The sequence below is a fragment of the Pistacia vera genome, unplaced genomic scaffold (genome assembly GCF_008641045.1).
Source record: "Pistacia vera cultivar Batoury unplaced genomic scaffold, PisVer_v2 Contig426, whole genome shotgun sequence".
Taxonomy (NCBI): Eukaryota; Viridiplantae; Streptophyta; class Magnoliopsida; order Sapindales; family Anacardiaceae; genus Pistacia; species Pistacia vera.
This window is the reverse complement of record NW_022196253.1, coordinates 264,592-336,219: the sequence shown is the minus strand read 5'-3', so window position 1 is coordinate 336,219 and position 71,628 is coordinate 264,592. Positions and strand designations below refer to the sequence as shown.

The window sequence follows — 71,628 nt, the reverse complement described above, 5'->3', positions numbered from 1 at the left end:
TCTAACGAATGGTGTGCATGTGATCCTTAGACTTGAGATCACCGGAGCGCCTTGTGCATCGATTGGTGTAGTTTGACACTAGCCTGACGCAGTTCTTTTCAGAGCTATCAATACGGTGATGATTGCTGCATCAAGGAGTGTATCAAGACTATGGTGGATTGACAGAGGATTCATCACTCCCGGGTATGGAGAAAGTTATCTCATAGCGCAATTCAGTTTATGGCAATGACACTAAAACTGTGGTCACAGTGGGATTGAGTTGTTGCTCTATCCGTTTATAATACGGGTCATTGGTCCAGAAACTGAATAAATAATATCGACAGTAACCGAAGGTTGACACTATTTCTATGCCTTCGTCTCGTCTCGATAACGTATGAGGAAAGGATCGAATTGCACGGTAACCATATCGTTGACAGGTAGCTACTTTGCTGAATCCGAATCTATCGGGTGGCCATGATGCCTTGCGGGGCCAATCTTGGTCTGTGTATTAGTGAGACGATTAATTGGTGTTAATCGCGATACTATACACTGCAGATATGATGAGGAGCCTATGGGTCACACACATAGAAGACAATTTAAGATCTAAGAAGAAAGAAGCATTTTCGTCTTTTAAGGTGAAAGGGGTATTTTGGTAATTTCACAGTGCAATTAAATTTGCTGAGGTCGTAGCCTTTATTTAATTTGTTAGAAAAATTAAATAAGTGAAATTACGTTTAAATGTGTGTTCGCACATATTTAAATATATTATCATTATTGTTAAATGTTAATATATATATATATATATATTAATTGATTTTAATTGAGATAATGATGGAAAATAAAATAAATCAAGTTGGGAGTGTTTGGCAACATGGGGCGTTTGGGTTGAAGCCCAAGCCTATTCCGTATGGGATTAGGGCAAATTTGTTTTACTATAAAAAGAAAAGTGTGTTAATTAATAAAAACATATTTTTTTCTTGTAAAACAAAAACACACAGCCCCCATTTGACACTCCCACGCCAGAAACCTTTCTTTGGCCTAAATCAATTCGATTTGATTTCTTTTTCTTCTAATCTTAAAGCCAAAAAGGATCTAGCAAATACCTCTTTGGTTCTTTTGAGATTGTCTTCGTGTGACTACTGGGTTCGATCCTACACTTGGATCAGTAGCAAAAACGTTCAAAGACAATCGTGGTGGAGCCTCCAAACGTACGTATGGTTTCTAAACACAGATTATTATTTCTGCAGATTCTTGCTTTAATATGAATTGTAAAATTTACCCTTGATCTTGGCTCATGTAAACGATCCTGTTATGTTAATTTTTTGTTTCCGCTACGTATACGGGATCGTTTACTAACAAGGACAGCCCTCATTTCATCTCTACAACCATAATCATTATCACCTGTGAACTTCTCTACTTCAAACTTAGACATTTCTAGGCTTACAACCCTTACAGTTACTAGGAGATGAAAAACCTAAAAGTTCAAGATCTAGAAAACCCTAAATCAAGACTCCCGTAACTAAACAGTTTGAATCTAACCCTAAACAAACCCAAATTCAAACAATCTATAATTCCCAGACCTATACTAGCTTTGATACCACTTGTTAAGCTTAAAGAGTATTCGAACAAGAAATCCTAAGTTCTCAATCAAGCAATATTCATAGTATTTAGAAGAGAAATAATAAGAGCATAAACAAAAAAAAAGAACACACAACAATTATAGTGGTTTGGTAATCAGTTGATTACCTACATCCACTCTTCAAGGCAGTAGGAATTCATACACTATATGAAAGAAAATCTTACAAAGCTTGCAGATTATATTTACAAGATAGATTCCGAGGAAAACCCTCTGTAATTACACCCGAAACAGACCCAAAAGTGCCTCACCTCTCATGTCAAATACAAAGCATTAATCAGCAATTATACACAAGAAAGGGAATAAAAACAGTTCTACTAGGCTCACCACCATCGTTGATTTTATCCTGCGAACATCAATGCTCCACCTTGACAATTTCTTCAACTAACTTTCTCTCTCTGTAACCAAGAGAGAACAATCGGGAAGAAGAATAGAAGATTTTGGTCTAAACCAATTTAGGTCGCCAAACAAATATCCTAATGGGATATTAAGTTATCCCTTTCTTCCTTCAAATTGCCTCTGACCAAACATATAAAAGTTTGACTCCACATAGGCACAATTCAGGTGCCACATCAGCACAGTTTGGTTTATGATCTGAAAATATTTTTAAAAACTGAAATACAATTATACTTTTGAGTCATATCTTAGTATTTTAAGCCCTCGTACCCATCCTGATGCCAAGGACAAAATTTTCCCCACTTTCAATCCCAATCTTGGAATTTTCCAAATAATCCACATCCAATCTGAGACAAGTTTCTCTGGATACCCAACCTTGCCGGTTTTATTGTCATCTATAGATGAAACAAATGTATAGAGCACAACAAGGTCATGTCAATGCATGATTATAATCTTACAAGCATACGCTGCACCATATTCAACTAAAATTTTCTGATCATTTTTATTTTTTTTAATCTAGCCAACTTTTGCCTTCAAAATTTGGTATGAATCTCTTAACTCGTTTAAATAACACAAAATTAATTGAATATAAACAATGATTCATCACATTTGTAATTATTATTTAATAACCCAAATTAATTGATTTAAAAAAGAATCCATCTTGGCATTATATTCATCAAATTTGTGATCATATTTTGCTTTGGTTTGATCATTTTAAACTTTGTAGATGATATTGTTGGAGATATATTGTATTATATCTCTTTGCTCAAATAACCATTGCGTTTGTATACCATTTTGAATATATGAAACATTTCAAAGCACAACTTTTAGAAGGCCTTTTGGGAAATAAATTATTTTACAAAAATATTTAAATAGAATATATGCATGTAACACTATATATCATGTCAATGTATGTTTTCGTACACTATGACAATTTTCCTTTTCTATGTTACCTTGCCTTGATCTCGTGTACAATTTTTCACTTTCAAGGCGAGATGAATTCCTAATCATCATCTATGTTCTTCCATGGGGATCTCACTCCTCTCCGACTTCATTACGGATGTCTAAATTTAACTTCAAAACCTAAATTTTTAATTCAAAAATAAGAATCTTTGATTGGCAAAAATTTAGCAGGTTAATATGTAATTCGCTAAGGTACTACAAGGGAAAAATATGTAATCAATTATGTTATTTAAATTAATTATTTCTCTGACTTCGTTTAAATAACACAAAATTAATTGAATATAGAAGTTAAATCATTACGATCCATCAATTTTTATTAATTAATTGGATATTAAAAAAAAAAATCCTCTTCCCTTATTATTCAAAAATTTTAATGCTTTTTTAACAACTCTTGATAAATCTTAAAAAATAAATAATGATAAAAAAAAAAAGGGGAAAAGAAAATTATAAAGTTTACATATAAAGCTAAAATTTCATCCTATAAAAACCATTTTTTTGTGCCCCCCTTATTCAGAAATCTTATCCCCTTACTGCAATTTCATACCTACATTTATTTTATTGATCTCCCACAATTATTAAATATAACACTCTGACCCCTTCAAACATAATTTTCTGGTTTCGCTATTCATTAAGCAAATTGATTAGGGTGATTTCCCCTTACCTTGCAGTTGTTTGCAACCAAGAAAACAACCGTTTTGACACATGGGTATTGTTGCACCGCCTACTTTCATGCACATTGGCATGCAATCTGTTATGCAAGCTTCGTCTTCTCCGTCTCCATGACCATGAACCACCTCCATGTATAAGAATTCTCCAAAGATTATCAGTATTATTGCCACTAAAATTTTGAGTTTCATCTTCATGTGATTGCAAGATTAATTCTTTGCATCTACGGATATACGATATATATTTGCATTGTGAAATAGTAAGAGCCTCTCATTTGAAAGAGTCTGCAGTGATTCAAGGTTTACCTTAAGTATTGAAAAATGATAGGATCAAAGTTTATCGTCAGTTTGAGTTTATGATTTAAAAATAATTTTTAAAAACTGAAATATGATTATAATTTGAGTGGTACCTTAATATTTTTTATATTTGATATAATATTCAAGGTCTATTTTTATATGTAAAAGTCTTTTCTTTTTTAACACTAATTTTAGAATTATATCTGAAAACTATAAGAAAGCACTCTTTCATAACATTTTTTTTTTTCTTTATTTATAAAACAAAAAAAAAAAAAAGATACATATTTTTATTAAAGTGGGTATTAATTAATACTTAAACGCAATAATGCACATTGACCTTGTGCAAATACAATTTTAAACTAATTATTTAGTTGATAATTAGAGTCATTAAATTGAGAATATCTCCACATGTTCATTTCAAAATCGCTCAAATACTTTTTTTTTTATTTTCTAAAGTAAATTTCCATTGACTTCTTCTAAGATTTGACTAACATATAGAAGACTCCACTGCTTTTATCGTTATTAAAAAGGGCCTATTATTAAATTAATAGAATCATCAAATTATCTTTTAATACGATCATATGAGATTCATGATCTTTGCATAAAAGTTGATAAAATCTATGATGACACTTTACAAGAAAGGTCTATCTATAACTCAATGAAGTTAAGGAATTTATTTAATTTTTTTTTTTTTAAATCAAAACCACAAAGGGATAATTTAACACATACCCTATAGTTTTACTATAACCTTCTATATAGTTATAGCTAACTTTTAAAGTTTTTTTGATTGTCGTGACCTTCTTTCTTAAGAAAATTTTAAAATAATTGAACAAAAAATACAATATATGACACAAAATGAATGAAACAGTAAATACATGAATTTGCATTACTCTTAATCAAGTTTCATAATAAGTTAGGGATATCAAAGAGCACTCGATAATTTATGATTGTATTAACATGTGCCTTCGGGTCATATATTAAGAACATTAGAAGAACAAAAATCTAGCATATCAATATATCAAAAAATTTATGTGTGTGTGTGTGTTATTTAATAACATTCATCGAAATAAGTAATTTTTTGTGTTCTAATATCCTTAAACATATACCCTTAAAACACACATTAATACAACTCATAATTTGTAGTCTCTTACATTTTAACTTCCTCTGAGATTTTTTTTATTTTACGCTAACCTCTCATTTGTTAAGAGAAATTAACGATAACTAAATTAAATATAATATATGACACAAAATAACCGAAAGAATATATAACTTTATACTCGAGTTTGCATTACTCTTAATCGACTTTCGAGACAGATCAACTATATGTAAAAAAATAACTAATAAATAAATGTAGTTATTCTTAATTTTACAATTATTTGGTTTGTATTTATGATTACTCCAAACTAAGTAGATATGAGCAAATGTTTACTACATTTTCCCCTTCATGTAATATATTTTACACTTATTCTGTTAAATTAAACATTAAATCAACGGTGGTAAACTATTATTTGCCGATAACTAAGTCAAAAAATTGAAATAAATTATATTAACGTATTAAAAAATTAAAAAATTAAAACCTTTAACTTAAAGACAACACAAAGCCACAACCCACAAGAAGACAAAGACACAACAGCAAATTCAAAACTCGAAAACTCAAAGATTTGGACTCTGGAACACCCTCACCACCCCCAACAAAAATGGTGTTCAACAGCCTGGCAGTGTTAACAGTAGCCCACGTTTCAGCCGACGCATGGCAATCAGCTTCATGCATACCAACTCAGGAGCGACTCAGCAGCCAGCAGCTATTAGATCTTGTGTGTTGTTTGCCTTTACAGCAACTGGGTCGTTTTGCCCTTTGTCTTTGGACCTTTCTGTGCCTTCCTCCTCCTGACTCTTTCTACTCTTACTCCACTTACTATGACTCTTCTGACTCTGACTATTATGTTGATGATCATGGTGATGGCGCTTCTTCATCCTCCACCGTTGATCTTGATGACTACTACTATCACCCCCATTCTGATTGATCATGTGAGTTGCCCAAATTTTAAGTCTTTTACAGAAAGATTTTGACTTTATTGAGTGTTGTGTTTTTTTTATTGATGGGTTGTCTCACAATACTTGCATGTAGTTGACTTTAGTCTCTTTTGGTTCTAATTTTTATGCATCAGATAATTTTTGTCAATGAGAATTTCATTTTTTTGTATTTTCTTTTCTTTTGATAAATTTAATGTTGATATGTTGCATGTTGAATATTTTATGTGATTTGATTGCCAATAGTTGCATAAAAGGTTGACTCTAGTATTTGTGTCAATTTGTTCTAATGTTATCATTTTGGGGAAATTTCTTAAATTTTACCGGTGGTCCAGTATCATATGCAGGATATGGTTTTTGTCTAAACTAATCTTGATACATTCTGATTGATCGTGTAAGTTATTGAAATTCAAGTCTTTTTCAGAAATCATTTGACTTTATTGATTGTTGTGTTTTTTTTATTGATGGGTTGTTTACAATACTTGCATGTAGTTGACTTTAGTCTCCATTGCTTCTAATTGTTATCATTTTGGAGAAATTTCTTACAGGTATCATTTGCATCAGATAATTTTTGTTTGTAAGCTTTTCATGTTTTTGTTTTTCCCCTTTTTTTTTTTTTTTTTTTATAAGTGTAATGTTGATATGTTGCATGCTGGGTATTTTATGTAATTTGGCCCAATACTTACATTTAGTTACTCAAATTCATGTCTTTTGCAGAAAGCTTTTCAATTTACTGAGTGTTCTTGTGTGATTTTGATTGATGGATTGTTTCACAATACTTGCGCATGGTGTTTACTTTACTTGTAGTGTGCATTTGTTGTAATTGTATTCATTTTAGGGAGAAACCAGTATTTTTTGCATCAGTTTGGTAACCTTTTAATGTCAATATGTTTCTTATTGATTGTTTTATGTGATTTGATTATGGATTGTTTTCACAATACTTGCATGTAGTTGACTCTAGTGTTTTTGTCTATTTGTTGTAATGTTATCATTTTGGAAATTATTTTCTTACCTGTATCATTTTCATGAGATTTTTTTTGTCTAAATTTAATTTTAACATATTGCTTTTTGAAAGAGTATTGACTCTGATGTGATTGACGGGTTGTTTCACCACATACACTTGCATGTAGAGTAGATTTTAGGCTGTTTCTGTGTTGTGAGTGTTATCATTTTGGAGAAATTTGTGTATGACCGTGTAAGTTAATTCTTGTACAGTAAGTGTTTGTGTTGATTGCATGAGATGAATTTTTGTTTAAATTACATGTTGATTTGTGGTTTATTGAATGTTAAGTTTTATGTGATTGATTGATGTGTTGTTTCACAATATATACTTGCATGTCGTGTTGACTATAGTCTGTTTATGTCATTGTTATCATATCGGGGAAATTGAAAATCTGTAATCATACATTACCAGTATCTTAGAATGACTTCATTGGAGGCTTTAAATGGAGCATGCATGATAAGAATCATTGCTTGGAAGTCCATTGATATACGAAAGTTGATTTGTATTATTAGTATTTAGAGAGTATTAGCGTATTGGAGATAGTTAGTTTAATGATATAGTCTTTGTGAAACTCGTATGTACATAAAGATCAAGTGAAGCAAAACTTTTCTATATGAGGTTTTGATGAGCAACCAAGGGGAATGGTCTACCGTAGGAAGAAGAGTGGTGAGAAGCAGGGGAATATTGGTTAGGCAGGAGGTTAGAGTTTTTTAGGAGGGGACAGGTGGCTTGGTAGGAGTAGGAGAGCAGAGAATTCTGTTAGAAATCAAAAGGTTGTCAGGAGAGAATAAAAAGGGCAGGAATGAAAGAGAGGGTATTGAGAATTATTAAGTCATTTTGGAAGGGAGGCTGCTGACCCTCGAATTCAGTCTTATGTTTACCATTTTCTTAGTATACTTTGTTATTTTCTCTGTGTAATTGCTCTTCGAGTATTGATAGGACATTGCTGCTGTGTGAATCTTTTCTAGATGTAATGTTCTGTGTGATTGGTAATACAACAGAGTATTTTCTCATTTGAGTGTACGTATTAGCTATGTTGTGGATAGATTGTTGGTTTTGTTGTGGATTTGCAGGTTGGGTGTTCATCAGTGGTATCAGAGCATTGCGTTCTGGGTTATGGTATTGACAAGAATGGACTCTAGACTGGATAATGTGGAAAGAGAGGTTACGAAGTTGGGAGTGGAGATGGGTACTATTCGAGAGTGTCTGGTTGAAATACAGTCCTGGGTGCGAAGAAAGGATGAAGAAGAAGCTGGTAGAACCAAGATGCGTTCATCTGAAAATGCCGGATCTCACCAAGAGGAAAATCCAAATGGGGCGCGTAGGTCTGGCACCAGTAACCAAAGTCACAGTGAAATGAGTGGGAGAAAATTGGAGATGCCAATATTTTTCGGCGAAGATCCTTATGGATGGATCTTTAGAGTTGAGCGCTATTTTCAATGGAATAACTGAGGAAGGGAAATTAACGGCTGTAGCTGTCTGTATGAAGGGTGAAGCCATCAACTGGTTCCAATGGACGGAATCCAGAACTCCGGTGACGTCGTGGGCCATGTTTAAGCTAGCACTCCTTCAAAGGTTTAGTGGGTCCTAAGAACTCAATCCCTATGAGTCTTTAATGGCCATGAAGCAGACTGGGTCAGTAATGGAGTTTCGACGTCAGTTTGAAGCTATCGCTGCTCTTCTAGTAGGGGAGAAGGAGGAGATTTTACAAGCAGCCTTTATCAATGGGCTGAAAGTGGAAGTGAGGGTTGAAGTCTGTTTAGCCCAGCCCACATCTTTAACTCAAATTATTGATCTGGCCCAACGCATTGAGGAAAGAAATAACATGATTGAAGAAGCCCAAGTGGGGACAATTAGACATTCACGTGCTAATGGGCCTGGGTCTTCCTATGGATCCAGAAAGTTGACCCGACCCGAAACTTACCCAAACCCAAAATTCCCAAATAACGCAGAATCCCTAAAATCAAATCCTAATTCCTATTTCCTTCGACGATCGCCAGAATCATCAATCCATGGCTCGTCGACCAACTCTTCCAGTCGCGACCAACCACCTTCGTCCTTTCGGCCCTTCGAACGATCAAACTCTCAACGACGCGAGTTCCCATTCCGTCTAATGACAGATGCGGAAATCCAAAAGAAAAAGGAGAGAGGTCTTTGCTTCAGATGTGATGGTAAGTTTTCATTTGGTCACAAATGTGGGGAAAAGTAGTTTTAGATTATCTTAATTGATGAAGAGGAGGATGACCCAGATCCAAGTGGTGGAGGGGAGTCCATCGAATCTGGAATGGAGCCACAGCGGGAACAGGTTGAGCTTTCTCTTAGCTCCGTTGTGGGAATTCACGGTCCAAAGACCATGAAGCGCAAGGGCAGAATCCGTGGTAAGGAGCTGATTGTGTTGATTGATAGTGGGGCTTCCCTCAATTTTATTAGTTCAAAGGTGGTGGAGTGTTTGGGTATTTCTGTGGTGGGAACTCAGTCCTTTGGGGTCCGAGTTGATGATGGGTATAGTGTGAGATGTGAGGGAGAATGTAGAGATGTTTGCCTGGAGCTACAAGGGGTGACGATTATCCAAAATTTCTTTCCATTTGATATGAGCAGTGCTGATGTTGTTTTGGGGATTGCATGGCTGGAAACTTTGGGTGAAACGACCACGGACTAGAGGAAGCAAACTATGAGGTTTAAACTGGGAGACCAGATTGTGTGTTTGCGAGGGGACCCATCTCTCAGGAAAACCGTGATTTCACTCAAGGCTATGATCAAGGCATTGCAGAGTGAGGGATAGAGGTGTTTGATAGAGTTTGAACAGATTCAGAAACAGAGTGATAATAATGGGGATGTGGATGATCAGTTGTTGGAAGTATTACAGAAATTTAGTAGAGTTTTTTATCCACTTCCTGGATTACCACCCGCCAGAACCAGAGACCATGCCATTCAGTTAGTGCCAGGGACCCAACCACCGAATCTCCGACCTTATAGGTACCCTTACTACCAAAAAAACGAAATACAGCACATCGTCGAGGAAATGCTAGCTTCAGGAATAATAAAGCCCAGCATCAGTCCATTCTCAAGTCCAGTTTTGTTGGTGAAGAAAAAAGATGGGGGGTGGAGATTCTGTGTTGATTATAGGGCAGTTAACAAAGTGACGGTTCCGGATAAGTTTCCGATTCCAGCCATCGACGAATTATTTGATGAGTTAGACGGTGCGACGGAATTTTCTAAGCTTGATTTGAAATCGGGCTATCACCAAATCCGAGTTAAACCAGAGGACACCCTTAAAACGGCTTTCCGGACGCACGAAGGGCACTATGAGCTTATGGTAATGTCCTTCGGCCTCACCAATGCACCGGCTACCTTCCAAGCAGTCATGAATGACGTTTTCAAGCCTTATCTCAGGAAATTTTTGTTGGTTTTCTTTGACGATATACTGATATATAGCAAGGAGATGGGCGAGCACGCGAAGCATCTACGCATTACCTTGCAGGTGCTCTTAGACAATCAGTTGGTGGTCAATAAAAAAAAGTGTCACTTTGGGCAGTCACAATTGGAATATTTGGGGCATGTGGTTTCAGCTAAAGGGGTGTCCATTGACCCTTCAAAGATTGAGAGTATTATCAAATGGCCAACACCGAGAGATATCAGGGCACTAAGAGGGTTCCTTGGGCTGACAGGATACTATCGCCGATTTGTTCGCGATTACGGAAAAATCGCCCTTCCACTCACTGCCTTGTTAAAGAATAACTCGTTTGTGTGGAATGCAGCAGCTCAAACGGCTTTTGACGAACTAAAACAGATAATGACTAGTGTTCCAGTTCTCCGGATGCCTAACTTCACTCAAGAGTTTGTCATAGAAACCGATGCTTCCGGAAGTGGGTTGGGTGCGGTGCTAAGGTAAGAAGGACGACCGATTGCTTTTCTCAGCAAAGGTTTGTCCCTAAATTCAAAGCTGAAGTCAGTCTATGAAAGGGAATTAATGGCTGCAGTTCTGGCGGTTCAAAAGTGGCGCCATTATTTGTTGGGTAGACGTTTTGTGATTCGAACGGATCAGCGCAGTCTTCATTTTCTAACTGATCAGAAATTATTGAGTGAGAATCAGCAGAAATGGGTTATCAAGTTGCTGGGTTTGGACTTCATAATTCAGTATAAACCAGGACCACAGAACAAGGCAGCAGATGCTCTTTCTAGGATGCCAGACGTGGTAGACCTTTATGCTATCTCGGTGGGCTGTTTTTCTGGACTGGACAGTTTGGAAGATGCTATTCAGAGTGATGATAGATTACGCGGGATCATGCAACAGCTCCTAATCAACCCCAACAGTCATTATCCCTTCAGATTGGTGGGCCTCCATCTGCTGTACCATAACAGGTTGGTGCTACCTAAATCCGGGCCTCACACCTAGAAAATTTTACAGGAATTTCATGCATCGCCCATTAGGGGCCATTCGGGGTTCTTTTGGACGTATAAGCATCTCACAAATGTGGTATTTTGGGAGGGGATGAAACACGACATCAAAGCATTTGTGGCTGCTTGCCCTGTGTGCCAACAGAATAAATATGACGCCATGAGTCCAGCGGGTTTGCTTTAGCCGTTACCCATCCCTCACCAAGTGTGGGAAGACATTTCTATGAACTTCATCATGGGCCTCCCCAAAGCTAAAGGGGTTGATACAATTTTGGTAGTTGTGGATCGTCTGACTAAATATAGCCATTTTTTACCTCTCAAACATCCGTACACAGCCAAAGTGGTAGCGGATCTGTTTATCAAAGAAGTGGTTCGCTTGCATGGGTTTCCCCGTACCATTGTTTCCGATCGGGATAGGATTTTCATGAGAAACTTTTGGAGCGAATTATTTAAACAATCGGGCACCCACTTACACGAGTTCCGCATACCATCCACAGACAGATGGTCAGACAGAGGTAGTAAACCATTGCCTAGAGACTTATCTCCGATGATTTGTCAGTGGACAACCACAGTTATGGCCTTAATGGATTCCATGGGCGGAATTTTGGTTCAAAACTACTTATAACCGCTCCACAGGAATGTGTCCTTTTAAGGCCCTCTATGGCCGTGATCCACCCACAGTTTTGCATTATTCGGACCACACCTCTTTAGTCGACGAAGTGGACCAGCAACTTCAGCAACGCAACAGTGTTTTAGATGAGTTAAAAGAGCATCTCCTCAAGGCTCAACACCGCATGAAATCTTATGATGATCAACATCGCCGGGACGTTACGTTTGAGGTTGGGGACTCTGTTTATTTAAAGTTGCAGCCATACAGATTGCGATCTCTCGCTCGTCGACTTAATGAGAAACTTAGCCCGCGGTTTTACGGTTCATTTGTCATCACGGACAGAATTGGGGCAGTTGCATACTGGCTGGCACTCCCACCCTCAGCTCGTATTCATGATGTTTTTCATGTTTCACAATTGAAAAAAGCAACCTTTCCAATTCCCAACAGTCAACCCCTACCGACAGATCTCAACGAAGATCTCATATTACAGCTTGAACCGGAAGCAGTACTCAAGAAGAGGAAACTTCTTAATGGATAGTGGGAAGTGCTCATTCAATGGAAAGGCCTTCCCCCATTTGAAAACACTTGGGAAGACTTTGAAACTATCCGTGGTCAGTTTCCTTCTTTCCACCTTGAGGACAAGGTGGTGGTTCTTCTTGGGGAGGGTAATGATGAGCAACCAAGGGGAATGGTCTACCGTACGAAGAAGAGTGGTGAGAAGCAGGGGAATATTGGTTAGGCAAGAGGTTAGAGTTTGTTAGGAGGGGACAGGTGGCTTGGTAGTAGGAGAGAAGAGAATTCTGCTAGAAATCAAAAGGTGTCAGGAGAGAATAAAAAGGGCAGGAACGAAAGAGAGGGTATTGAGAATTATTAAGTCATTTTGGAAGGGAAGCTGCTGACCCTCGAAGTTAGTAAATGTGGAGGTGGTTGACCCTCGAAGTCAGTCTTATGTTTACCATTTTCTTAGTATATTTTGTTATTTTCTCTGTGTAATTGCTCTCTGAGTATTGATAGGACATTGCTGCTGTGTGAATCTTTTCTGGATGTAATGTTCTGTGTGATTGGCAATACAACAGAGTATTTTCTCATTTGAGTGTGCGTATTAGCTATGTTGTGGATAGATTGTTGGTTTTGTTGTGGATTTGCAGGTTGGGTGTTCATCAGGTTTGCATAATTTTTTCTAAGGTTTGTCGGAAAACTTGGTATTTCTTAACAGCTAGTTGTAAATTATTGAGTGAAGATAATCGCCTAATAAAATGTTGCTTTGCTAAGTCATATCCTGTCCATGGACCTCATATTAACAGATCTTTTGTGAGTTCAGTTGAAATTGGAATTAGAGAAGATAATCAATTTAATTGTTTAATGGTACAGAAGAAAGAGAAAGGAAATCTCATCATTTTATGATGGATAAAATAGTCGTAAGGGCTCAATTTGTGCTTTGCATGACATCTTAAAGGAGATTTTTTTCTATTATTTGATGAGACACGCATAAGTTTGTCCTATGTGGTACGTGCACTAGGACCTTTAAGGTTATATGAAAGGGAAGACATTTATGTCTTCAGCATGGTAACATGGAGAATAATTTGGCTAATGTTCTTTGACTGGGCAAACCTAAAGCCTTTTTTATGCTTTTGAACATGAAAACCTTTCTCCTTCCATCTACAGATGCAGCAGTCTAGAATTTGACCTCAGTTTCAGTTTGATATGTACCCGGCAGGAAGTATTTTACATGACCTAAGACTTGAGTCTTTAGTTAAAATACGAATCCTCAGACGTTGCGTGTTTGCATGAACTCAAGAAAATGAGGAGTTGTAAGTTGAGGTACAAACAGAATAGAAGAGCTTCTTTCAAGAAAACTTATCAGTAACCTCAACCCTGTGGAAAAACTAGGATAGTAAATTGTGAATTGTTTACAATGTGCACAATAGAGTCCACTAATAATGGCAATGATAATTAGCTTGACGCAAGTATAACTTTGTTAGTGAAGCTGGGGGAAATGGCGAAAGTGGAGTAGTATTCAGTTTGTTTGTTGGGATATCGGTTCATAAATCCTTTGAAGTGAGTGTGCTCTTAGTGGTTGAGATGTCATATGTCATGGCTTCCAAAAATCAAGCAAAAAGATACAAAGCATCACAATGCTAATACACTCTGCATTAGTGGATTTTGTTCTTTCGTCTTAGAAACTTTTTTCTATGGATTCCTAAATGTGTATAAAGTGAAGAAAAGATTATAATAGAAGTTGCTCATTACCTAATTAATATGCAAATTAACATTCTATGCCACTTTATGGGATGTAGGATTGTAGATTTCTTTTGGGGTAAATCTACATTGTGCGATTTACAGAATTTGTCATTAAAGTAATCCCTTGTATTATATGAAGAAGCTTTTCAAAGTTTCCGTTTTTTTATTACAAAGCATAGTTGAGATTGTTAAAATTTAATAACCTTTTTCCAGTTGCATCTCGAACCGTTAACATTACTGGTTTCTCCTGGATTGTTGCCTCTTTAGAAGAGGCTGGCCTGGGAAGTTGATATATGCTTAGCATTTATAAATCTTCTTAAACTGCTTCAGATATTAGTGCAGTTCTTCTTATTTTACTTATTTAGGCAATTGTTGATGGAGTTCTATATTTCTTTTGTTGGAATTTTCAGGAAGATGGTTTCTTGGATAGCCTTTTGGCTGTGTAACAGTGTTAGAGCTTAATTGGAAGCCTTCAGGAGGAGATGATTGCTCAGCTAGTTTAGGCATCTTGGCTAGTCATTTTAAGGGTCAATTCAATGAGGGGAGGAAAGTTTCTTTGGCAGTAAGATAACTTGGAGAACTCTGTTCTGAGTTAGCTTCCCTTCTATGTTTCACGGTGTGTTTTGGGAGTATTATATCCCTACAGCTGAGCCTCTGATCTCTAGAAATTTGATTCTGGTATGATTATATCTGCAAATCATGACAAATTTGCAATTCATACTAGAAAAAGTATATGTGAATATTACATTTCAGGTTTTTTGCTTGGATTACTTTGTTTGAAGTAGTTACATCTAAAATCATGTAACATTCGCCCCCCTTACACGTGTAAAGTACCTCTTGTCTTTAATGAGAATTATTGTTATCTTTCCTCATATACAATTCTGTACTTGTATAGCCTCCACGCAATACAGCTTGTCAAAAATGCTATTGTTTCATTTTAAGTAATGAAGTGATTTCATCGATGATGCTATCCCCAGTTTCTCATAGTTTCCAGTGCTTTAATTAGCAGCACATTAGGTCCTGGATAATATAAGCCACTGGTAGATAATTGCTCATTCTGTAAATATTGGTGTGTTGTTTTTGTTGCATTAAGAGGCTGTGAATTCCTTGAATTACTAAAAATTAGGAATTCTCCATAAATGTAGAAAGAAAGAAGTTTGGCATGTATCTATGCATGTGTATGTATGATATATGTATGGTATATGTGTATGTATGATATACTAAATCTTTCCTTGATATCATGCACGAATGGCCTATGTATGGTATATTGAATAAACAAGAATATGCCAAATGCATCTTTATATTGCATGATACAGATGATCTAGGATGGCGTTTGAGTAATCAAGTATTAATCTTCATCAGTTTGTGTCTTATTTCTGGCTAAATGGAAAAGGGAAATGCAATAATAAAGAGTTATTACTTTTATTCTTCTTAGTTGTTTTTGCTGATTTCGGGACTCTTTTACAATGTCCTGATTACTATATATTGAGTTTTGAGTTTTTTGTCTATTGAGTTGTCCTAACCCATACATGTGTAAATATATATTGTGGACAGTTAATCCTTCTTCCATCAATATAATCTTTTTAGTTTCGTACCAAGAAAAAAATAATATGGGTTATTACTGTGGTCATCATGCTTCCCCAAATTCCATGGTGTATATGCATGCTTATGCCTAAATAGTTATGTGTAGTTCACATTTCTGTGGAATGTTAATCTTTAAGAACTTTTCATGTGCATTGATATTTGTCAGACTATTCAGCTGTAGCTCCAAGTAACCTGCAAGGATACCTATTTTGTCAGATATTAGATTCTATTATATGATCTTCATTTACCAACTTACCATGTTCAATTTGCTGGTGAAGCTTAGTCACTGTCAACTTCTCAGCTTCTAGTCCTTTTATTTTTACTACTTATGTCATGTTGCATGGTATTCTTCAATAAGAAATTGATGCATGGAGATTTGCTAGTTTGGGATGATTGTCACATTTGGGACCTTTTCCTTTTCCAGTTTTAAGTTGTCCGAAGATTAACCAATATTTTCCATGACCTGCAGACTTGGTTGTTTTCTCTTTTTCAATGAAAATGCCTTACTGTGAGCCTGTGGTTGATGTTTAGGGATGCCAATACCTCGTGGGCATATGCAGATATGCTCATACAGAAATTGTTCTTCAGGTGCTGTTTGTGTGGGCAGCGTCAAAATGCCTACTCTCACTGAAAATTTCCGAAAAGTTTGATAAAAAAGGTTTTGTAGACCACATTAATCAGAAAGAAGGTTTGTATCAGGAATTGGTTTTCGAATTATAAAAACTAGAGGCACAATTTTCGGAAGTTATTGGAGGTAAGATGCTATTTATTAGTTGATTTCTAATTGTTTTTGGTCAATGGTAGGCTGAATTGCATATGAATCTGCCATCCTGCCTAACTCGCATGAACTACAAATCAACGTTGGACTCTAAATTAGGTAATTTGCACGTATAGTTTTCAGTCATTGTGTCAACATATTGCCCTTGATTCAATAGAACATGAAAGGATCACATTTTCTGCAGTCTTTATCCACACTTTTAGCTCCTGGTCCTCGTCACCTCATATCAATCCACAGGATACCTGTGAAGCACTAGCTTTTACTTTTATTGAAAGCTACATTTTATTTTATGCATGATTTGATATTGTGAATTTGATTCTATTTCAGTTTTTATTTTATGCTGATTCTAGATGATAGCTTTTTAATATGCTAAAGACTGTTGATAACATTAGCTTCCTTCTCTGAGAAACCAGTACATGGCTATATTTTACTTTGAACTAATCATCCCACTTTGAGATTTACCGGTAATGTTGTACAGGAACTTCATGAAGTCTCCTGTTGAAAGGGCACCTCATGTACGAGTCCATTGACTGAGATTTTCGTTAAGCAGTAACTTTTTGGCTCATCAAAAACTGGGAATTGGTTTGCTTCTTGTTGTTTTAGAAGTATACTGTTGCAGGATTCTAAATGGAGGTATGATTCTCCCTAAGAAAATCTGCTGAGATGCTTTTGATTATCAAGAGTTATTTTAATTAAACTTTAAAGCCCTTTTGACTCTGACTAAATCTTATGTTTTGGTATATATGCATGTGAACTTTGGTTGTGTTGAAAAAGTGTTTTTGCCATCATATTCCATTTGGTTCTCATGGCTGCTGCTAATTACTATGTCAGCTGATTGCATGAGCAGGTCCTCTTACAGTACTGGGTCAGTAACTTATCACCTATAGGAACCGTTCATCTGACAATTCTCAAGAGTCACTTAGGTACCGAATCGGTAACTTTATTGTCTATTGGAACCATTGGATGAGCACTCACATCGCGTAATATTTATCTTGTGATTTTTAAGATCATGATTATGTTTAACCCAGGAGGGCTTAGTCGGATGGTAAAAGCCTATAGTTGGTTTCCACAAAGTTTGAGATTGGAGCCATTGTTGCTCGTTTCTCAAATATTGTAAGGTTGGACGAGTGCTCCAATTTAGAACCCGGGCAAGATACCCAACGATTATCAAGAGTCAGTTGCAGCACCAGCCCTAACCAGTAAACTCAAGAATAAATGGATGACAACCATATTGGTAGATTTTTTAATCCAATTATCAACAAATGTCAAATCAGTAATTCCATGATTGCTAGCTTGACTACAGGAGCAATTAGTTGAATGTGTTAAAAGAACAAAAATAAGGTCAATTTTGGATGCAAAATGAGGCAATTGCTCTCCAGGTTGTCTTGGTTTTTTAAGTCAACTAATTGCTTGTGATTCAACAGTGGCTGGAAGTTCACATGCTCTCTAGTTTCCCGTGGACTATTTTCATCTTATCTAGTATAATACTTTCTGATGTATCAATGCACGATTTCCGCTTTGGTCTTAACCTCTACAGTTTCTTTTTTGGTTTTATAATTTAGTTTGACACTGAAAATTTTTTTTTTTTCTTTGGTCATGAAGGTGTTTAGGTCAGTTCACACGTAACTTAACTAATCTCTCAAGACCGTGAAGTGAACGATTAGGTAAATCCTCTCAATGACTACTCCTATTAATGCCTGGAGGGACTTAAATTCAAGAACTCGTGTTGAACTCCTTTACTCTTTTACCATCCGATCGTGATTGAAAACTAAATGTTACCATCTCCATACATTGGCAAAAACATTTTAATGACACAAAATTAATTGTGATGATATTAAAAACATTTGTCAAATACAAGTTGTGCATATAAACCATCAACAAGTGCATGACTTTTTGGGTAATAAAATATGTAAAATAGTGAAATTGCAACTTTCCCATAAATATAATTAAAAAAAGATTTATATGATTAATCTTTCATTATGGGAAAATCACTTTTGGAGCCCCAATTTTTAACCCCACTCGCTGCATACACCAATCACGGCACGTGTGTCCACACGTGTGGGGCCTGAAGTCAATTTGTTTGGGGGTCCAATTAAAGGCTAATCTAAGAGTACTAGATAAACACACAATTATGGGTAATGAAAAAGCCAAAAAAAAAAAAAAGAAAGTGCTTAAGAAGGTTAGGCTCCTGGAATCGAATCCCATCTTGTGACAGTATCAAAACTATGCGTGCATAAGGAAAGAAACCTAGTTGGGAAAAAAGCACTTTTGAAACTAACTTTTTTTGTTAGTTGATAGAGATGAGAGCTTCTGCCTTCTGGCTTTTAACTTTTCACTTGGTGGGTGCCTTAGATTGTGCTGACTTGTAGTTGTGGTGCCTTAGTTCCTTAAATTATGATCTTCTTGTCTTCTCCAAAGCCGAAAGCTAATGTTATGTGGTTGATGTCTATGGGAAAATAACCCTTTTTAAGACCCATTACTATCAACTTTAAATGCAATCACTTTTGTATTCATTGTTGATATAACCGTTGTTACGTTATTTCTTCAATATTGGGCATGGTCCTACATATTATGTTATTAGTCTAATAATATTATTTAATGTTATGTTATAGCTATGATAATATTACATTACATGCATACTATTTTACCCATAATATTATCATCACATTCTATATATATTACCAAATTGGTAATAGTATCACATAATATGTTATTAGTTCTATAATATTACCATATGTTACATTATCAGTTTAATAATATTATTACATACTATATAATCAATTTGATATTATCCTATACTGATATTCATCGATATAATTGATATTATGTNCCATCTCCATACATTGGCAAAAACATTTTAATGACACAAAATTAATTGTGATGATATTAAAAACATTTGTCAAATACAAGTTGTGCATATAAACCATCAACAAGTGCATGACTTTTTGGGTAATAAAATATGTAAAATAGTGAAATTGCAACTTTCCCATAAATATAATTAAAAAAAGATTTATATGATTAATCTTTCATTATGGGAAAATCACTTTTGGAGCCCCAATTTTTAACCCCACTCGCTGCATACACCAATCACGGCACGTGTGTCCACACGTGTGGGGCCTGAAGTCAATTTGTTTGGGGGTCCAATTAAAGGCTAATCTAAGAGTACTAGATAAACACACAATTATGGGTAATGAAAAAGCCAAAAAAAAAAAAAAGAAAGTGCTTAAGAAGGTTAGGCTCCTGGAATCGAATCCCATCTTGTGACAGTATCAAAACTATGCGTGCATAAGGAAAGAAACCTAGTTGGGAAAAAAGCACTTTTGAAACTAACTTTTTTTGTTAGTTGATAGAGATGAGAGCTTCTGCCTTCTGGCTGTTAACTTTTCACTTGGTGGGTGCGTTAGATTGTGCTGACTTGTAGTTGTGGTGCCTTAGTTCCTTAAATTATGATCTTCTTGTCTTCTCCAAAGCCGAAAGCTGATGTTATGCGGTTGATGTCTATGGGAAAATAACCCTTTTTAAGACCCATTACTATCAACTTTAAATGCAATCACTTTTGTATTCATTGTTGATATAACCGTTGTTACGTTATTTCTTCAATATTGGGCATGGTCCTACATATTATGTTATTAGTCTAATAATATTATTTAATGTTATGTTATAGCTATGATAATATTACATTACATGCATACTATTTTACCCATAATATTATCATCACATTCTATATATATTACCAAATTGGTAATAGTATCACATAATATGTTATTAGTTCGATAATATTACCATATGTTACATTATCAGTTTAATAATATTATTACATACTATATAATCAATTTGATATTATCCTATACTGATATTCATCGATATAATTGATATTATGTTATCAATCCAATAATATTATTCTATGCTAGTAATTTTTGGTAGATTTGTTTTTGAAATGGATAACCAAGTCAAATCTAACTAGGTTAACAAAAAGTCAACGTTAATTATCAAACGATGTCAATATAAACATTTTTTGATCTATTTTATAATGTATACGTATTGAAATTAATAAAAATACATTTTGATATTAAAAGAAGTTTTAAGCAAAAAACATTAGATGAATGCTAGCATTTCTAGAAATCTTTTTCAAATAATGAAAACACTTTCTTTGTTTCAAAAACAAGTAACGTTTTGCATAAGAAACAAAGAATGGTTGACATAATAGAATGAAATATTTGTTTTTTTGTTTCCTAAATTAATTGACCCAAATAAAAATAAATATAAAATGAAGGGTGACTTCAACATGAATCTTAATTTCAGTACATAAAAAACCCACTTGAGCGGTTCTAAAAACGATTGTTTAACCCATTGTTATTCTTTCTAAAGATTAACGTGAATAATAAGGAATAAATTAGGTGTATAAACAAAGAGAATTCTATTCTCTATTGATTATAGAATAGAACCCTATTCTATTGGATGTGTGTTATTCACCTTCTACATTAAAAATATGAGACATGAGTTTCATTTATTTAAAATTTGTATAGTTGACTGTATCATATATATATATATACAAAACGTGTATATGTATACCTATTTATTATAAAGTCTAACACATATATATATTAGATCAAAAGGTATAACTATACATACTATAAACATGTTTGTAGAGTTTTACAATACACATGTAAACGCCCTAAACTCTTAATGTTGTATGGACGAATCCTTGCATGACGTCCATGTGTAAGTGAAATTATAGAAAAATTGATAGTCTCCCTCTCACGAGACCAACATACGCAAACGTCAAATTAATAACATCGCTAACCCTTGATAATCATTGAATTGACATCTTAAAAACAAATAAGATTAAATTAACTCCCTTAAAAATTTATAAAGGAAAAAAAAAACATAGATGCTTTATAAATAATTAAAAATCTAAAAGATTTTGCTAATTATTTAAAAGAAAAGAAAAGACAAAAAAAAAAAAGGAAACAATATCTTCAACTATACTTTCAAATATATATATATATTCTATTATAATTAGCAATCATACAAAAAAAAATATATATATGAAAAATAATTAAATAATGACCATGTAAAACAAATTACCTCAATTGATTTAAATAGTGACATTGCATTATTAATTCAATCATTGATATAAGAGGCATATACTATAGTTTAAATCATCTTCAATTTTCTATAAATTGATTAAAAAAAAAATATTATCCACATCAAATGTAGATCCCACCACCAAGTAAAGTTTCCAATTAAATTTTATTAGTTGTGTTCCATTTTTTGTGCACAAAACAAATTAAATGTCCCTATACAACCAAATCCATCCCCACATTGTTTGTCCATTTTCAAAAATAAAATAATAAACTTTGCCCCACAATCTTTTTTATTTTTCTTAAAGTTTCCTATTATATAAAACTCATATATATATATTGTCCGTTTGTGTTTGGTGAATCCCATTTTAAATCAACCTACCATGGACCAGAATATATACTAGTGAATTATTTTGTCATATTATTGATTTTGTGTGGACATGATAAGATAAACCCCATAAATATTATTAAAAAAAAAAAAAATCTTTACACTATTCATTGTCATGCCGACAAAATTCATATTATCATTTCGATAACTTTACGTATGATTAAGTAGTTAGATTGATAGTTTATTGTTAGTAAAAGATGAATATTTATGTAGGTATAATTTAGTGATTCTCTTTACTCATAGGATATTATTATACTAAAAAAATTTAAATATTTAGTTTTTATAAATATGATACCGGTAAAATTGGGTAAACGGGGATGGCCCTAATTGTAAAGCTCCTTTTGAGTCATTGATTGATAACTTTAGATGGGTTATGATGAACTTTAATAATGTAGAAATAAAAAAGAAAAGAAAAGAAATATTAATCATCTTTTTAGTGGATGTTTCTTTTCTTCTTCTTTTTTTATTTTTCAAATATTTTATTAATTCTTTTTCGCATTTTATACATATAATAAATAAAGGCTATTTGATTCAAAATACTTTTGTTAAAAAATTTGATAGAAAGTTGACTTTTTTAGTTACAAAGAAGATGAGTAAAAGAACCCAGAGGGCAATGACTAATTGAAAGATTTCAAGAATGTTAACATTATAGTAATGTAAAAAGAGCAATTTGATCTTGTTCGTTACAACTTATAAACAAGTGTACATTCACTTACAAAATATATATATTCGTCTAATCATGATGCATATGCAAATTATACAGTTTAACGCAGATTAAACAAACGCACATACATTTACTTAGATAAACTATGTATATTAGAGTGATCAATTGTGATTATCACAAACGCACATATAGTCGTTGACATAGCAAGTATAACCAACACGATCAATCATGATTCGACAGAAGACACGTACACTTGCCAAAAATACCACACCAAGCCACGGACTCACAAACACGATAAATCATGATTAGACTAATATACATACATTCGCTTAGATAAACTGTGGTCGTGATTGGACAAACTTAGGCTAAAGAGAAATACTGAAAATGTTGGGGACTAACTTGTGACAAGACAAGAAACCCTACCTCTCTCTCAAGTCACACAAACAAGTTACCCCATCTCCACGTGACCAATTCTGAAACCAATACATCAACAAACACTATCTATTCTTCATACAACCCATAAACAAAGAGGGTCCCACTTAATAATTAACTCCTTAATACAAAAACATTGATCTAAAGGAGGGATTGTGACTAAAGATTTTATTATCTTTTTCAAATAAATTAAATCATTAAATATTTGGGTTTTAAATTCAAAGTATTCTTTTCTTTGTTCTTAATAAGACAAAATTCTCTCAATTTGCTCTTGAAAAAATCATAAATAATATATGTCCATTACTGTTTATCGACCCTATAACACATTATAGTAAAAAAAACCGAATCCATATTAAAATGCGTCGACTAATACCTAATTCTAAATCATTTTTTATATTTTTTTATTCATCTTAAAGTATCACACGAACTAAATCACGATGTCAAATTAGTAAATCGATAATATAATTGAATCAAATTATAAATTAAAATAATAATGTGAAATATTCAATAGAGGGATATTGTGATAATGTTACTAAAAGTTCTCACTATCTTATTATTTTTTTCGAATAAACCAAATCGTTAAATATTTGGATTTGAAATTCAAAAATGCTTGATAATTTTTTTTTATTCTTAATAATTTGACAAATTCATAAATAATACCCGTCCATTGACGTTTACCAACACTATAACACAAACAATAGCAAAAATATCAAATCTATGCTAAATGTGTCTTATTAATCGTTTATATTTATCATACAACACATTATTTGCATTTAAGACTTGTATAATAATACAAAAAAAAAAAAAAAAAAAATGAATTCACATTAAGTAAGGTAACGTTACCGAGCTGGTTACCGTAATGTTGTCCGGTATAGAGCAAAAGGGTCCCATTAATATTATGAATGATTCCATTTTTAAAACAATAATTACTTTTTTATTTTTTAACTTTTACCGTTTCACATAGGATTCTCATTTGCTTCTCTTTGTTACCGTTGGTACTTTTCTTTTTCCCTTTTTACCCCTCTTGTGATTTGTGCTATCATCAATCCGTTGACTGTCTGCTTGCTGATTTGATCAGTCACGGGCGTGAATTTTCAGTAACAGTACACGTGTACGGCTGCTGATGCTGTCACACGGGTTGCTGAAAACCAGATTGCGTCAAGCTTTTCTTGTTTGTCTTGGAGGGTAATTTACTGAGTGGTGCGGTTACGGAAGTTAAAGTGACCGACATGTGACGTGATTATTAACGGCGTTAAAAGGATTTGACGGCGACCGGTATTTTCTAATTTCTATTGCATTCATTGGCATTAACGAGGGAACAGAACAGACCAGCGCCTTTCATTGGGAAAAAGAATTTCTGTTTTGTACACTGCGTTCACAATTACTCTTTTGCCCTTCCACCTCTCTTTTGCCATATTTCCATTATTTGTTTTCAACTATTTAAAGGGTATTTTTTTTCTCTCTCTCATTAGAAATAATTTTCTTTTTCCTTTTTTGTGAGGGAAGTTTTGGACATACTTAAAAGGGTCAAATAACATAAGATTTTAACTCGATTTCTTACTCTTTAATTAACTATAATAAGATTGTCGAGAAATTGTGTTAAAAAAATCATGCTTATTAGCAGAATATAACATATAGATCAATAAAAAACAGATTCAACAAATAGACGAAAATTGATTATTTGGGGTTCTTTTTTTTCGAATGGAATAAACTGAAATAAAATCAAACCGATACCCTAAATGTCTTTTTGGATATTTCTCATGGTCTTTGTTATTCACATAACATGAAAGCACTAAACGGCAGATATATAAATATCTACTTCTAAAACAAATGAAAAAATTTATTAGGAATCTTACAAAACTCTTATTTAGATTATAAACTAATAAAATATATAATTAGTAAAAACTTGAATGGAGGAGGTAAGAAATGACCAATGGTTGTGGTGAAGCAATTTTCAATGGAGAAATGAGAAAAATGAAGAGAATGGCTAAAGGGTAGTTGGTAGTGGAGAGTAAGGATGAGATTGAATTTTTACTCAAGTTCCCTCTATAAGCAATTGCAATTATGGGCATTGTTGACAACAGATATGTGTAAGGTGCCACAACCATTTCATATTATAAATGTTGTGGAAAGTTGCGCTCTATCTTACAAAGTTAAACGCATAAAGTTTCTAAAATATAAATTTGACCATTGTTTTGGAGCATCTATTATATGTTTAATGCCAAGATTCTACAATTGTATCCCATTACTCTCTTAAAAAAATACATCATATTATAGTATAATGTATCATCATATAAAAAAAAATTATAGCTGAAGAATCTTTGTCTAGAATAATCTAAAAACATGATCGTGGATGAAAGGTCACGTTGTTAATGATTCGCTAGATAATATGCTTATATATGCAACCCCCTAAGGTTTATGAAATAACAAAAAAAAACTCTTACCATTAAGTTTTCAGTGTCAAAACAAACAACAAAATGGATAATCTGATATATATTCGTCAACACATAATGGTTTAAAACCTAATCGTTCAGTAACGGTTTACTAACGATGAAATATTTATGTTATTTTAGAAACTTCAAGAGGATTTTCGTTATTAAATCAAACCTCAGGGGGGGTCAACTTATACAAAATGATTTTTGTGATAGGATTTTGTTTTACTTTTTTGTTTTCTTTGGATTCCTTTAAATTTTTTTTTTTTTTTTTTTAAATTGCAATTATTTTGGTAATCAAATGACAAAGTCAATGATTAATCACCCTTCAAATTCAAGCATTTCATTCCTAATAATCACGAGGCAAACCTCTTTGGGATAAAATTTAGGAAATGGTAATGCAATGACTAATTAGCAAAACCAAGTAGATTAACAAACAGAGATTATTACTATTTAATGGGGCCATAATTTAAGATAAAAATGTGACTAATTAAGGTTAATAATTAACTAGGGGCAAAATGGTCATGTGAAATGAAATGAATTTTTGAAATAAAAGGAGCAAATACGAGAAACCCAAGAGATGTATGTCATACACGGGGGACCTCCCCAAAAACAGCCTTTACCAAACGACAAACCAAAGCTCATGTGAGCCCTATAATTTTACAAGTATTATAATATTGCCCAATATCATCTTTTTTTTTTTTTTATGGATAAGGTTATTGGAAGACTCGTTATACATTATCGACAGTAACGTTACCTTCGTATCATATCTAACTCTTTTTTGTCAATAATATGAAGTACTAACCTGATAATATTATCAGATCGATTGACATAAAAACATTTTCATTTTAACTCGAAGACATTATGGATTTCAGATTTCGAAAATTACCTCTTAATTAAACATGATGGAGGTAATATCATTAATATTGATTTTAATCATGTATGCGTAAATGAATAATGCTACGGACACCGAAATTTTACACCGAATTTTTGTACCCAAGAACATGACAACCAGTCATACGCGACCACGCTGAAGTTTTTCGTGAATAAACGATCGTCCAACATTTATGGACGCCCGCCCATATTTAATAAACTTCCGTTCATATTATATGGACGGGTGTCTATTTATTATGGACGGACGTCCAAATTTTTTTAAAAAATTTTACATTAAATGGATATGCATCCCTTTTAGATGGACGTTGTCCATTGTTTAATTTAAAAAATTTTACATTCAATTTTGGTCTCAATCCAAAAATAAATGTTGTTATCTTCGTTCAATTTTTGTCAATATTCAAAGTAATTGGACAAGCTTCATTAATTTTTTGTTTATATTCAAAGTAATTGGACAAGTTTCATATTCTTAACTCAACTAGGATTCACAATTAATGCATTAAATAAATTTAAAACTTGTTAATACTAAAAGATGGACGCCCGTCCTCATAAGATGATGAGTGTCCATAAACAATTTAGGCCAATTTTTTTTAGTTTAAACTATGAACGAACGTCCATTTTATGTGGACGGTTGTCTATATAATATGGACGAAAGTCTATTTCAAATGAATGGTCGTCCATATTTAATGGATGACCGTTCATTCGTGGAATATTTGTTAAAGTGATACGTGACTTGTCTGATTCAATGAACACGCCATTCGATGTAAAAATTTGGTGCAAAGCGTTGGTGTCGGTAGTATTTTTCATGTGTAGGTACATTAATTAATAATCTATTTAATGCATGCTTGAAACTACCATTAGCATTGTAAGCACTATTAATTACATGGGGATGGTTAGTAAGAGGGTGGTAATGTTGCCTTTCAAAAATTAAATAATTTTATGGCTTATATGAGGTAACAATACCTACAAAAACTAGCATGGGCTTAATTATACATTTTTGTATTGACCTTTTTTTTTATTCTTTTTTCCCTCTTTTAATTAATTTTTTTCAAACTTTTTGCTTCTCCTTTTTTTACCCTCATGCAAAAATATAAAATATGAAATAAATAAATAATTTTTAAGAGAGAGAGAGAGAGGTGACAGTGGCCAGCGCTCTTAATGAAAGAAAAAGTGGTAAGAAAATGACAAGAAAGAGAGAGAAAAGAGTGATTTTTAGGCAGTTTAATTGGACTTTAGCGAAAACAAAACCAGACCCACTTAGAGGGGAGAAAGTTTATGCCTTTAAGCTCTCTCTCTTGCCCTTCATTGTTTTCTTAATGCTACACACTCTTCTCAAGCTTTAAGCTTTTTTCTTTCTTGTGAGGGCTTTCTGTTTTGTGTAGTGTAGTGTAGTGTAGTGTTTTGTGTATAAGCAGCAGCAAAAATGAGAGGAGAAGCTTTGTTAGTGGTGGTTTTGTTGAGTTTGATCTCTGTGGGTTGTGGTGCTAGGTTGGGTTCTGAAAGGCAGAAACTTGAAGTTGAAAAGCATTTGAATCGCTTGAACAAAAAACCAGTTAAAAGCATTGAGGTTGGTTCCATTTTTAGTCTTTTTAGTGTTTAACTTTACCTTCTCTCTCCTAAAGTTTGCTCTTTTTGGTCACTTGTGTGTGTTTGGCTGGTGGGAAAGTGAGAGAAAGTGCAGGAAAAATGAAGAAAAGCGGGATTTCTTTGGCCTATGTTTTTTCTTGGTTTGGTTTTTTGAAAAATTAGTGGGTTTAGCTGGTTTTGTTTAGTAAAGGTGTTGTTTTTATTTATTTATTATTTTTTCTTTGTGCTGCTGATGAAGTGTTGTACATATTCTGATTTGAACCAAATTTATAGTTTTTGAAGGAACAATGATTTTTCTTTGATGGAGTTGTTAAAGCTATAAGAAGAAAGTGAGGTCATAATGAGAGTTCTATTACTTTTTTTTTTTTTTTTTTTTTTTGTAAATAAGTAATTTTCAAGTCACCAAGTAGAAAATGAATGCAGCTGATTTCTTTAATTTAATCAGTTTTGAAATTTGAATGCAGTTTTTCAAGTCATTTCCAAGATCTATTGTTCTAATCTTGTGATTTTTTGTGGTTGAACAGAGTCCAGATGGGGATATTATAGATTGTGTTCACATGTCGCACCAACCAGCCTTTGATCATCCTTATCTCAAAGACCACAAAATTCAGGTCAGTTTTTCAAATCTTCATTTTCTGTTCTACATTTGTCACTTTTTTTGATGTAAAATATTTTTGTTGGTTGATTTTCTGATGGGGCTTGTGTTTGGTTTCATCAGATGAGGCCTAACTACCACCCAGAAGGGCTTTTTGATGATAACAAAGTGTCTGTGAAACCCAAAGAAAGAACAAACCCCATTAAGCAGTTGTGGCATGTGAATGGTAAATGCCCAGAAGGGACCATCCCCATAAGGAGGACAAAGGAAGATGATGTTTTGAGGGCAAGTTCAGTGAAAAGATATGGCAAGAAGAAGCACAGAAGCATCCCAATCCCTCAGCCAAAGTCAGCTGATCCTGACCTCATCAATGAAAGTGGTCATCAGGTATAAATGCCTTCTTTATTACTTTTTTTTGTGTGACTAAAGTAGGTTCCTTTAGTAAATTTCTTGATGCTTTCATCATTTAAATTTTCTTGATCCTTTGTTCTCTTTTGTTTTGGATGATTAGCATGCCATTGCTTATGTTGAAGGAGATAAATACTATGGAGCAAAAGCCACCATTAATGTATGGGAACCAAAAATACAACAACCTAATGAGTTCAGCTTGTCTCAGCTTTGGATTTTGGGAGGTTCTTTTGGTCAAGATCTTAACAGCATTGAAGCTGGATGGCAGGTATTTATTATATTTACTTTCACACAATATTTTTCAATAATTGAACTGAGAATGGAACCTGATAACAATGACTCAATTTTTAATGCACAAAAGTCTTAATTTAATACTTGAATGTTCATATAACCAGGTCAGCCCAGATCTATATGGTGATAACAACACAAGACTTTTCACCTACTGGACTGTAAGCTTCCATAATTTTGCCATTTTTTTTTCTGGCTTTCACATTTAAATAATACTAATTGGTTTCTTTAATGTTTATTCTTATATTATTGCTTTCTTGTGAATATATTCCAGAGTGATGCATATCAAGCTACAGGCTGCTACAATCTTCTTTGCTCAGGCTTTATTCAAATCAACAGTGAAATAGCAATGGGAGCAAGCATAACTCCTGTTTCTGGCTACAGAAATTCCCAATATGATATCAGTATACTTATCTGGAAGGTAAAAACATAAAAAATAAAAATCCAGGAGGCATATTCATGCATAGCCACACATATTTATATACTTTTAGATAATAACATTATTAACCTTTTATTTGGAGCCTAACACTATATAATAAAGCTGATACTGCCAAGGAGGCTGCATGTGAGCATCAGTGAAAATTGTCCTTTTCCCACTGCATATTCAAATGCACACTCTTGGCTGTATCATCATCATATAATGGTACAGACATAGAAAATTGAGGGGCTAAGGGGTGTATCAGAAACATCATTGTGGTGCAGATGCTGAGAATCTTTGGCTTCTTTTGCTCAGTGGTTTGGCCTGTCAGGGCCACCAGGCTCCTCCTCACCCACACTGTTTAAAAAATCTAACTTTTCGCTGCCTCAATTAATTAACTATGAATCCTAAAGCTTATGCTTTTCAGTTTGATTCCTCTATGCCACAACTTCCCAAAGTTTATTTATTTATTTTTTAAGATTGTCTAAGCGAACTTGTTTGTGTGCAGGATCCAACTGAGGGGCATTGGTGGATGCAATTTGGCAATGACTATGTACTGGGGTACTGGCCATCTTTCCTGTTTTCATACTTGGCAGACAGTGCATCCATGATTGAATGGGGAGGTGAAGTTGTGAACTCAGAGCCAGATGGGCAGCACACTGGAACTCAAATGGGCAGTGGCCATTTTCCTGAAGAAGGTTTTGGAAAATCAAGTTATTTCAGGAACATACAAGTAGTGGATGGGTCAAATAATCTCAAGGCGCCAAAAGGCATTGGCACTTTTACTGAGCAATCCAACTGCTATGATGTCCAAACAGGCAGCAATGGGGATTGGGGCCATTACTTTTATTATGGGGGCCCTGGTAAAAACCCCAATTGCCAGTAAGGGAGAAATTCCCATTTTACCCCTCACTCACTTTCTCCCCCTTCTATGTATCATTCAACCTAGTGTAATGTCCATCTTGCCCTCTTCTGTATACCTTTTTTACTGTTTTACCACTTTTTACTATTAGGTTGGGTTAGTAACATGTGACCTCTCTAGTGAGAAGTTTTGACTCTTTTTTTTTTTTTTCTCTTTTTTTACTCGAAAAGATTCTCCATGTAAGTGGTAAGTGGTTAAGGATGTGGCCAAGTTTCTCCTAAGCTAAAAGAAACAGGCCTTTGTCACTCTCTCTCTTTCTCTTTCTCTCTCTCTCTTTGTATTCTATTTGTTTGTTTTGCTCCTTTCTTGGAGTGGTCTGTTAATGAATGAATGAATGAATCTACTACTTCTGATCTTAAACTTTGGCTTTGGTTTTAACACAAGGGAAAAGTGCATATTACAAGTTTTACATCTTTAATTTACAAGTTTCGCTCTATGCTTTTATAAGTTTAACGTTGATGTATTGATATGAAGAAGGATATAGCGAAACCCCTAAACTTTTAGATCTTGCAAATTGCAATAGCCATTGCTGAACAGTAAAGATTGGCCTAATTTTACAAAAATTTTCTCAGTTGGCAATTTGGGTAGGTGAGACTTATTATGAATTGATTAATTTTCGAGAAAATTTATAATACCAATCGCAGAAATGGCCTTTAATGAAGGGTGGTGTTGGAGGAAGATAAGGAAAGAATATGATATGCATGTGAGTGGATGACAACTTTTTATCTCCTTTTCTAAAGCTTCCCCACTGTCACACTCACTGCCTGCCTCTTCATGTCACCAAAAAAGTATTAAATCAACCAATTGTCCAATCTTAGGTTCCTGTTCCTTCACAAGTTCCTCCATTTTTCACTATATATTTCCACCTTAAGATTCCTCCCCCAAAAAGGGCCTTTCAATTGTATATATTTATTGCCATTTTGGATGTTTCTAGTCACTTTCATTCACACACCAACTAGAATGTGTTGATAGCATCATCACCGTGGCTAGATTTTGATGTCCAGCTGTGATCCACCACTCTCTGTGCCAGTTGGTATGAAATTTGGATGGATTTGTAAATTTCAAGACCTTTTAAAAATAATCCATATTGTGAATTTTGGAGTTTTAGTTGAAATTTGAGTTCTAAAAGCCCATACACTTGTCTTATTGGGCCAGTTAATTGCGCCTTTTGGATCCAAAAAGCCCTCTTCAATTGTCCTCTCTCATTTGTGCTTACTTTGGATTAGAAGTTCATTTACTTCTTATATCTACTTACACCACCATCCTCATTATGTTGCATATCTAACTTTTAAATGTTGTGTATTTGTTACCAAGTTTGGTTAAATCCATTTATGATCATAAATATGAGACTTATATGGTTCAAAGATACCCATATTACCATTAGAATAGTGTTATTTCCTTTTCAAAACAACCTTTCATATATCGTAAAATCTTACTGCGACAATCGACTAATAATCAGGTTAAAAAAAGAATTAACGATTAAATTCTAACTAGTTTTTAAAGATTCTTGACCTAAATCAAACCATTTTATTAATATCTCATCCAAATTGATTTTTCAAATAAATGTAGGACACTGTGTACCTTACATCTTCTCAAAATCACAAAGGCAACAAGAAAAGTACAATCCCTATTGTACAAAATTTCAATGAAGTATTAAAAGATGTCATGTTCATTAATCAGAAAAACTTAAATTGTTGACAAGTATTAGTCATATGAGATGAAAATGAACCTTAACTTTACCCTATAAAGGTTCTCTTCTCTTAATAACCAAAAGCATATTTGTTTTGATCAGCCAATAAATAACACAAAGAGTAGCATTAATGAATGAGAAAGAAGAAGAAGTAGAACATTATGAATTGGGAATTTAGTGGTCTAGCTGGATTCAATTTAAATGCTATTTATTGTGTGAATGAGTGCAAATCATTATGGAGTTAATGTTACTGATTTTTAGTGTATTATTATTGTTGTTGAAAGACCACACCCATCTTCTGATTATGCAACTACATCCCCCCATGTCTTTCTTTGACTTTTTTACCAATAAATTCTCATAAACCCTATTTCATGAATTATATTTTTCAAAACAATTACATGATGTTATAAATGTTTGTACAATAAACTTCCAAAAACTAGTTAAGTGAAGAGAGAGGTTTTTGTTCAAATGCTATTGGTTACGCCAAATACATCCAAAAGTGAATTTGTTGACCTAAAGACTTATCAATCTGCATCTTACGAGGATTTGGTACTAGAAAGAGAATTTAATTGTCATTGTTATTTTCTCACCCAACACAACAACTATTTAGAGTCCATTGGTACTTGAGCTCATCTAGAAAAACAAAATAAAACATAAAAACACAACCATGGTTTGGTTGCTTACTTGCTTCTACTAAAGCCTTTTTGATTTTGGTCACAAGTCAATTTTGTGACTTGAATTTTTTTTTTAAAAAAGCCCAAAACACAATAAACCCTAATCCCTCTACAATTCTTTACCTAATTAAATAAAATATAAACTGATGTTTGAAGACACAAATTCTTCACCTACTAAATCAACAAAATTACTTCCATGTCAACATAATTGACCCCTTTAATATATTAAACAATTCCATCATCATTCAAAATTAAGCTAATCTCACACATAATATCAACACTCACTCTTTGCATACCAAGTATTTCACCTTCCATTTCTCTACAATATCATTAGTGCGTGTAATACACGCTCCTCAACTGAGATTGGGTTAGGTTTCCATTGAGACAAAGATATAACTTTTTTATTAATTATTTTATATCCACTGTTCCTATCTTTACACATTTTTTTAAGTCTTTCTTTACTTTCTCTCTCTAAAAGACTGTAACTCTCTCTCTAAACCCAAAAAAAAATTAAAAAAAAAAAAATTTACTTGAGTCTTCACACATACCAGTAGTAGGGTTTTAATCTTTACTCTCTCTTTTCTCTCAGAAATTATCAAAGAAGATAAATCCAAACCCTAAAAATCAGAACTTGGAAACAAACCCAAAAAAAGTTCACTCCTTTTTCACCATCTTCTTCTTCAGCAAACCCTAGCTAGTGGTTTTTCTGAGCTGAATTTTCTGCTGCAAACCCTAAAACCCATGAACGGAATTACCCATTTTTACCTGGCTTGAGCACTCAATTTGCATTCAGAAAATGACTCATTTCTGCTGAATTCAACATAATGTTGTTGCCCATCAAGCCCACTTCAATCAAGTAGGTAAAAACCCTCTTGTTATTATTGATTTACATTACGTTTCTCTTACTGGGTTTCAGCTGTTAGTTCAATTGAGCTTGCTTTTTTGGAAAATTTTGATGCCTTCTGTTTTGGGATGTCATATATTAGGGTTTTGATTGTGTTCCGTTTCACTGCCTTCACATTACTGTTCTTTCTATTTGGGTTTGAGTTGATAGGAGATACGACCAATTTAGTAGATTCTTATGCTATGTCTCTTGGGATGTCATGTATTGTGGTTTTGGTCCTGTTTCATTTCATTGCCTTCACATTACTGTCTTAATCTGGGTTTCAATTCTGTTGTTAAAGTTCGAAGCTTTGTGTTTGGTTGTGGTAGATTGTGGGTTTAAATTATGTGTTTACTGTAAGCTTATGTTTTTGTTTATCTGTTGGTGTGCCTAGGTGAGAGAGGGAGGCCATGGAAGGGGATGAACGAGGGATAGTGTTGGCTTGTGCAATTTCGGGAAGCCTTTTTGCAGTTTTGGGTTCGGCTTCGTTTTCGATTCTCTGGGCTGTGAATTGGCGGCCTTGGCGACTTTATAGGTACTCCTTTCTCAATCTTGTTAAGCTTTTAATATTCGCTACCATATTTGTTTAATTTGTTTAATGTGATCAGATTATAATTAGCATTTAATTTCCTTGTATGGAGGCATCATAATGCTGATTCACTGGGTTGTTTCTTGGCTTTAACTTTATAATAAGTTTAATTGTGCAATTAATGGAACATTAAAGAGATGAATCTGGAACCTTTGTCTTCTGGAATTTTAGTTGTCTTTCCAAAAATGTTTGTAAAACAATAGTATTGCAATAGGAACAGATTTTATGATTGTTTTAGATATAAGGTTGGACCTTTATGACTCGAACAAATGTGAAAATTGTGATTTTCGTTCTGTGAGTGGGACGGCTTTCATGAACTGGTATTTGGGTCGTAATTCTGCCAACCTTAAAATTGAGGTCATTAATTGTTCAGATTCAGCTCTCTCTCTCTCTCTCTCTCTCTCTCTCTCTCTCTCTCTCTCTCTCTCTCTTTCTCTCTCTCTCTCTCTTTCTCTCTCTCTCTCTCTTTGTTTCTTAGGATGAACGATTTGCAGTAGCCATGTTCTAAAGACCTATTGGTTGAAAAATCATTTGTTTTTGCGCTAACTGGACCTTTTCCCATCCATTCCGACGACATGAGATAGCTTGGAGTACAATCGTTTTCCTAGTTATTGTTTGTTTTGGTATTTTATTTCCATTGTGAAATAGATATTTCTGTTATGTGACTGCATTTGTGCCCTGATTTTTGTTATAGTGAATTGTAGGTTTCTTGTTTTCATTTGGTTGTTTCATATTTCTCTTTTTCAGTTGGATATTTGCGAGAAAATGGCCAAATATATTACAAGGACCTCAGCTGGGTATAGTATGTCGAGTTCTGTCTCTACTGGCATGGATAGTTGTTATATCTCCAGTTGCTGTGCTTATCATGTGGGGATGCTGGTTGATTGTAATACTTGGTCGGGATATAGTTGGTCTGGCTATAATAATGGCTGGCACTGCTCTTTTATTGGCCTTCTATTCAATCATGCTTTGGTGGAGAACACAATGGCAAAGCTCAAGTATGTATTGTTTTGACCTTTATGTTGTGAACAATTGAAACTCTTATTCTTTGTCTGGAAAACTGGCACTCTTTTTTGGAAATCTATTTAATTGCTTTATGTCTTTTACATGTGGGGTTGCTCTGAGCATATACAAGTAACTTGATGAAAGTGCTCTTTTTGACAAAAATAAAAAACTTATTTGGATTAGAGACCATAGTACTTTTCAATGTTTATACGATGATGATTATTGTTAGGTAGAGTCCATTATGAAATTTGACAAACACTTAGCTAGACTTAGGCATGCATAAGAGCTCGGATTATGGATGAGGACAAGTTTAGTTACTTAGTTTGAATTTGGAGGCCTGGGTTATAGTGTTACACAGTTTACTATTAATAAGATATGGAGGGACATGTGCATATTGGTATCCATTTAGGTTTTGAGATGGCAAAATTGTAACGGGCTTTTATACTTTATGGCAATCTTTTTCTTCCTCACGCCAGGGTTTTCTAGAGAAAAAAGAAATTATCAACTTTATATTGCTGAGTACAATATGGATGTTAAGGAGCATGATTACTTTGCAATCAAGAACCTCTTGAGCTTGTCAACAAATTTACATCTCAAACTTTTTAACTTGCGGGGGGTTGCTTTTTTTATTCTTCTAGATTTTAACAATAATTTTAGTATGAAACCTTCATTTGTTGAATCTGTTTTGTTATGTCTTGTTCATCTGTTACTGAATGCATTTATGAAGAAGTTAAAATATAGGGGATATAGGGGGGGGTTAGGGTTGAATTTTTCAGACTGTATCTTTATCATGTTTTTCTATTATTCTTATATCAATTCTTTCATTTTCTGCTCAGGGGCTGTCGCTTTGCTTCTTCTTCTTGCTGTTGCCCTACTCTGTGCATATGAGCTTTGTGCTGTGTATGTTACAGCTGGTTTAAATGCATCTGAACGATATTCGCCTTCTGGTTTCTTTTTTGGTGTATCTGCAATTGCATTAGCAATCAACATGCTCTTTATTTGTCGAATGGTCTTTAATGGTAAGTATCTTGATGGTCTTATTTTATTTCTATCAAGATAGAGATGTAATTTCACTTTAATTATATTTGACAAATCAAGAGGCATTACTCTTTAGGATGCTATTGATTCCAAGTACTGCCATCCTGATCTAATTTTTCTATTTATTTACTTTAAATCATTAATTGTTGCAGGGAATGGCTTAGATGTAGATGAGTATGTGCGGAGGGCTTATAAATTTGCTTATCCTGATGGTATAGAGATGGGTCCTTTGGCTTGTTTACCAGAACCACCTGATCCCAATGAGTTGTATCCTCGACAATCGAGTAGGTAAGCAATTTCTTGTTTTAGCTTCAGACATTCAGGTTTCATGTTTTGCTAGATATTGCTGGATCTCTATATTGTCTTGAAGTGCTGGTAATCTCCAAGTTTGGCGTAGTGCTTTTGCTTTTGTAGTGTAGTTTGTTGCATATCTTGCTGTTTGGCATGCTTTATAACAAATCATGTTTAATAATTAATAATCTGAATTCTACATAAATTAAGTCCTTAATTGGTCAATAGGATGCTTTTTGTTTCATGCCCTCTTTGGAAATATCCTTTGCTAATATATAGTTTCTGTATTTTTTTTTTTTAAAATGTTTAAACTGGACATGTGCATCAAATGTCAAGTGTTCAGGAATCCTAAACTTTAAGTTGTTAAATTTGTAAATCTCTTTCTTGAACATTAATTGTTAATCCTTTCTTGTCTCCTCTAGGAAATGAGAGTTTAGAAAATCTCAAATTTTTGTTGTAGTTTGAAATGTATTTACACCCAGTCGACAATTATGCCATACATTTAAATGTGCTTGGTTATTATGCTTCTCAAGAACCTTTTTCTGTTGTCATTGTGGTTTTCTGATTTTGCTTTCATATTCTAGGGCTTCGCATCTTGGACTTCTCTACTTTGGCTCGCTTGTAGTTCTTTTTGTCTATTCCATCTTATATGGTCTGACAGCAAAGGACTCCTGCTGGCTTGGAGCAATTACATCAGCTGCTGTCATCATTCTTGGTATGCTATTGATTCCCCTGTTTATTACATTTGGTTTTTTACATTGTTGTCAACATATACATATTCCTTTGGTGCTAATGTATTTTGAATGGATTTATTGTGTTGTAGATTGGAACATGGGGGCATGCTTGTATGGATTTCAGCTTCTGCAAAATCGTGTTGCAGCTCTTTTTGTCGCTGGAACATCTCGGGTTTTCCTCATTTGCTTTGGGGTGCATTATTGGTTTGTTCTCGACTTTTGAAGTCTCAAATATTGATTTCTGTACTAATTTTTTTTTTTTTTTTTGTCATCATTTTGTCGTTAAATTTGTTCCTGTATGTTCTTTCCTTTAGGTACTTGGGGCACTGTATCAGTTACGCAGTTGTAGCCTCATTCCTATTAGGTGCTGCAGTTTCTCGTCATTTGTCAGTTACAAACCCGTTAGCTGCTAGGAGAGATGCCTTAAAGAGTACAGTGATTCGCCTAAGGGAGGGATTTCGCAGAAAAGAACAAAACAGTTCATCCAGCTCTTCTGAAGGTTGTGGTTCAAGTATGAAGCGTAGTAGTAGTGCTGAAGCAGGTCACCTTGGTAATATTATTGAAGCTAGTGGCCAGAGTACAGCACAATGTATAGTTGATGCTAGTAATTGGAATAATGGTCTTTTTTGTCGAAATGCCAGTTCTCATGAGGGTATCCATAGTGATAAGAGCATGGATAGTGGACGGCCAAGTATAGCATTACGTAGCAGTTCTTGTCGTTCAGTTGTCCAAGAGCCAGAAGCTGGGACTTCCTTTGCAGATAAAAATTATGATCAAAATAACTCCCTGGTTGTTTGCTCTAGTAGTGGTCTTGATAGCCAGGGCTGTGAGTCTAGCACTTCAGCAAATCAACAAATGTTAGATTTAAATTTAGCCCTTGCCTTCCAGGAAAGGTTGAATGACCCTAGGATTACGTCCCTGTTGAAGAGGAAGGCAAGACAAGGGGATCGAGAATTGACTAGTTTATTGCAGGATAAGGGATTGGATCCAAATTTTGCCATGATGTTGAAGGAGAAGAGCTTGGATCCTACTATATTGGCATTACTGCAGAGAAGTAGTTTGGATGCGGACAGAGATCATTGTGACAATACCAATGTGACAATCATCGACTCAAACAGTGTTGATAATGTTATGCCTAATCAAATTTCTCTTTCAGAAGAGCTAAGGCTTCATGGGCTTGAAAAGTGGCTTCAAATGTCTAGATTTTTTTTGCATCATGTAGCAGGAACTCCAGAGCGAGCGTGGGTTCTCTTTAGTTTTGTTTTCATTCTTGAAACAATCAGTGTAGCGATTGTTCGTCCAAGGACTATTAGAATTATAAATGCTACACACCAACAAGTGAGTGGGGGTCCTTTCTTAGGAATTATGTTCAGTTTATCTTCTCCTGTCCTTAATAGATTTTGTAAAATTATCAGTTAAGCTATGTTATAAAAGGCTTCAGGTTAGTTTAATTCAAGGTTGTTTAGTAATTTTTTTTGTGTGCTAATACAGAAGTTTGGTTTTGTTATTTTTGTAGTTCGAATTCGGCTTTGCAGTTCTGCTTTTATCTCCTGTTGTCTGTTCAATCATGGCTTTTCTCCGCTCCCTTCAAGCTGAAGATATGGCCATGACGTCAAAACCTCGCAAGGTATACATTCTTTCAGCTAGTAAGCTGTAATAAATATTTTTGAATTTTTCACTAAAAGTATCTTTTTTTTGGTGAAATGATCTTTTGGAATATTTTTGACTGAATGAATTCTTGATAGCACTTTTACTTTGCATTTTCTTTGTTTTGATTTTTTTTAAAGCAAAATTCATTTGAGAAAGCTGTGGTCATATTAGTAGTTTCAGTTTGATTGTCTGCAATATTGTGGTCCTCTAGGTGGGTTGAAGTTGTATTTAGTTTCTACATTAACTGGTGCATAATTATAGTTTGCACATTCTATCTTGGACGGCATGACTATCTGAAATGGTTGATTGACCTTAGAAAGATTGGTATCTGAGTGTTACTGCATTAGTAAAAGCTGGTCAGTCTATGGCACATTGCAATTCTCTATCTTTGGATCAGTGTTTTGTGTTTACATATGTCTATTTTTCATGCTTATATCTTGTTAGTTTTTATTCTAATGGAAAAAAGAAAAATAAAATGTCAAGTAGTGTATATTATTGGATTTCTAACGGTATTGTTTGTTGCCTTGCCTCTGTATAATTTGTCTATGTTCTTCAGTATGGATTTATCGCCTGGCTGCTAAGTACTAGTGTTGGATTGCTGCTTTCCTTCTTGAGGTATGCTTCAATTTGTTTTTTTATGTTTTATTTTCACGAAAGCTCTCTGTGGAGGAACTATTTTTTAATGCCTTGCAGCTGTTTTGGTTCATTAAAAATTGACATTGCTTCAGATTTTGGCTTGTATGAGACTTGTCTATTTATATACAATCATTTTAAATTTCTATAAGATAATTCTTTCTTACTTGATTATTTTTTGTAAGGGAATAAAATAATTTGCCATTTGAGGCTTTTTGTTAGTCACACTTAAAAAGGAATAATAATTCTAGTTTTAAATGCAAATTTTATTTGCACAGATTACTTTAATGAAGAATTATAAGACATTTATTCATCCTAATGGTTCAAGGACTTGGTTCTCTGAAATAATGTATTTGCATGTTACCGACATTGTGTTTCTGGTATCCCATGCTCATATCGTTGGCTGTGGCTGTCATGAAGTCTAAAGTAAATTCTAGTCAGTTTCAGTATGGTGATTGTAGTGCTGCCTTAATGAAGCTCTTTTTCTATGCTGGATATGATAATTGAACAACTTATCACCGCATCCTAGTAGCCTGATGCTCTGGTTTAGTTTTTTTAAAACTTCTATGTTTAGAGATTAAAATAGTGATTAATCTTCCTCTTGATATATATATTATATTAGGAATTCTACAGCCATAGTTTTATCTATATGTTCATCAATAGCTTCTTAAATCTTTCTTTGTTCACATTGTATTATATTTGTGAATCATATTTGTTTAGTCGTTTGCTATTTAAGGTTTGAGTATGATATGGAAGTACCATAAACTCATTTACCTTGTATGCATTAATATTCTTCTTGTTTTTTTGCTGCAGTAAATCATCAGTACTTCTAGGCCTTTCCTTGACTGTCCCACTCATGGTGGCTTGCCTTTCTGTTGCAATTCCAATATGGATACGTAATGGTTATCAGTTTTGGGTTTCACAAGTAGAATCTACAACGACTCCTGCAGGAAATGATCGACCTCCTGGGAGAAAGGAGGTTTGTTTTTCATCACCTCCCACCTTTCTTCCAGATATGTAATATATTGGATATGAGCATGATTATTACTTCATTTTGGACTGTTATCCTTTGATGAGTGGATTTTGGTCACAATCCGGTAATTTTGTGGCTTTAACCACTGTTTGGAAACTATGTTCTGGACTNAGGAATTCTACAGCCATAGTTTTATCTATATGTTCATCAATAGCTTCTTAAATCTTTCTTTGTTCACATTGTATTATATTTGTGAATCATATTTGTTTAGTCGTTTGCTATTTAAGGTTTGAGTATGATATGGAAGTACCATAAACTCATTTACCTTGTATGCATTAATATTCTTCTTGTTTTTTTGCTGCAGTAAATCATCAGTACTTCTAGGTCTTTCCTTGACTGTCCCACTCATGGTGGCTTGCCTTTCTGTTGCAATTCCAATATGGATACGTAATGGTTATCAGTTTTGGGTTTCACAAGTAGAATCTACAACGACTCCTGCAGGAAATGATCGACCTCCTGGGAGAAAGGAGGTTTGTTTTTTATCACCTCCCACCTTTCTTCCAGATAAGTAATATATGGGATATGAGCATGATTATTACTTCATTTTGGACTGTTATCCTTTGATGAGTGGATTTTGGTCACAATCCGGTAATTTTGTGGCTTTAACCACTGTTTGGAAACTATGTTCTGGACTGTTTGTGCTTAGGTTTATATTTTTCCATGTAAGGGATTTAGGAATTTGATACAATGCGATATTGGAGATGCTCCTGATTTTTTCAGTTACTTTATAGCCCTAGAAAAGGCGGGATATAGAAAGTTAGAAATGATTCAGGTAGCCACCTGAACTAGGTGTAGCTGAAAGAGTTGTCTGTCAATTAATGAAAAGCATGTAACACCTTAACATGTTTATGTCTAATTTATAACTAGTTTCATCCTTGTCACCGTATGCTTGTAGTTGATCTTTAGATGAGCTTATGAAGTATAGATACAGACCATAAATAAAATCTTCTATTTAGATGGGCCTATGAATTTCTGATACAAACCATAAATAAAATCTTCTATTTGCTCATTTTGGAAAGAACAAAAAGGAAAACCATTTCTGAACATTAGATATGTTCATGGTCTTTATTAGGACCCTTAACCTGAGAGTACCAATGTTGGGTGTCATGACAATGGTAATTAGTCTGGCTGGAAAACACTCACCCAAGCCTGGTTGGGTAAACTATCGTACTTGACAATGGAACAAAGTCCATGAATTATGCTGTAGCTCCAACCCCCCTACCACAAAAAGAGACTGATCGTCTATGGTGGTTGTTAATCTAGGTTTTTCATTATCTAACTGTTGCAGCTTAAATCTCATTGCTTTACATTTCTTAACTTTGTTAAAAAATTTCTTGACTATTGATGATATTAAAATCTTAATGTGCTATTTATTTAAAATGTGGCATGAAATGTGAATGGTTTAGAAGTTTAGAGTCCAACAATATGTTATCTTGTAAACTTAATTTTTTTTAAGATTTTTTTTCCTCTTATTAATGAAACTATATGTGCAATATGAAGTTTTTGATTATAATTACATCTTGTTGTCTCTGACAGGGTGTGGTTCTTGTTGTTTGTATAACTGTATTTGCTGGATCTGTATTAGCTCTGGGTGCAATAGTATCTTCAAAGCCATTGGATGATTTGAACTACAAGGGATGGACTGGTGACTCTCATAGTTTTACTTCTCCTTATGCTTCATCTGTGTACCTTGGTTGGGTTATGGCATCAGTGATTGCTTTATTAGTCACTGGTGTACTGCCAATTGTTTCATGGTTTGCCACATATCGGTTTTCCCTATCTTCTGCTATATGTGTTGGGATATTTGCAGGTAACTTTTCTTTATTTGTTCTTGTATCGTTTTGTGCCTCATAAATTAGCACTTCTTTCCATTTGAGGCATCCCTTGATCTGGCAATGTAAGTATGATAATTTGATCATATTCTTGCTGTTGCTGTTTTGGTAGCTGTCCTTGTGGCATTTTGTGGTGCATCCTACTTGGAAGTTGTCAAATCTAGGGATGACCAGGTCCCAACAAAGGGTGATTTTCTTGCTTCTTTAATTCCTCTGGTGTGCATTCCAGCGTTGCTATCACTTTGCTCTGGATTGCTCAAATGGTGTGTACATTTCTTTTGATTTTAAGTTAGAAACTTAAAACTATTCTTTTATTCAAGACTAGCAATTTCTTAGATTTTAGCGCTTCACAATGTAGAATGCCTTTTCACCTCTTTTAATTTGCTGTTGATATCATTTACAGGAAAGATGATGGTTGGAGGCTTTCCCGAGGTGTATATGTATTTGTTACTATTGGTCTTCTTCTTCTGCTTGGTGCAATATCAGCTGTTATTGTTGTAATAAAGCCTTGGACGGTAAGAGATGCAGATTTTTGACTCCTTCATCTTTCTTACCCTTTAGCTGTAGTAAACCTATATAACTTGGTTTCTTTTTCTTGACAATCGTGACAGGTAGGGGTAGCATTTCTCTTACTTCTGCTCTTGATCGTGCTAGCCATTGGTGTCATCCATCATTGGGCTTCAAACAATTTTTATTTGACCCGGACCCAAATGTTCTTTGTTTGTTTCGTTGCCTTTCTTTTGGGTTTGGCTGCATTTCTTGTTGGATGGTTTGATGGTAATAAAAAAAAATCTAGTTAAAACCTGTATTGCTTGCTTTGTTTCCTTTTGTTGATCGTACCTTCATAGTTACCTTTGTTTTTCAGATAAGCCTTTTGTTGGAGCATCTGTTGGTTATTTTTCGTTTCTGTTTCTTCTTGCTGGAAGAGCATTGACTGTGAGTGTAACCTTTCTATTTGTAACCGTGTTTTGAGTATGATTACTTGTATCTAATTTTTCTTTTCTCTGTCCTGCTTCATTTTATCTTACAAATATGCAATTTCTTTTAGGTTCTTCTTTCGCCTCCAATTGTAGTTTATTCTCCACGGGTACTGCCTGTATATGTTTATGATGCTCATGCTGATAGTGGAAAGAATGTCAGGTTTGTTCTACTCTGGTGTCCTAAGCCATTGGTCACTGGTTACTCTTCTACTTCTGCTATCAATGTAATTCATACAATTACTTTATTTGTTCATATGTAATGTATGTGACAACAATTCTTCGACAGTGTTGCATTTCTTGTGCTTTACGGGGTTGCACTGGCAATTGAGGGCTGGGGTGTTGTTGCTAGTTTAAAAATTTACCCACCATTTGCTGGAGCTGCTGTATCTGCAATTGCTCTTGTTGTAGCTTTTGGATTTGCTGTCTCTCGTCCATGTCTAACTCTTAAGGTTTGTGTGCTGACCGTATCTGATTTGTCTATGTTCAAATTGCTTCCACTTCGTTTTTTTTTTTTTTTTTTCCCTGTCAATGTACATCTATATAAGTTGCTTCTGTTTATGTGTATTGTTATCTTCAGATGATGGAAGATGCTGTTAATTTTCTCAGCAAGGATACTGTTGTTCAAGCAATTTCTCGATCTGCAACTAAGGTGTGTTTTATTATATACTATTCTTAAACTCAAAAAAGCTTTTTATCAGTATAATGTGAATTTTCCATTGTCGTAAATCAGTCAACCACAATGTTTCCACAGAAAATTTGTTGTAAGACAAATTGAGTTAGCTGAAATTTGTTTCCAGGCAAATGTTAGATCAGGTGGTTGTATATAATCTTAAGTTATTTTGTTGTAATGCAGACAAGAAATGCTTTGTCTGGAACTTATTCAGCTCCCCAGAGATCTGCTAGTTCAACAGCTCTGTTGGTTGGAGACCCTAGTGCTACACGTGATAAGCAAGGAAACTTAATGCTTCCTAGAGATGATGTCATGAAATTGAGGGATCGTCTGAGAAATGAGGAATTAGTTGCTGGCTCATTCTTTTGCAGAATGAGATATGGGCGTTTTCGCCGTGAATTGGCCAGTGATTATGATCACAGAAGAGAAATGTGTACTCATGCAAGAATTCTGGCTTTGGAAGAGGCAATTGATACTGAATGGGTATACATGTGGGATAAATTTGGGGGTTATTTACTTCTGTTGCTCGGTTTGACTGCTAAGGCTGAACAAGTACAGGTTAGTGAGATTCTTGATGCTTTGCCTGCATCAAGTTTTATGTTTTTTCTTGTGAGTAATATAGGTATCCTTGTGTGGTAGGATGAGGTACGGTTGAGACTCTTTCTTGATAGCATAGGGTTTTCAGACCTAAGTGCTAAGAAAATTAAGAAGTGGATGCCAGAGGATCGTAGGCAGTTTGAAATTATCCAGGAGAGGTAATGGCTTTCATATTGGTTTTCATTTTAGCACTGCATGTAAGTTAACCTTGTCTTTGTGTTTCTAATTCTTTTGTTAAATTTTGTAGTTATATAAGAGAAAAGGAGATGGAAGAGGAAATCTTAATGCAAAGACGTGAAGAGGAGGGGAGAGGTAAAGAAAGAAGGAAAGCTCTCCTTGAGAGGGAAGAACGCAAGTGGAAGGAGATTGAAGCTTCTCTCATTTCCTCTATTCCTAATGCTGGAAGTAGGGAGGCAGCAGCCATGGCAGCTGCTGTGCGGGCAGTAGGTTGTGATTCTGTTCTTGAGGATTCGTTTGCACGAGAGAGGGTTTCAAACATTGCACATAGGATACGCACTGCTCAGCTAGCTCGGCGAGCACTGCAGGTATTTTTTTTCTTAAAACTGTTGTGTCAAATATGTTAAGACTTTTTTTGATTAAAAAAAATAGAAAAGAGAGAAAAGTTTGTGAAAGCATTGTTGCAATAGCAGCAACAAAATAATTGTAGTTTTAAAAGTGATAATTACAGTAAGGTTAATATATTTTCTTATCTCCATGCGCTGGGAATTCACATTTTCAGGAGCAAGAAATTGTATGAGAAACCCCTTTATTTTTTTATAGTTGCATTTTCCAGGTTTATCTTTTTCTTGTTAGCTTTATATGAAAATAGCCTCCATATTTCTTGCTACACAGATAATTTATCATCCCATCTTGTCCTGATATAAATGTACTGCATTTTCTGCACTCATGTTTATCTTGTCAACATTTATTTTTCTGCTTCTATTCTGGTATCTTCTGGATGGGATTAAATGTATTAGAAGCAAAATGTCATGTGAGATTAGTGCTTTTAAGTATAAGTTACTAACTTTTGGATTGTTGGCAGACTGGAATTACTGGTGCTATTTGTGTTCTTGATGATGAACCAACTACAAGTGGCAGACACTGTGGACAGATTGACCAAAGCATATGCCAAAGTAAAAGGGTTAGCTTTTCCATTGCAGTGATGATCCAACCTGAGTCTGGTCCAGTTTGTCTTCTAGGCACCGAGTCTCAGAAGAAATTCTGCTGGGAAATTCTGGTGGCTGGTTCTGAGCAAGGTATTGAGGCTGGACAAGTTGGGCTTAGATTGATTACAAAAGGTGATAGGCAGACTATTGCAAAGGATTGGAGTATTAGTGCGACAAGTATTGCAGATGGCAGGTCAGGCCATTTTCTTTATGTAGCAATCTTAATCGGCAGTTCTCAGATTTTTAGTGCATTTGTTTATGCCTTTATAATGCTCTTTGTGTTGGTGCATTCCTTCTTGTTGCTCATTTAAATCAAAAAATGGTGTATTGATGGGAGAGAGTTTATAGCTCCCTGTGGCTTTTAATTAAAATTCTTAAAATTCTTTATTTATCTGTCCAGCCTTTCTTTCTCATTGTGGTTTAACAATTATTTTTCAGGTGGCATATTGTGACAATGACCATTGATGCTGATTTAGGTGAGGCAACTTGCTATTTGGATGGTGTTTATGATGGCTACCAAACTGGGTTGGCGTTGTCTGTGGGCAATAGCATTTGGGATTTAGGGACTGAGGTGTATGTTGGTGTTAGACCACCTACCGAAATGGATCTATTTGGGAGGTCGGATAGTGAAGGAGCTGAGTCTAAGATGCATATAATGGATGTTTTCCTATGGGGAAGGTGCTTAACCGAAGATGAGGTGGCTACTCTTTATACTGCTATATGTTCAGCAGAGTTCAGCATGGATGAATATCCTGAAGATAATTGGCAATGGGCAGATTCACCTCCAAGAGTATGTTCCCAGAACTTGAATTCCCTTCTTTGTTTTCAGTAATTTATAGAGGAACATAATTTGTAACTTAGTTTTAACCTGTTCACTGATCGTTGCTTATTTTTTCATCTAGGTTGATGAGTGGGATAGTGATCCTGCAGATGTAGACCTTTATGATAGGGATGACATAGATTGGGATGGGCAATATTCAAGTGGGAGGAAAAGAAGGGCAGATCGTGATGGCATGGTAATCCATGTTGATTCCTTTGCTAGGAAATTCAGGAAGCCTCGGATGGAAACACAAGAAGAAATTTATCAACGGATGCTTTCAGTTGAATTGGCTGTCAAAGAAGCCCTCGTTGCCAGAGGTGAAAGACAATTTACTGATCAGGAGTTCCCTCCAAATGAACTGTCATTATTTGTGGATCCAGAAAATCCTGCCCCTAAGTTACAGGTGGGCTTTCCCGACTTATAAATAGCTGTTAGTGTTACTTTTTGGGTTGAGCTAACCTAATATTGGCTTTGAAACCTAGGTTGTTGCTGAGTGGATGAGGCCTTCTGAAATTGTGAAAGAGAGCCGTTTAGATTGTCTTCCGTGCTTGTTTTCCGGAGCTGTAAACCCCTCTGATGTTTGTCAGGTTGAATCTTGTTAGCAGAATGATTTGTAATATTCAGTTTTGTGCATGGTTTTATTTAATATTTTTCTTAACGTTAACTTCTCAATCAATAGGGTCGATTGGGGGATTGTTGGTTTCTGAGTGCTGTTGCTGTTCTAACGGAGGTCTCACGAATATCAGAAGTGATTATTACTCCTGAGTACAACGAGGAAGGAATCTACACTGTTCGCTTCTGTATTCAGGTAATGAGCTCATAATATCTTTGATCAATCTTGTCAACACCTAACACTCCTCAATACATCTCGATAATTCTTTTCTTACATATCCATAAATTAAAAAGAAATGCTTATTTTTTATGTTATATTAGATAACTTGTTTTGGTTTGTATTCTGGAAGCCTGGAACTGTGGTTTTCCTCTTAATATTGGTTTTATAGATAATGTATTATTTAGCCTGTCAATAATTGCTTGCTTTTATTTCTAATTCTAATATCTCTATAGGGTGAGTGGGTCCCTGTTGTTGTTGACGATTGGATTCCTTGTGAATCACTGGGTAAACCAGCATTTGCCACCAGCAAGAAGGGTAATGAACTTTGGGTCTCTATATTGGAGAAGGCATATGCCAAATTGCACGGTTCTTATGAGGCACTGGAAGGAGGGCTTGTTCAGGATGCCCTTGTGGACCTTACTGGGGGTGCTGGTGAGGAGATTGACATGAGGAGTGCCCAGGCCCAGATTGATCTTGCAAGTGGTAGATTATGGTCTCAATTGTTGCGCTTTAAACAAGAAGGATTCCTACTTGGTGCTGGGAGTCCATCAGGTTCTGATGTGCACATTTCTTCCAGCGGCATTGTGCAAGGGCATGCTTACTCAATATTGCAGGTATGTCGAAATTCTATTCAGTCCAACTTTATATATAATATACCAGTTCAAGAAATTTGGCTGACTCTAATAATTTCTCTTATCATTCAGGTGAGAGAGGTTGACGGCCACAAGCTTGTTCAAATCCGAAACCCATGGGCTAATGAAGTTGAGTGGAATGGTCCTTGGTCTGACTCATCTCCTGAGTGGACTGATAGGATGAAGCACAAGCTGAAGCATGTTCCACAGGTACTTAGCTTAGCTTTTGTAGCAATTTGTTCCTTTGATCCCCACTTTCTCTTTGGGCATATCTAGTTGAGTTGATTTCTGTTAATAAATCTTTAATTAGACATGAAAAGTTGTATCTTAGACAGTATTATCCTCTTTTTTTTTTCTTTTAAGTAAGATCTCATTTGCATGTGGCTGATCTTTTTATTTTTGAACAGTCTAAAGATGGTATATTCTGGATGTCGTGGCAAGACTTTCAGATTCACTTTAGATCGATATATGTTTGTCGTGTCTACCCCCCCGAGATGCGCTATTCTGTGCATGGCCAGTGGCGAGGTTACAGTGCTGGTGGCTGTCAAGATTATGCTTCATGGAATCAAAATCCACAGTTCCGACTCAGGGCCACTGGTTCAGATGCATCATATCCAATCCATGTGTTCATTACGTTAACTCAGGTATACTGTGGACCTTCAGGCAGAACTATGGCACTATAGCTTTCCTTTTTTCTGTATTTTATGAACTGATTTGAAGTATTTGTTTAGGGTGTGAGTTTTTCGAGAACTGCTGCTGGTTTTAGAAATTATCAATCTAGTCATGATTCAATGATGTTCTATATTGGGATGAGGATACTCAAAACCCGTGGTCGTCGCGCTGCTCACAACATTTACCTACATGAATCAGTCGGAGGGACAGATTATGTAAACTCTCGAGAAATATCTTGTGAGATGGTTCTGGACCCTGATCCAAAGGGTTACACAATAGTGCCTACAACTATACATCCTGGGGAGGAAGCACCGTTTGTTCTTTCTGTTTTCACCAAAGCATCAATAATCCTGGAAGCTTTATAGTACAGTGGTGGTGCTTCAGTTGATTTTTGATCCTAGAGGCTTGGAGCAAACCTGTAAAATTGAGGTGCTTGGGTTCTCCATGGATATGTGCAACACGAGCAGGTCTAGTTGAACCACAAACCAATGCACATAATCACTAGGTAAGGTTTTTATTTAATCTTCTTAACAATGTTCATGTAGCTTCTATCTCTTGCTATTTCAAAAATTTGACTTCCTGTTGACTGTTAAGTACGTGGATTTCTTAATGTTTTGAAATATGAGATACCCAAGTGATTGATCTGAAGTCTTCGTGTGGCAGGGCTGTGCATGATGTGGTTCTTAGCTCTGCAAGGATGGCCTGCGAGTAGTTAGCAATTCATTAGACTGATGCAACTGTCAGTGTTGATTGATTCTGCAAAGTTCATTGTGTGGAATATATCATACCTGCATCAGCTGGAAAGGTTTTTTGTTGACATGGGGGATGATCACGAAAATTCGGATGGGTAGCTCCCTCAGCGTGATTAGTAGGACAGGCATCTGACACGATTCTTGGGTGGTGAACTGTACATTTTGTAGGTATTGTAAGGAATATAGTTCTCTGATCATGTAAATTTCAGTTAAAAAGTAAAGCTGGCAATCAATAGGAAAATAATTTACTAATGTCTAATTCATAGGGAATGCAGAAAAGCATTGTAGCTGGGAAACCAAAAGGACAATTTTTTCAGCTGCAGTTTTGAAATGCTTTATAAGCTGAACCATTAGTCATTTGTACAAATGTTCTTTCTTGCAATATAATCCCCATTTGATGTTTCTTTCATTGTACATCGTGGTCTTCTCTTCTTTGCCTAAAAACTTGCTTTTAATCTGAACAAAAAGCAATCCACCAGACCTGCACAAATGCATACAGTAGCCTGTTAATTAAGGCTTGGAAGGAGTACTAAATTACATTGCCACCCCTAAGATTTGGTGCAAAATTAGTTGGAGGTTTTAATTAAACAGCTAATCCATTTTACACTCAAAAGAATTGTAACAATGTCAAAATGGTCAATTATTTGGAAAACTTTTACCCCTTTTTACATTCAAGAATTATAACAATGTCTAAACAATCGATTGATTATTCAAATTATATTTTTTACCCATTGACCTATTATTTTTAGTTGACACACGCTATTTGGAGGTGGCAGCATTCCCATAAGAAGGGGGAGAAAAGTTTTTGTGTCAAATATCAGGGGGTGAGACTACGATAAACCCTTTTGTAAAGAATGAAAACAATTTATAAATGAACGGAAGCTTCTACTTGCATTTGATTAATTTGTTATTGACAAGAAAACCAATCTGTGTTCACATGTCCAAGAGTCCAAGAGTCCAACATCAATATATTTAGATGAACTGAACTTAAGCTGACCTTTGTGCTGATATTTTTATCAAAAACTTACCATTGTCATCAATGGCAGTGAACAAATTCTCTCTTATCAATTCAATCCTTTGATTTCCATTCATTCATGTTTAAGAGTCAATGGTTAGGTATATCTAAAATTCTAAAGCAAGTAAATATGAATATGATCATGGAAAAGGTACTTAAAGCTGCACAGGACCCCTGAAATGAAATAAAAGCACAAGTCGACAACCAAAAGTAGACAAAAGCAAGGCATTCAAGAGGAAAGACAAAGAAGCCTATTTCGAAATGAGTTAAAAAAAAAAAAAAAAAAAAAGGTATACCACATTGACATGTGGTAAAGTAATTTCTACATAAACAAACATGAGGGGAGCCTCCATTTTTCCCATGAAAATTGCCTTTCCCACCTACAAAAATAAAGTCAAGATTTACTTCCTCTACATCAATCTCTTTTCTTTCCTTTCTTTCATTCTGATTCACTTTCCACACTTCCCATCGCCTTCAATCCTCTGGGCCTCTGCATCACATACAAATGTTCATAAAGATGCTGATGGAGAAAACACAAATTTTAATTCACAGAAAACATAAAAGATTCGATTTTTCTTGCATTTCCTCAGCAACATCATAAGCGATATAAATTTGAAGTTTTTTTAAAAAAAAAAAAAAAAATAGAGTAATGTACTACCTTCTTTGAAGTTTTCTTCTCCCTTACTTCATACCTTTCTTGACATAGGTCTGATAACCATACACCTGGACTCACCAACTACAAACACGACGACAACCGAACATGGTAAACCAATCAACAGGTATCAAGATCAAAAAGATAATACTCTATTTTAATTTTCAATTTATTCGATTCTATTTACTTGTGGTTATGAATATTTGATAAGAAGACTTACGAGTATGCTTCTTTGGATCAACTTGGCTCTCTTCTTAGGCCTTTGAGAAGGCTTACAACCTTTCATTGCCATGAAATCCTCTTCCTTTTCTTTGCTAGACAATGTGATAAAAAGCTTTGGCCAAACAAAAGTTTTCTTATCTTCCTTTAGATGATCCATCAACGCTTTTCCACTATCATCCAATCCTAATGAACCCCTTGTTGTGTAGTACCTATCTTCCTTCTCTGGTGAAGCCACACATGGTTTCCGGTTATTATTAATAGGCAAATCAGAATTCCTGCAGCCAAACAAAAAACGATAAACTATCAGCAAAACTAATTAATAAAATCTTCTATTGGTTTATGAGGAAACATAGAATAATGGAAGTAAATAAAGCCTGGTTAGAATTATTAAAGCCAATCCAATCCTTCTACCCCTAACAGGCTACTGCATCAAAATTTCCCTTCTCATTCCTACATTTTCTCACCATCCAAACAGGCAAAATTCAGGGCAAAGAATTGACATTTTTTTTTTTTATAATAGCTGCTAGCTCAAGTATGCAAACCCAAAGTGTTACAAGGTTCAAAGTTTTCTATTTCCTACATTTCCTTGGTAACAAAACACACTATAAATCAGAGATAAATTATTTTCTATTGTCTAAAATCTCTCTAAACTCTGATGAAACAATTTCTTTTGCATGTCAAATAATGAAATTTTATCCACATTGTGATGTTATTCCAAATTTTTACGTTCTAAGTTCCCACATTTCCCAGAATTAACACTAAAGCATCACAGATATACATCAATCCATAGAAATTGAAACTTGATTTAAAACCTTTAGCAGCAAATAAAACCCAACGAAACTCACAGAAAAGACACTTTGTCCATGCTCCCATAATTTTCAACTATTTGATCACAACTAGGATTTGAGAAGCAGGAAAATCGTGGCATTTCACGAGAAATCTAATGACATGCCTAACCACTCAATACACAACTAGCCATCAGGGTTAACTGATTCTCAAACTTTCACAACAATTTAAAGCCATTCACATACATTTTATCAACAAGATAAAACTCTTACATTTCCAAGTACTTCATTAACTTACTTGTTGAGGCGATTGGGAGATCCTTTCTCCAGCGAAACAAGGCGAGAGGAGGAAAATTTCTTCTTGGACAAACAGTCAGGACCTGATTTGTTCTTATTATTGTTATTGTTGTTGCAGCTGTTGTCAATGTTTTCTAAGTTTTTGGATTCTTTTTTCACTTTACAACATCTAAGTCTTTTTCTATTTCCCCATTTTAACACAAAATCTGTTGTTGTCTCTTTTTCTCTTTGGCTTTGGTTCTTCTCTTCTTTTTCCATTCTACTCTTATTTCTTTCACTTTTATCTGCAACAAAAACACAAGATTTAATCCAAACACTATGTTTCATAACACAATTTACCCATTTGAATTTTGAATTTTTTCTTGACAAACAAGAGAGTGAGAGAAAATGCAAGAAACTGAGAGACAATTTTCCAGAACTAAAGAGAATATACCAAGAAAAAAGAAATCCATTAAACAAAATACCCATTTGACTTTTTAATAGTTACAATGAAACAACATGAAACTTCTTAAGAGAATACACAAAAGAAAAAAAATAAAACTGCAAGAGAATTGATCAGATATAGATATTAAAGTGTTTAGAGAATCAAGCAAAACTAATTAAGAGAGCAAAATCCAGCAATACTGACCTCAAGATCCAGGGAGAATACAATGAAAACTACACAAAGATTCTCAAATTAGCCTGCATTTGAAAAAAAAAATACATCTTTAATTAATTAATAAACAGAAATTTACAGTGAAAAAACAGGGGAATGCCCTGTTTGGCTGCAGAGAAAATTTCCACCCAGTGAGAAAAAAAAAGAAGAAAAAACCTTATTTCAAACTTCCATTCTCATTTCCCTTCCTTTCTCAGCAACCAAACAACACAAACATCTAAAATGTACACTAAGAGAAAGTGTAGGTAAATTACAAAGTAAACAACTTGGTCATTAAAAAACTAAAAAGTCAAGAGTTTTACCATCTTTCTCTCAGCAGAGTAAACAAAACATTTCTCGCAGCAGAAATAAAGATCACTAGGTTTAAAATTGTGGGTAGGTCTTAGTTTTCTGAATGGAAGCTAAAGGATGAAAAAGTCAGCAGCTTTGTGTGTTATCTTCACCAAAATTCTTTCTATGTTTTCTCTCCATATTCTCTGTTTCTTTTGTTGTTTTTTATTTATTTTTGATTTAGTAATAAGTTTAAAAAATTTGGTTAAAAAAATTTAAATTTATGGGAGTGGTTTGATTTGATGTGATTTTGACCGTTTGATGATGAATGGAGGGTGAGATGAGTTTCCCTCCAATTGAAAGTACTTTTGTTGGTTCAAGATTTGGAGACTAATTTGAGTTGAGTTTTAGGTCTTTTTCGGTAAGAGTGGAAGGGTGTTTTATGGCACGTGACAATGGCTTTCTATTTAGAGTAATACTACATTTACAAAGTCCCCATACAAAGATATATGTACAAAGTGATGTGTCATACCATGATTGGACAATGAATTTGACTTTAGTTAAAAAGTTGACTTTACAAATTCACTCTCCCAATCACAGTATGACACCTCACTTTGTACACACATCTTTGTATGAGGACTTTGTAAGTGTAGTATTATTCTTCTATTTATTCATCAATCAAAATAAAATCCAACAAGGATTGTGTTGTTTTTCTACTTTTAATTCTTAAAGAATTTAATTTAAAATTAATGATCATATTATTTGTTAAAATAGATCAGATTAGATAAGATTAGGTCAAAATAAAATCCAACAAGGATTGTGTTGTTTTTCTACTTTTAATTCTTAAAGAATTTAATTTAAAATTAATGATCATATTATTTGTTAAAATAGATAAGATTAGATAAGATTAGGTTCCAAAATAAGGAAGTAATTAATAATTAAATTAATTAAAAGAGAAAGTTAAAGAATTTCTATTCAAGTTGATTTACAAATCTCATTTGGTGATTCCTTGAATTCCTCAACCACTAATGGTGGTATTAATTAGAATTAACAATAGGATTTAAGTAAAGACAATTAAATAAGAAATATAACAAATGGTTTTGTTATGATGCTTTATGTTGTTGCGAAAATCCGCAATAACCAGAGATACCTAGTTGACTAAGATGGGACTAAGTAGGATGTGCACGCGATTATAAATAATAAGCTTGGAATGGAATAGAAAATCTACAACGAATTAGGACAAACCTACGTCCATTGTTATCTTATTATTAATGCCTAGATTACATACAAATTGATTATAAGAGGAGAACCGTAATAGTAAGCTCACAGAGCTTCACTAAGTAGGTTCTTAAGTGTGCTTTTCCAAGGTTCTTACAGGGTTGTGTCTCGTTCTTAAGAATGGGGGTGATGCCTCCCTTTTAGACATGTCGTATGGTATTAGTTGAGAGTTGGTAGATTATAGGGGAAATTACACGCATAATCATCGTAATCCGGATCTGAGTCAGTCTTTTTCTATGGTTAAGTCGGAGTAATCATGCTTAGGGATTGATGAACTTATTAGTTAAGTCATCTATTGTGGGAGTGACATGTGGACGATCATGGTTGCTTGATCTTAGAGTAATCTATGGACAGGTGGCGTAAATCTAACTGTAGGAAAATCATGTACAACACTCTAAAATAAGATATAACAATAATTTATAACATACCTTCATAACATATAACCATAATTATATTTCTAATAACATTTTAATACATACAAACTTTACACAATATGAGATCAGGGTCTTAAAAACTCTCTACATAAGTAAAACTCTATCTCGAATATTATGTTACACATTCATATTTTACTAAAGTAGGATATCGCTTCAATGTGTGTGCATGCACATACACCCTGGATTGATCAGATGCACATGTATCTATTATGCAAAAGATATTTACGAAGATTTTCATAACAATGTGTTTATGATTCCAAATTTGCCTAGAGAATTTATCAGTTTTTTATGAGAAAAACTTGTTGTACAATGCTAAATTTACACAGTTTAGAAGCAACACTTGCATAATATTACATAGCTTACATGAATATGTGATGGACCTAAAATCACCAAGTGGTACAAACACAAGTCAAAAGGGGGTAAAATTTGGAATCAATCTGCGGGACAGGTGGCCAAGAATCAACATGGAGGACAGGTGGCTTGGGTAGTTTGTTAGGATTTGAGTGTCAGGAATTGTTAGGAATAAAAGACCAAGGTGTGTGTGTTTGAGGGCATTCTGAATATTTTGGGTAAAAAGGGGTTTGGGAGGTATTGGCCATCGAAATCAAGTATGCTCTTTCTTGTTTATGTATTTTTCTTTTATTTTGGATATCCTTACTGATTCTGAATATAAATGCATATTGTCTTTTCCTTCAGTGATTTGATTGATTGGCTTATTATTTGTTATCATTTGTGGTTGGAATTATCGTGTATTTCTGGATTTGCAGTTGTTTTGATTGTTGTGTTATTTGTTGAGAGCGAAAAAGGGAGTTGAAGTCAAAGGTACTCATCAATTGGTATCAGAGCTGAAGCTCACTAGGGCATGGTTAACACTTGGATGGAGGGTAGCGTTGACAATGTAGAGAGAGACATAACCAGGCTTATTGAAAGTGTTAACTCCAAGATAGAAATCCTAGTTGAAATGCAGAATTGGATGAGACGAAGGGATGAAGAAGAAGAAGTGTGACACAGACAAGTAGTGTTGGAAGAAGAAGAACACTCGGGGACAAAGAACCAACATGACGGAGGAAACCAATTAGGAAATGAACCAACACCAACACCAACACCACCCTCACTATACGAGAATGGAGGTACCACCAGGGTGAAGGAGGGAATAGGAGAGAATGGGGAGGTTGAAGGTTGGAGTTTCTGCTTTTTTCGGGCGAAAATCCCTATGGGTGGATATTTCGGGTTGAGAGATACTTTTCCATCAATCAGATAACCGAGGAAAACAAGGTCCAAGCCATGACACTATGTATGGAGGGTGAAGCTTTGCATTGGTTCTAGTGGATAGAATCCAAGACGCCAATGGTGAGATGGTCGACGTTTAAGGTGGCGCTCCTACAGAGGTTTAGTGGTGCCCAAAAAGTCAACCTTTTGAAGTTGATTATGTCCACGAAGCAAGTGGGCTCTATGCTGGAGTATTGCCGACGTTTTGAAGGGGTGGCGACATTGATGGTGGGTAAGAGGGATGAAGTTCTCACAGTGACGTTTCTCAATAGGTTAAAGCCTGAAATCAAGGCTAAGATTAAACTTCAACAGCCTAATATTTTGGGCCAACCCGATTCACTGACCCAAGTTACTCTTTTGAAAGGAACCAAGTGTTGGATAAGGGTAGGGCTAGTTTGGGCTGAATGGGAAAAGTGGGGGGAAACTTTAGTGGGTTGCGCCATTATACAACTTCTTATAGGCCTGAAGACTTTAATAAAGCCCAAAACCATACTAACTAAACCCAAACCCATACACATGTGACCCAACCCACCACCATGCTTAGTCAAAGAAACCTAACAACCTAACCTCCATTTAGAGAAATTTCACCAAGAGTATTTCAAACTCAGGGTCAATGTCGATAGATAGCTCCCAATTGACCCTATTCTAGTGGGATTTTCTCTTTAAGAAGCTGCCTGAAGGTGAGATTCAGAGGAATGGAGAAGGGGGACTTTGTTATCAGTGTGATGCCAAGTTTACACCATGCCATATGTGTGGGGAGAGGCAATTCCAAGTTTTGTTAGTGGAAGAACCAGAAGAGTGGGGCGGTAAGGAAGAAGATGAGGAGGGAGTAGGGAATGAAGAAAATCCAACACCTCATGAAGCTAAGCTCTCGATCAGTTCAGTTGTGAGACTTAACGAGCCAAAAACGCTAAAGTTAAAGGAAAATATTGGAGGGAAGGAGGTGATTGTTCTTGTTGACAGTGGAGCCTCTCATAATTTCATCCACTGACAAGTGATAAAGGAGTTGAAAATTCTTGTAATTCGTATGAAGGCTTTTGGGGTTAGAGTAGGCAATGGATACCATGTCAGGTGCAATAGGGAATGTAAGGGGGTTAAGGTAAATTTGCAAAGCATCACTTTTGTCCAAAATTTCTTTCCATTCGAGATGAGTAGAGCTGACATCATCTTGGGAGTGGCTTGGTTGGAAACTTTGGGTGAGACTATGATTAATTGGAAAACATTGGTTATGAAATTCAACTTGGTAGAGGGAGTGCCCACTTTTAAGGGAGATCCATCCTTAAGCAAGACCATGGTGTCACTTAAGGGGCTACTCAAAACACTGCTATTGGAAGGCCCATGGTATTAAATTGAGTTCAACAACCTATAATCACAGTCAGAAGATGAGGAAGTGGGGGATTTAAGGGTCCTAGAACTGTTACAACGTCATGAGTCTTTGTTTGAAGCTACACTTGGACTTCCATCGAAGAGAATCCATGACCATGCCATCAGATTGGAACCTGGTAGTAGAACACCCAACATTCGGCTGTATCGATATCCCTATTATCAAAAAAATGAGATTGAATGCATATTCAAGGAAATGTTGTTAACAAGCATCATCAAACCAAGTAAAAGCCTTTTCTCAAGCCTGATGCTATTGGTATGAAAAAAAGATAGGGGATGACGATTCTGCGTCAACTATAGAACCATGAATAGATAACTACTCCCGACAAGTTTCCAATTCCAACTGTCGACGAACTGTTTGATGAATTAAGGGGAGCCACGGTCTTCTCCAAACTTGATCTTAAATCTGACTACCACCAAATTATACTAAGGGAAAGTGACACTCATAAGACGGCCTTTAGGACCCTCAAAGGGCACTACGACCCTCATGAACGACATTTTAAAACCTCACTTATGGTAGTTCATTTTAGTCTTCTTCGACAATATCCTAATTTACAACACAAGCTTCGAAGCTCATTTAGATCATTTGGAGACTACCTTTCAAATTTTAGAACAACATCGAGTTGTTAATAAGAAGAAATGCAAGTTTTTTCAGTCACAACTTGAGTACCTTGGACATTTGATCTCGGCTTAGGGGGTTGCTGTTGATCTTGCCAAAATAGAGTGCATCCAAGCATGGCCAGTTCCAAGGGATATCAAGGAATTATAGGGATTTTTTGGGTTGACAGGTTATTATCGAAAATTTGTGAAGAGTTACGGGGGCAAAAGAACTGATCTCCTCTGCAAAAACGCATTCCACTGGACTGAATCAGCATAGTCAGCTTTTGATCAACTCAAACAACTCATGACTTCCCTTCCATCCTCGCAATGCCAGACTTTTCAAAGACTTTTATCATTAAGATTGATGCTTTAGACTAAGGTTTGGGGGTTGTTTTAATGCAGGAGGGCCGACCTTTGGCATTCATTAGTCAAGGATTATCTTACAAGTCCAGATTGAATCCAGTTTATGAAAGAGAGCTTATAACAATAGTGTTGGCAGTCCATAAATGGAAACATTACCTATTGGGATGACATTTCATGTTTTGGATTGATCAGAAGAGCCTTCATTATCTCAATGAGCAGAGGTTGAAGGGGAATAAAAAAAAAAGTGGATTATCAAGCTCCTAAGGTTGGATTTTGAGTTTCATTACAAGTCGAGCCTTGAAAATAAGGCTATTGATGCTCTATCCAGACGAGAAGACCCTATTGAGTGTAATGCAATCTCCACATGTTACTTTGGAAGTCACCGGGAGTGAGAAGAAGCTATTTAGGAAGATGTAAAACTTTGGAAGAATTGATAATGACCCTATGAGTCACCCACACTTTCGATTGGTGGGAAACCAATTGTTCTATGATGATAGAATAGTCCTTCCGTGATCTTGGTAAAGCTTATTCTTTAAAAATTTTATTTTTCACCGATAGAAGGACACTCCTGGTTTTATCGCACTTATAAAAGGTTGTCTCAAGTAGTTTACTGGGAGGGAATGAAGAAGGATATACAACTATTTGTCCGAGATTGTCCTACCTGCCAACAAAACAAGAATAATTGTCTCAAGTCGGTTGGATTGCTACAACCGTTGCCTATCGTCTCTCAAGCATGAGAGGATGTTTCCATGGACTTCATAGTGGGTCTCCCAAGGGCCCAACAAGTTGACACTATCTTGGTGGTGATAGATCTTCTTACCAAGTATAGTTACTTCATTGCTCTATGCCATCCTTTTTCAGCCAAGGAGGTAGCAGCCCTTTTCCTTACTGATGTAGTTAAACTACATGGATTTCCTTGGACCTTTAAAATCTGATCGGGATAGTCTATTTATGAGCGGGTTTTGGGGAGAATTATTCAAGTTGTCGGGTGCCAAGCTCCACATGAGTATCACTTACCATCTCTAATATGACGATGGTTGCCAATCGATGTCTCGAGACCTACTTAAGGTGCTTCGTGAGTGACCAACCCAAACTATGGCCTCGGTGGCTTGCCTAGGTCGCGTATGGTTCAACATTACCTACAACAAATCTGGAATGACTCCATTTAAGGCACTATATGGAAAGGATCCCTTTACCCTACTTAAGTATTTTGAATACAGTTTAGTAGTGGACATCGTGGATGAACTCCTAACTAAGTTAAACTTGATATTGGAAGAGTTAAAGGGTAATCTAGAAAGGGCTCAAAACTCAATGAAAATGTATGCAGATGGTAAGCAACAAGAACTTCTATTGGAGATCAGGGATTCGATCTATTTGAGGTTGCGACTAGATAGGCTAAAGTCCTTAGCACGGAGGCTTAATGAGAATCTTAGCCCTTGATTTTGTCCCTATTAAGTCATCAAAAGATTGGGCAAGTAGCGTATAGATTGAAGCTTCCACCTACAGCTAGAATTCATGATGTTTTTCACGTGTCACAGCTAAAAAAAGTCTCTTCCCACTCCATCTCTGCACTGCGTCTTTCGGGGTTTCTTGATGGTGATATGGTACTTAACATGAAACTCGAACAAGCCTTACTGAAACATCGATTACTAAATGGGCACTATGAGGTGCTAATCAGATGGAAGAATCTCTTAGCTTGCGATAACACATGGGAGGACTATAAGTCTATATGCTTCCAGTTCCCTTCCTTCCACCTTGAGGCCAAGGTGGCACTCCTTGGGAAAGGTATTGATGGACCTAAAATCACCAAGTAGTACAAACGCAAGGCAAAAGGGGGCAAAATGGGGAATCAATTTGTGGGACAAGTGGCTAGGAATCAACATGAAGGATAGCTGGTATGACAGGTGGCCTAGGTAGTTTGTTAGGATTTGAGTGTCAAGAATAAAAGACTAGGGCGACATTCTGAATGTTTTGGGTAAATAGGTACTGGCCCTTGAAGTCCAGTATGCTCTTTCTTGTTTCTGTATTTTTCTTTTGTTTTGAATATACTTATTGATTATGAATATAATGCATATTGTCTTTTCCTTCAATGATTTAATTGATTGGCTTATTATTTGTTATCATTTGTGGTTGGAAATTTCTAGATTTGCGGCTGTTCTATTTGTTGTGTTCTGTGTTAAGAGTGAAAAAGGGAGTTGAATTCAGAGGTACTCATCAATATGGAATAATGCGCAATATTGTTACGCCTGGGAAATCAAGGGTTGACGTAGGAAATCACGTGGTGGGGGGGGTGACCTACTCCCGTCAGAACGGCAAGCACACGTCAGGCCTGCCAAAAGCTATGGAGCTCACACATGTCCATCTCCCTGCTCCAAATCGTGTGAAATCAGTTTGGAAGGTGGGAAACGTGACATAAAGCCAGATTTAATCCTGACATTCACACCAACCCATGAATTTAATGATGATTACTTGCACTCACCTCACTATAAAAAGAGGAAGACCCCTTCATTAAGGGGATTCGGTTATTTTACACTCAGAATTAGCTCTCTCTCTCTCTCTGATAACTTTGTATTTACTTTCTACCAATCATTTGTAAGTCAGTCCGCTGTTGCGACCTAACCCATTATATTAATACAAATCAGTGGACGTAGGACTTGCTACCTTAGCATCCGAACCACTTTAAAAGGCTCTCATTGCATTTACTCTACATTCTACCCATAATCACGTGTGTCTCTTAACCAACCAACGTTACGCACGTGTCGGTTAGTTGGTGTCTAAAATCACGCATCAACAGTTTGGCGCTAGAAGGAGGGCCTAGATTTAGTGTTCATCCTTCATCAGGAGAATCTCTAACCTACTGGTCCTACAGCAACAGATGGCCCGCCAATCTGAACCTGAACAAGCCAACTAGTGCGCTGAGGGAGTTCCCCAGACCCAAGGGGATACCTCCTCCAGAATACTTCCAGCCCCACAAATTGCTGCGGTGGATATCCAAGCAACTTCACAACTTGACCCCACCATCAGAGGCTACTTGGAAAGGTTCGACAATACTCTTCAGACGGTCAACCAAAGGTTGGACCGTCTGGACCAAGGCGTGCCATCTAGAATAGTTAGGGCGGTGCAACCGCCAAAAACGCCTGCAGGTCGGGCGAAAGTGCGGCAAAGGGAAATAGCCCGTGCCGCGAGCACTGCAGCGCGCATACGTAAGGGTAAGCAAGTGGCAAAAAGCAAGCCTACGGGCTCCAAAGGGCCAGCGAACACAAACCGTGCCCTGAGTAGGGTGCCGGTAAAACTGAGACTCGATGAAAAAATAAATCCCGAGCTGTCCCATGCCACGTCGCAGGTGAACCCAAACAAAAGTGTTGGGCGGGGTGATTCTTATCACCGCCAGTAGAACGTTCCTGATCGCTATCATGAGGATGATCCTTACACCTCGCGGGGCGGTTCGTACCACCGCGAGGGTCGTGAAAATACCCCACACCATCCATCGCCTTCACACACCTCTAGCCAGCGTGTGTCGAGAGCGGCCGAAAATGCCGACCAAGGCGAAGAGGAGTCCGACCTCCGGACACTCTTGAATCGTAATCGCGAGGGCCAGACTCGCATGGGTGAAAGCAATCCCCAATTGGCTCCGTTACCGCAAATTGAGGAGTTGCAGCGAGCTCTGGACAGGCTGAGAGAGCAGCAGAACGAGCAGGCCCAGGTCGCCTCTGCATCCCCCTTCTCTCCCGAAGTGTTAGCTGCTCCACTCCCACTAGGTTTCAGAATGCCCAACATGTGGCTGTTCGATGGGAACCATGACCCGTAGGATCATTTGTATGAGTTCAATGACCTGATGAAGCTCCACCAGGTTTCGGATCTTGCAAAATGTCGTTGCCTGGCTATGACTCTAACCTCTCATGCCAAGCGGTGGTTAAGGTCGCTCCCAGCGGGAACGATCAGTTCGTGGCCTTAGATGAGCACGATGTTCCAACGGCATTTCCAAGCAAATCGGAAGTTCTCGATGCCTTTGAGCTATCTCAGCAATATAAGGCAAGAAAGGGACGAGACCCTACAATCTTATATCGATCGTTTGCACAGGGAACTCAACAAGGTGGCTCACGCCCCCGAAGAGTCAATCCGAACACTCATAATAGCCAGAGTTTGCCCGCAAACCGACCTGTGGAAAAAATTACAGGCTGAGGATGATGTTTCCCTCACCAGATTCTATAACCTCGCAGAAAAGTACCTCCGCATAGAAAATTCATTGGCAGTACTACGACGTCGCGATCACGGATCTTCGGGCAGTATGTCTGGTCAGGGAGAAAGTAGAAGAGCTGATCGTAAAGGAGACATTGACGATCAGTGAAAAGGAAAGAAACACCGCTACGAGCACAAAAAATCCTATGCCACGGTTCCTCATCGTGACCTCGACAGGCCCTAATATACTCCACTGAACGCCTCTGTATCTGCCTTTCTTGATAAATCCGAAGAAACCAGTATGCTTGGAGAACCCGAATGCATGAAAACCCCTACGACAGCCAGAAACAATAAAAAGTACTATCGCTATCATCAGGACAATGGGCACCATACTGACGAGTGCCAAGCCCTGAAACAAGCAATCGAAGAACTTATCAAGAAAGGGCACTTCAAGGAATACATCGATGACTCTGCTCCCTCGAAAGAAAAAGATCGGGGGGAGCCAAGTAAGAAGCATCGCGATCAAAAAGGGGTGCTCGGTCTCAACTTGATTTTCGGGGGACCGCACTTCGCTGGAAATTCACGAGGTGCCCAAGAAAGGTATGCTCGTGAAGCTCATCACGACCCCATTAGAGTGATGAGTGCGGATCGACGACCACAAAAGGTTCGCCGGGAGGAAGAGATTTCCTTCTCTGAGCAGGATGCGGCCAGGTTACACCATCCCCACGACGACGCCCTTGTAATCACTCCCTTGATAGGGCGCTATAACACCAAGAGAATGCTGGTGGATAACGGGAGTGCTATGAACATCCTGTTCGCATCCACCTTCGAAAGGATGAATCTGGACGAGGCCGACCTGAAGCCTGCCTCGTTCCCGCTATACGGATTCACAGGAGACCATTTACTCCCCAAAGGAACAATCTCACTCCTCGTCACGCTGGGCGATTATGATGAAGTGACCAGAATGATTGAATTCTTAGTGGTGGACTGCCCGTCAGCCTTTAATGGGATCCTTTAGCGACCTCTACTAAGATAGTTCAAGGCGGTCACTTCAATTTACCATCTGAAAATGAAGTTCCCCACCCCGACAGGGATTGGGGAAGTCAGCGGCTCTCAGCGTGTATCGCATGATTGCTATGTAAAAGCAGTCCAGATGGCTCACAAAGGAAAGGGCATTCCACGAAATGCACCTCGTCAGGCCATGGCGATCGACAGGGTCGATCCACGACCTGGCTCGGTTGAGGACAACCTAGACCCTCGCATTCAAGACTGCCCCTCCAATGGGCCAGTTGAGGACTTGACTGAAGTGCAGGTCGACCAGAAAGAGCAGAGTAGGGTGTTAAGAGTCGGTAAAAATCTCAACCCCCAGCTCGCTAACGAACTGACAGGTTTCCTCAGGGAAAACGTCGATGTGTTTGCCTGGTCGCATGTAGATATGGTCGGGATCAGCCCGGACGTTATTTGCCATGCGTTAAATGTCGACAGCGAGGCCAAGCCAATTCGCCAAAAAAGAAGAGCAATGGATCCGGAGCGGTATACTGCATTAAAATCAGAAGTGGAAAACCTCCTCCAAAACGGATCCATCCGAGAGGCACTCTACCCAACGTGGGTTGCCAACCCAATCCTGGTAAAGAAGCCAAACGAAAAGTGGCGGACCTGCGTTGATTTTAGCGACCTCAACAAGGCCTGCCCGAAAGACAGCTTCTCTCTTCCGAGAATCGACCAGCTCGTGGATGCCACCTCGGGGCACGAGCTACTAAGTTTCATGGATGCATACTGGGGATACAATCAGATCCCTATGTATGGCCCAGACGAGGAACACACGTCCTTCATTACAGACCGGGGGCTGTACTATTACAAAGTCATGCCTTTCGGCCTCAAGAATGCTGGCGCAACCTACCAGCGGTTGGTTAACCGAATGTTCTCCGACCAGATCGGAAGAACAATGGAGGTCTATGTGGACGACATGCTGGTCAAATCCCAGGTCGCCTCAGAACACATTGAACATCTCGCTGAGATGTTTGACATCCTCCGACTGTACAGAATGAAACTGAATCCTCTCAAGTGTTCATTCGGGGTATCATCAGGAAAGTTCCTAGGATACATGGTTAATCAGCGAGGGATAGAAATAAACCCCGAGAAGATTTAAGCTCTGCTCGATATGGAGAGCCCGACTAGCAAAAAGCAGGTCATAAGCCTAAATGGGCGAATAGCAACACTAAGCCGCTTCATATCGAGGCTAACAGATCGCTGTTTGCCGTTTTTCAATGTTCTGAAGGCCAATAAGAAGTTCGAATGGACTCCCGAATGTGAACAGGCGTTCCAAAGTATAAAAGAACACCTCGGGAAGCCACCTCTCCTTTCTAAGCCTCTCCCACAAGAGATTTTGCCCTTGTACCTGTCCGTCTCGCAGTCCGCGGTCAGTGCAGCCCTAGTTCAAGAAGAGGAAAAAGTTTAATGGCCTGTCTACTACGCGAGCAAGCGTCTGTCAGATGCCGAGATGCGGTATCTTGAGATGGAACGATTAGCTTATGCTCTGCTGATCGCTTCCAGAAAGCTACGACCTTACTTCCATGCCCATACAATCTATGTAATGACTAATTACCCCCTCAGACAGGTCCTCCAGAAGTCGGAAGCCTCGGGTAAACTGCTCAAATGGGCAATGGAATTAAGCCAGTTCGACCTGAAGTACAAGCCTAGGTCGACCATCAAAGGGCAAGCTGTCGCTGACTTCATTTCAGAAGTCTCCTATCTCTCGAATAAGTCAGACCAACAGCCCAGTGAAGTCATCCAAGAGAGCATCCAGAACCTATCGACCTGGAACCTCTATGTCAACGGATCATCGACCCGAAAAAGGGCAGGAGCAGGCCTCCTCCAGTTGAGTCCCGAAGGGGCTCGCATTCATGGCATCTTGCGGTTCGGATTCAAGGCGACCAACAACGAAGCTGAGTACGAAGCTCTGCTCGCCGGATTACGGTTGGCCAGAGAAATAGGCGCAACCACAATCAGCGTTCACAGCGACTCTATGCTGGTCGTCAACCAAATCCTAGGAGAATACCAAGCCAAGGAAGAGAACATGATCCGTTACCTAAAAGAAGCCAAGGCCACGCTCGAGCAGTTCAAGCATTTCACGATCACCCAGATCCCTAGAGATAGCAACTATGTGGCTGACGCCTTGGCAAAAATAGCCTCGTCGTTGGACTTTGAGGCACCTAATAGCATTCATGTTCGGTTCATCGAGACCCCGAGCATCAGTTCAACCGAACAGGTCGTGAATGTAACACAATCAAACTCCTGGATGACGCCCATTTACAGGTATCTCAAGGATGGGATCTTGCCCGACGACAAGATTGAGGCACGGGTCCTGCGAACAAGATTTGCTCGCTACACGCTCATCGGGGATCAACTGTACATGAGAGGATTCAGTGCCCCTCTCCTCCGATGTGTAACCAGCGAAGAGGTAGATTATATCATGAGAGAAATCCATGACGGGATATGCGGTAATCACATCGTTGCACGATCTCTCGCGAACAAGGTTGTTCGCCAAGGATATTATTAGCCCCGGATCCAAGAAGATACCCACAATTTTGTCAAGAGGTGTGATAAGTGTCAGAGGTTCGCTAACATCCCGCAAGCCCCCTCTCAGGAACTGGTAACGATGTCTAGCCCCTGGCCATTTTCTATATGGGGGATCGACCTTATCGGTCCCATGCCGGTCGGAAAAGGAGGAGTTAAATATGCCGTGGTCGCGGTAGATTATTTCACAAAATGGGTGGAAGCTGAACCACTGGCCACGATCACGACTAGAAAGTTGAAAGACTTCATTTTCAAGAACATAGTGTGCCGCTACGGAATTCCTCACACCCTCATTTCGGATAATGGGAAGCAATTCGACAACGAGGAGTTCAAGTCCTTCTGCAACGAGCTGGGCATTCATAAAAAATTTGCCTTAGTCGCCAGACCGCAAGCAAATGGCCAAGTTGAACCTGTCAACAAGACCATCAAGCACACTCTAAAGGCCAAACTTGGGGCAACCAAGGGAAATTGGGCCAACGATCTCCCCGAAGTCTTATGGGCATACAGGACAACTCCAAGAACCTCCACCTCAGAGACACCCTTTTCACTAGCCTATGGCTGCGAAGCAATGATTCTCGTGGAGGTGGGAACTGGTTCTCTTCGGAGAGACCTGTACAATGAGGTTGAAAACGAAGCACTTATGAGGGCGAGTCTGGATCTTGTTGAAGAGCACCGCATCAAGGCTTCGCTAAGGATAGCAGTCTACCAGCAACGTGCGAAGAGGTTCTTCGATTCAAAGGTCAAGCGAAGAGACTTCCAGGTCGGAGACCTTGTGCTAAAAGAAGTTCTCCTTGGAACCAGGGAACCAAGTGCGGGGGTACTAGGACCTAACGGGGAAGGTCTATACCGGGTCGACAAGGTGATCAGACCGGGGACTTACCATCTCAAAAGGTTGAACGATTCCAAAGTATCCTGAGCTTGGAATGCCGAGCACCTTCGACCATACTATCAGTAATCCCAAACTCAACCCTCGTTATAAATTAGTTTGATTTTGTTAGTTCCCTTTTATTGTAAAGTATTATTGTGTTCGCTTGCAACAGTTCGCATTTATTCTGCTCGCTTGTAACAATTCGCGTGTAATATTGTCTATGTAAACAAACTGAATTGTAAATTGCACTCATGTATGATAAAGCGAACAACAATTGAAAGCCAAATGTATTCTCATTTATTTACAACAAAAATTGTTAAGACCCTATTAATTCCAAAGGGCGTTGGTCTCATTGCACTATGCTTGGTCGGTGGGGGGATCATTCGAAGCAAGACCCGAACCTTCTGCTTGGTCGGATCCCCGGGCGGCGGCTGCTGCTGTTTCACCATCTTCCCTCGCCAAGATCTGCAAGGTCTCTTGTCACCCCGGTGGGAGGTCGGACATATCCAGATCTGGGTTCTTTGGTCGCAGCATATAAATGGACCCGATCGCCCAGTCGACGGCCTTATCCTCGATCTCCTCAGACTGGATCTGCATTTCTTCGGTCAGGGAAGCAATTTTTCTGCGACTCTCCTGGAGTTCAGCCTCGAGAGCTAGCTTTTCGTTTTCAGAGGCCTCCCTCTCTTGCTTTGCTCGCCGAGCTCGTGTGAAGGTCGTTTGAAGCTCTTGGTCTTTCTCTCTGACCTCCTTGGAGAGCTTAGCTGTTATCCTCTGGAGCTCTTTTATTTCCTCCGCACGTCGCTCAAGCTCCGTTTTTTGGAAGTCAACTGTCCGCATAGCGGCCAGCTTCTGGTTCAGATATCTGTTCGCTGCCTCAGTGGACAGTGCTCTTTCCGACTCAACGTCATTCAGGCTCTGTTTGAGCTTCGCGATCTCATCTTTCAGATCGTTTTCCCCCTTCGTGGCCCCCAGTCGAGCTTTTTCTAGGGACATTCTCATGGCGAGCAGAGCCTGCGAGCAAAAAAGAGTTAGAACGTAGAAGGCGGACATTCTTACAAGAACAATTCGTTTACCTTGCTTAAGTGTTGAAACGACGTGGTCATCAGGTCGACGTCGCCCGAATCGGCAAACTAATCATATGACTCTGATAGCCTACACTCAAGTAGAGAGTAGACTATCGGCTGCAGGTATTCAGGCAGGTTCCCAAGTGCGTCCAGCACTGGTGTGTCCTTCGCCTTATCGGCGACCACCGTCTCTTCCTCGGGTTCCTTGCCTGACCTTCTTCTGACGTCGCACCTCGACCTCAGTGGTTCTTCCTCAAACTTGGTCTCTGACTCGTCGGCCTGAATCTGTTTTTTCTTCTTCGACCGTTGGGCCGGAGCCTTTCGCTTTGGGCGAGCAGGTGGTGGCTGTGCGACTTGTTCTGTTCTGGTCGCTTCTTGCTCAGGACGAGTCTGGGAAGGTACAGTAGTTCGCGTCGGTTGTACCGCCATGGGGCGAGCAGCTTCGGCCTCCCTTTCTCTCCTCGATCGAGGGAAATTGAATGGCGCTCGTCGGGGCTGTTCGGACTCTTTCGGAGGCATGGTCGCTGCATGCAAGTACGTTAGTAATTAAACAAAAACTATTCTATGACCAGAAGGGGATCAGTGTAACTTACATTCTGGGGACTCTAAAGACACGTTCTCACTAAGAAAACCGTACTTCCGCAAGTTCGCGGTCGTCACGAGCTTCCTCGCGTCCCGGCTTTCTTCGGGGAGGACTCTAAAAGACACGAGCCTGTTCGGGTCGGTGAGCAGGTCTTGGCTGGTCATCTTGTTAACTGAAAAAGAATGTAGGTCGTTAGAATAAAGGAGACCTATAGCCAATGAACCTAGCGAAGAAGAACCTACTTGGTTTTTGAAAGCAGTAGTGGCCGTCGTAGCAGAAAAAGAAGAACTTTGTCTCATAGGTCCCCGCGTTGCTGGGATAGCTATGTATCCCTTCGGCGATGGTAGGTCGCCGGGACAAGTAATAGGAGTCCTTGTCCTTACTTTTCTTAAGAAAGTATGCGACGTCGAGCTCCACTGCCGTTAGCTCGCCCAAGCCACTCTCGCGGCACGCGATGTACATCGCGACTGCGATGACATACGCGTTTGGCGTCAACTGCATTGGTGCGATCCCGAAGTGATCCAGGACCAACCTAATAAAAGGGTGGAAAGGAATCGTCCCTCCACCCTTGAAGATCTCTTCGGAGATCGCGGCTAGGCCATCGGTAGGATGCCGCGACGATCGGGTGGCGTCGAGGAACACCTCTGCTCGGACGTCGAACTGTCTTTTTATCCTCTCGAACTCTTCTCGAGTGAGAACCGAGAAGACATCGAGGGACGCGTTCGCGGGAACATCCCACGAAGATGAACCGGCTCCTTCCTCGGGTCTGGACGTTGAAGGTTCCATTCCACAGTTTGCAACACCGACAGACAAAAGGTCATTTTAGCCATTGCACGTTGCCCAGCACGGCGGCGTGGAACAAAGTTCCTAAAACCCTAACAGTAGCTCGAGCCGCCATTCACGACTTGAACCTGATTCCGGCGTCGCGTCTCTGATGAAACACCAGGAGACCCAACACTGTTGCACCCCCCAAATAAAAAAAAAAGGGAAGAAAAAAGAAGAGACCTTACCTTCTGGGGCGCGTGACCGAGGATAGTTCTTGTTTCGGATATCGGAGAGATGCTAATCGGAAAAGAAGAACTTCCGGTTTGCAAAGGTCTTTCACTCGAGGCAAAAAGGGTTCTGGTGGCATCATCTGAAAAAAGTTTGGCTTTTTTATGGACTATGAATCGACAGTTACCACCCCTCGGAATCGAAACGATGCACTTCTCTCTCTCCACATTAAATGCGCCCCACGTCGCATTCAATGTTATGATAAGGGTTGTCGTTTCGAATATGTTGTGCAATTAATGCTCTGTCAAAGCAACGCCGGTTCAGCACGCAACACATTTAATGCGCCTGGCAGACGCCTGACACGCGCAGAGCGCCTGTCAGCGCAGAGACGACCTCATTTAGTCCTCATCTCTAAAGCAGTAAGGAGCGCCCGATGAAGCCAGGTCGCTTGGGTGATGATTTTCAGGTCGTTCGGGCGAGGTTTGTGCGAGGATGTGTTCGCAAAAGGCCCTGTCCCGAGCTTTTTCCATTCAGGTCGAAATTATCAGAACCTCCAATTGCGGTATGACTTAGTTTCCAAGGTTTGATCCTCAAACCTTAAAAACTAGGGGACTTCTGTTACGCCTGGGAAATCAAGGGCTGACGTAGGAAATCACATGGTGGGGGTTGGGGGGGGGGGGGGGGGGTGTGGTGACCTGCTCCCGTCAGAACGGTAAGCACACGTCAGGCCTGCCAAAAGCTACGGAGCTCACACGTGTCCACCTCCCTGCTCCAAATAGCGTGAAATCAGTTTGGAAGGTGGGAAACGTGACATAAAGCCGGATTTAATCCTGACATTCACACCAACCCATGGATTTAATGATGATTACTTGCACTCACCTCACTATAAAAAGAGGAAGACCCCTTCATTAAGGGGATTCGGCTATTTTACACTCAGAATTAGCTCTCTCTCTCTCTGATAACTTTGTATTTACTTTCTACCAATCATTTGTAAGTCAGTCCGCTGTTGCGACCTGACCCACTATATTAATACAAATCAGTGGACGTAGGACTTGCTACCTTAGCATCCGAACCACTTTAAAAGACTCTTATTGCATTTACTCTACATTCTACCCATAATCACGTGTGTCTCTTGACCAACCAACGTTACGCACGTGTCGGTTAGTTGGCGTCTAAAATCACGCATCAACAAATATGAATGCAACAACAAATGATACACATCTCACACAGATAATTCATTTATGTATGTAAATCAAAGGGGTTCCAATAATATTATGCC

At 37.2% G+C, this 71,628-nt stretch overlaps 4 protein-coding genes across 6 annotated transcripts; 3 read left to right on the top strand and 1 right to left on the bottom strand.

Moving 5' to 3' along the window:
• Positions 1-5,549: 5,549 nt before the first annotated feature.
• LOC116143097 lies at positions 5,550-15,075 on the top strand. The gene is made up of 2 exons (XM_031428506.1): positions 5,550-5,964; positions 14,630-15,075. The coding sequence occupies exon 1, from the start codon at positions 5,634-5,636 to the stop codon at positions 5,958-5,960; it is 327 nt and encodes a 108-aa protein (XP_031284366.1). The 5' UTR covers positions 5,550-5,633; the 3' UTR covers positions 5,961-5,964; positions 14,630-15,075.
• A 12,634-nt stretch (positions 15,076-27,709) lies between these two features.
• Positions 27,710-30,935, top strand: LOC116143135. Its single transcript, XM_031428552.1, has 7 exons — positions 27,710-28,039; positions 28,584-28,670; positions 28,778-29,041; positions 29,166-29,330; positions 29,458-29,511; positions 29,625-29,771; positions 30,277-30,935. Exons 1-7 carry the CDS (start codon positions 27,896-27,898, stop codon positions 30,652-30,654), a joined length of 1,239 nt encoding a protein of 412 aa, XP_031284412.1. The 5' UTR covers positions 27,710-27,895; the 3' UTR covers positions 30,655-30,935.
• Positions 30,936-33,586: 2,651 nt separating this feature from the next.
• Positions 33,587-50,265, top strand: LOC116143098 (calpain-type cysteine protease DEK1). Its single transcript, XM_031428507.1, has 32 exons — positions 33,587-33,914; positions 34,332-34,472; positions 35,274-35,524; positions 36,368-36,550; positions 36,722-36,857; positions 37,445-37,575; positions 37,684-37,798; positions 37,909-38,932; positions 39,111-39,221; positions 39,801-39,859; positions 40,691-40,856; positions 42,447-42,720; positions 42,855-43,005; positions 43,146-43,257; positions 43,354-43,519; positions 43,608-43,678; positions 43,791-43,882; positions 44,009-44,171; positions 44,300-44,371; positions 44,576-44,950; positions 45,032-45,147; positions 45,237-45,534; positions 46,032-46,348; positions 46,594-46,945; positions 47,058-47,378; positions 47,458-47,562; positions 47,655-47,783; positions 48,041-48,421; positions 48,512-48,649; positions 48,847-49,083; positions 49,171-49,616; positions 49,775-50,265. The coding sequence occupies exons 2-31, from the start codon at positions 34,348-34,350 to the stop codon at positions 49,474-49,476; spliced, it is 6,477 nt and encodes a 2,158-aa protein (XP_031284367.1). The 5' UTR covers positions 33,587-33,914; positions 34,332-34,347; the 3' UTR covers positions 49,477-49,616; positions 49,775-50,265.
• A 760-nt stretch (positions 50,266-51,025) lies between these two features.
• Positions 51,026-53,999, bottom strand: LOC116143158. 3 transcript variants are annotated; one of them, XM_031428579.1, is made up of 7 exons: positions 53,792-53,999; positions 53,646-53,718; positions 53,463-53,515; positions 52,836-53,118; positions 51,751-52,027; positions 51,537-51,614; positions 51,026-51,368 (listed from the first exon to the last, which is right to left on the bottom strand). In XM_031428579.1, exons 4-7 carry the CDS (start codon positions 53,090-53,092, stop codon positions 51,318-51,320), a joined length of 663 nt encoding a protein of 220 aa, XP_031284439.1. In that variant the 5' UTR covers positions 53,093-53,118; positions 53,463-53,515; positions 53,646-53,718; positions 53,792-53,999; the 3' UTR covers positions 51,026-51,317. The 3 variants fall into 3 exon arrangements, with proteins under 3 accessions (XP_031284439.1, XP_031284441.1, XP_031284440.1); XM_031428581.1 differs by having other exon boundaries at positions 53,646-53,706; XM_031428580.1 differs by lacking the exon at positions 53,646-53,718 and having other exon boundaries at positions 53,792-53,998.
• Positions 54,000-71,628: the final 17,629 nt, after the last annotated feature.

What these genes read in the sequence shown, in the direction of transcription:
- LOC116143097 (XM_031428506.1), top strand. Translation starts at nt 5,634, where the DNA reads ATGGTGTTCAACAGCCTGGCAGTGTTAACAGTAGCCCACGTTTCAGCC.
- LOC116143098 (XM_031428507.1), top strand. Translation starts at nt 34,348, where the DNA reads ATGGAAGGGGATGAACGAGGGATAGTGTTGGCTTGTGCAATTTCGGGA. An exon ending in TATCCTCGACAATCGAGTAG is followed by an intron (nt 36,858 to 37,444) that starts GTAAGCAATTTC and finishes TTCATATTCTAG; the next exon opens with GGCTTCGCATCTTGGACTTC. An exon ending in TTTCTCGATCTGCAACTAAG is followed by an intron (nt 44,372 to 44,575) that starts GTGTGTTTTATT and finishes GTTGTAATGCAG; the next exon opens with ACAAGAAATGCTTTGTCTGG.
- LOC116143135 (XM_031428552.1), top strand. Translation starts at nt 27,896, where the DNA reads ATGAGAGGAGAAGCTTTGTTAGTGGTGGTTTTGTTGAGTTTGATCTCT. An exon ending in TCAATGAAAGTGGTCATCAG is followed by an intron (nt 29,042 to 29,165) that starts GTATAAATGCCT and finishes TTGGATGATTAG; the next exon opens with CATGCCATTGCTTATGTTGA. An exon ending in TCAGTATACTTATCTGGAAG is followed by an intron (nt 29,772 to 30,276) that starts GTAAAAACATAA and finishes GTTTGTGTGCAG; the next exon opens with GATCCAACTGAGGGGCATTG.
- LOC116143158 (XM_031428579.1), bottom strand. Translation starts at nt 53,092, where the DNA reads ATGGAAAAAGAAGAGAAGAACCAAAGCCAAAGAGAAAAAGAGACAACA. An exon ending in TCTCCCAATCGCCTCAACAA is followed by an intron (nt 52,028 to 52,835) that starts GTAAGTTAATGA and finishes GTTTGGCTGCAG; the next exon opens with GAATTCTGATTTGCCTATTA. An exon ending in AGAAGAAAACTTCAAAGAAG is followed by an intron (nt 51,369 to 51,536) that starts GTAGTACATTAC and finishes TATGTGATGCAG; the next exon opens with AGGCCCAGAGGATTGAAGGC.